Genomic DNA, 54,346 nt, shown 5'->3' with positions numbered 1-54,346 from the left:
CAGCTCTATCTGCCTATGTTTATGTTAGGCAGCGAACGTGCTGGCATTTCTCTTTTCCGACGTCTCGGTTTTCGAGCTTCAGGAAGTCAAACTGCTTTACCTTGGCTTTATTGTGCGCGTTGATACCATGATGAACGTGGTGCTGAAGACAAGCACGCGCTTTTTGCAACCGCCACGACATGGGACGATAGTGTGTGCCTGGATTACGACGGGAGCCCATAAGTCATTAGCGTTTGGTTTTCCCAGCAATGAAGGTCCCAGAAAAGCTTGGAGCTCCTGCAAGGATTTTATTACAACCGTATACAATCCAAGCTAAGTAAATAAAATTTAACCCATTTTGATAGATTTAGCTTAGGCACGCACAATAAAAACCAACACACAACAAAAACCTTTTGTAAATTTAAAAGTTTTTGGATAGTAGTTACGATAGGATGATATTATATTTAAGTGTCGTCATGCTGGTACTTGCACTCAATTTTCATGAGCAAGACTTCATCACCAAGCTATCATATCCTAATAAACAAATGGTAAGAACCATGTCGCTCAAGCGCGGTCTCAGTGCCTTCGAAGTTCCCTAATTGGTCATCGTACATTTCTTCTACACCTTCTTTTACAAGACCCCAGCAAGAAAGAGGGCGCGTCGAGAAAATTACACCATCAAGGAAGCCCTTAATGATTCCTACAGAGGCAAGCGGAGAAGAAAAATGCTAAAATCACCAAGCTAGTAAATGTTTGCGACACCAAGTTCTCGACAGTCACTGGAAACGAAAAGTAAACTCTTCGGGAAGGCAGCTTTCAGCAATTTGAAAAAATTAAAGAATTGAAATATTTTAATGAAAAGCACAGAGCAATATAATGTTCATTATGGCTTCATGCTACTGTTTTGTACGGCTTCATGAGTTTTGTTTATTTCGATATTTAACAAGACATCCGCTTTCGAAGTGTACAAAAAAAAATAATGTACGCCTCCTTAAAAAGTCGCAAAATGCATTTGCACATTGATTTCATATATTCTTGTGCTATATGCTGTCTGGGAAATAATGCTTGTGTTAATGTGATCTGCAGTAAACTCAAGTTCAGTAATTATAGCAGTGCAATGGTTATTCCCAAGTTTTCGCATGAAACTATAAAAACGAAGCACTTAGCTGCAATAGGATGTGCATCGGGAGGACTACGAAAGAAAGCACGAATTATAAATTAACGCGGAAAATACATAGAGAAACAATGCAAGTGGTTAAAAAAACATTCTTTAGAAGCATTGCTATAGCCATTGTACCTCAGATATTGCAATAATGCGCTGAAAACTGCCGCGGAACCCTCCCAGCCGCGAGCGGAGGCCAGCGGAAGACGGGCAACTAGCGTGACGTCACGGAGCAAGCGGAGAGGCCTTGGGTAGTTAGGTGGCTTTGCCGCTGCCCGGGCGGGCACCACCAAGGCCTTTTGGGCCCGTAGTTCAGAGCAGCCAAGCAGGGCTGCCTCCCAGCGAGTACGCGCGGTGCAAGCGAGTACGTGATATCCAGCCACGAGGCGTGGGTAAACAACGCCGGCAGCCCGCGGCGGTGCGTCTGGCCTTGGACCGTAGTCGATACCTCGAACCGCGCTGCCTGCTTCCTTCCCCATCCTCTTCTCCCTCTCCACTTCTGGTTGCACCTTGTACGGAGTATTGTTTAATAAACGTTAGCCTAGAATCGGAACCCAACGAGGGTGCATCGTTCCTTATGGACTCCAGCGCGCGCGGCCACGCCGTCCGAACGAGCTAGTCTACCCGCAGTTTAGACTGAATATTACTGCGGCTGCTTGCCCAGTGCCGTGGCAATGATGAGCGTGCAGCGTAGTAAGAATAACAGGCTTGGTAGAGAAAGAGTCTCTGAGAGGGCAGGAAGGCGTTTATATACCGGTTCTCACGTTTTCTTCCCTGATTCTTTTTGCAAGTCTCTAAATATGTATGTCATTGTAGTATTTACCACTTCACGTCTTTGTTATATTTGTGCGCATAGGGCTACGGTGATTGCACACGCTTATTTACAAATTGCGAAGTTCATAAGTCTCATACTGGGCAATCACTTGTCTTAAGCCGCTTGCTCAGTAAATTTCCTCGCAACTTACACGTGCTAGTGTTTCTGCCTTTTTCGGAATTATGTGCTTTTGATGTGATGTTTTGTTGAATTATCAGTTATTTACACCTATTATTTACGCCTAGACGATCGCTGCGTCTAGGTGTAAAAAAAAAAAAAAAAAGCCATTTCACTCGCACTGCGTGGTTGGGTGCAGAGCGAACTTGGCTTCAAGCAAACCATTAGGACAGAGGAGACAGAAAGGAAGTTGCGATCCTCCGCACCAGGTGCGGGTGATGCCGCTGATGACAGCATTGAAATCCAACAGCACAAGCATTTATTCTGGCAAGAATGGAAAATGCACAATGCTAAAGAAATCTTGAGCATGCAATTTTAATTAGAAATACCATGTGGTGATATTCAAGAGTTTTAGAGCACCAGTAGTGCAAGGAATAGCTCAAATTGTGCTACTAGCGTGATCATAAAAAATATTAAGCCACTAGTTTTCCACTCAGCAATAACCTGCTGTCACTACAATACAACAGAGTGGTCATATCATACCGAAACATTAATTACACGAAAGGTAATCAGGAACTGATGCACTACATCAGTCAGTCAAGCGAGCACAACTTCATTTCTTTGCCATCTTCCCCTATCGGTCGTGTAAGTCTTCGTCTTTTTCTGTGGCATGCGGTCATTATAATAGATGTCTCAGCCAGTGTCATGCTTTGAAATGATGGACTGACGGAGTTTTCTATCGACCAGTACCATTTACCTTGCTGACAGGCAGCTGTGGATTTTTTTTCAAATCACAACTGTAGATGATATACACAGCCATGTAAAGGAGTCGTTCCATCTCAAGCGTCCTAGGTGTGATATTCGACCACATCCATCCTCTCAAAAAAAAAAAAATCATGATAATTGTGGGTATAAATAATATATAGTAACGTGCCTGGTTACTTCTCGTGATTTTTTTTTTTTTTTTCATCGTTTAAGCCTGTCTTGAAATAAAAGGCTTGGAGTGAATGCGGGCGCCATAAAAAAAAAAAAAGGTTCTTTAGAACCTACGTTGAGTATACTATTAGATTTATTATTTTTCCTATATCTTGACATGTCCCTTTATACTCCAGCATAAATCGCACATGAAAATGCGCATTCAGCAATTTTCACAATTATTTCAATATCTGCAAAAATGTGCGAATATATTTGAAAAAACAAAAAACAACATTTCTACGGCTCAATAAACATTCCTTTAGGATTGCCACGATGTTGTACTAGACAGAAAAGTAAACTGGGTCATGAGCTGTTTTTTATGCAGAACCAATTATAGCAAATACGCAAAAACCCCAGCCTTCCACAACTTTGGCTGCAGACTGCATGCACTAACGGTCCATATAAAAATATCAAGCATAACTCAATTCTCTGTAGTCTAATTATATTCTTTAAGATTATGTGATTTTCTCGAAAATATTTTCGCTTCATAGAAGTATATAATTACGTTTTGAAGCTGAACAGCCACCGTGGAATGCATATGACACGGCGCCGGTAATTCAATACATTTCATTTTGCATAATTTTGTCGTCACTTCTCACCAAACTAAGCAATCAGTTTTGAATCTCTTGGTAAATGACAATGCCGTACCAAATTGAAAGGAAGTAGCTGATGCCTTAAACCTCTATTTCTGTTCCATTTTCACCAAGGATGATGGCGTCACTCTGCAGTTCAAAGCATTTGCCGAAATTCCTCCGTTAAATAATCCATCTATCAGCAAGCGATTGGAAAGGCTTCTTTTTTCTTCCTACAATCCCATTTCATTGCTATGTAATTTTGCAAAGACATTTAAACACATTTTATTTGAACACATTTCTACTTTTGCTGAGGCGAACGGCATTATTGATAGCCGACAGCATGGTTTCCGTTGAAAACATTCCACGGTAACACAACTACTAGAAACTGTCCATGAACTCGCAGCAGCATTAGATTAATGTAGTCAAGTAGTAAACATTATATTTCTGGATTTTGAGAAATCAATTTTGATCGCATGTGTCATAAAACTGCTTTTAAAACTGAAACCTATGCTTAAAAATGATTCATTGTTCTCATGACTAGCGGCATATCTTTCAGTCCGACGTTAAACTGTATCTATTGACAGAATCAGTTCGGATTCCATGCCTCTTGACTCCGGCGTTCCTCGGGGTTCCGTCCTCGGACCATTACTTTGTTTTGCTTTTTATAAACAACATTGCTTCCGATATATCAATTAAAACACGCCTGTTCGCCGATAATTATATACTTTATCATGAATTTTCCAACCAAAACGATCAGGTGCCGTTCAATATATCCTTACGTAAAATTCAGGTCTGGTGTAAAACTTGGTGAATGTGCATAAAAAAAAAAAAAACAGTCGCTATAACCGCGACACGAAAAGCCAATCCCCTAATGTTCTGCTACACCATTAATAAGAACGCCTTATATTAGGTAACCAATTACAAAACCTAGTGTTAGACCAATTACAAACACCTGTTAGAAAAAAAAAGAAGGGAAATTATGGTAAAGGAAACATTCAACACACATTAAAGATAAAAATGTATGAAGGTTATATTCAAAAGAGATAACTTGATTACAATATCATTCTCCGTACATTTTCTTCAACCGTCGGCAAGTTCATGCCGCACTGCGTACTCTTTCGCACATTTCCTCAACGTCCGCTCTCGACGCACCGCGCACTGCTGTTCGGAGTCCCGTGATCGCACTCTCTCGCACCCAAACATGGACGCTGTATTCGCTGCGTACTGGCCCATTCAAAACACCAGAACCAAAATAAGGTAAACACGGACGGCACGACGCCAGCCAACACGGCGCCGATCCGTCGGAGGCAGCTGCAAGCGGGGGTTGTAAGTTTACATGTTCCAAGACGCACTCACGGGACGCTCACGTGTGGTGCAAGGTTCATACAGCCGCCGCCCAGGCGGGAATTCCCGGCTCAATAAGTCAGCCGCTAACACTATAGAGTCATAGTCACATCGGATTTAACATGGAATGACCACACATATTGTACACTCTAACTAAAGCTATGAGGCAACTTGATTATTAAAGGAGAACCCTTGGTAAATCCTGGACAGAAATCAGGCCACTTGCCCATAGACATTTCATTATACCGGTTTTAGAGTATGCAGAAGCTGTTTTGGATTCGTACATAAAGATCAATATCACCAAACTTGAGAATGGCCAGCAGCATAAATGTGTCAGGTTCATATACAATTGCTATAGCTGGAAAACGTCCCTATTGCAAACAGATAATTTAGAAAGCCTACAGGCAAGACGATGCCAAGAAAGATAAAAATGTTCTATTTGGTCTACCACAACCAACTTGGCATGAATAGAAATGCATATTTTCATTCACTTACCCAGCGAAAAACCCGTTCTTTTCATTCAAAGAAGGTGAGCGATTTTTTGTGCCGAACAAATATGTTCAAAGCCTCATTTTTTGCCAGAACCCTCCCTACTTGGAACGATCTACCTGCAAATATGGTTGAGTGTTCGAAGCTCACTTCTTTTTTTAGTGCATTCCGTGATAGATAGCGATGTTTCACACTGTCATATCATGGTGCTTATACTTCATGTTTTGTTTTGCTCTCTATGTGTGATATATGTTCTTTTCGTAGTTGTCCTTAGCGAGACTGAATGTATGTAGATTGTTTCTTGTGAACTGTACTCCTCTGTACTCCCCCACTCCTGCCTAAAGCCTGACATTCAGACTGGCAGTATGCAATAAATAAATAAATAAATAAATAAATAAATAAATAAATAAATAAATAAATAAATAAATAAATAAATAAATAAATCTGTGCTGCAACGCTGCATTTTGTTTGGTCATACTGAAGTTCTGACTTTTAGATTATGACCGGATATTGTTAACGACTGATGTGGAACGGTTGCTTGGCGGGCTAGTTGGTTCATATCTAACTTGTATTACAGCGCGAACCACAAGAAGGGCTATTACAGCGCTCTTTTCACTCTGTCTGTCGTCGTCCTTTCTTGTGGTTCGCGCTGTAATACAAGTTAGACTGATGTGGCTCCCCTCGCGAGTCCTCGTTGGCTTGCATGCACGTTTCTACTCACTTAATCGCTATATCGCTAACCCATTATCTCATGCATTGCCACAGCCTCCTTTATACTCTGTGCCTGTCAACGCGCCGCGCGAACAATAGAGCGGCGCCGTCGAGTACATTTGCGCTGTCCCCTCGCTGAGGGCGCCGCTGACGTAGGGGTCGAGCCGCACGGGTACGAACGTCGGCGCGGGGCGGGAGCGCTGTTATTCGCTAGCGGGATAACTGTTCCTAAGCATGAGTCGTGCATACTCAGCATATTTACTTGTAAGGCCGACATCCACTAAGCATAAAAAGTTATCATGATACTTGTTAGGCAATAACACCAACGCTATATGACATTTTATGTCAGGCAGTTTCAAGAAATTGCGCATGGCTCGAAAAACTGCATGACTGCTCCGCTAGCGTCAATGGTAATAGAAAAATTACAATGCTAGTCTACGCTTCAATTAAACAAAATTTAAGAAGAAAGGCACCAGCATTTATTTACACATTTCACAACAGCAATTGTGCTTCAAGAGTACCATGCAGAAGTGGTGTGATGAATAGCTGCCACAAGTAGGGAAAAAAGTTCACGGTGACTGCTGTCACTGATAGCACTTCAGAAGCCAGCTTGATTTACAGATGATTGGAACAACTGCATCGCAGTATGCCATTGAGATCTAAGAGAACAATTTTGGTATCAGCTGTTACTTTCAATGATTCAGCGCGTCGTACAAACGTTTTTTTTTTTTTTTTAACTAGAAAAACAAAGAAAGACAAATATACGCGTTGCATCTTTCTGTTTCGATCACTCCAAAATAATTGTCACAATAGGCAAAGCTCGTGTTTTTATTTTTTCACAGAATTGCGCAGTTAGCGAAACAAAAAATACTGCGCTGGAGCACATGTAACATACCACACAGACGAGCTAACCAGGGAGGAAGTTCGCATCGCAGTCCAGAAAATACACGTGCACATTTAATATTGTTATTACCTTACTGACGCGTATTAAACACACTTCTGGTGCTGTCATTATTTCTCACAGGCCTTAATGCGGTTGTGTGCGAGAAGGGAAACTGATATAGGCTTTGCAAGATTTGGTTTAACTCACTTTAAAGTAGTCATCTTCACAATAGGTAAATCTTGTGTTTCTATTTTATCACAAATTTTCGTAATTAGCGTATACTGCAAAAAAAAAAAAAAAGCTTCGCAGGAGCACACTAACACACTACGCAGACGAGCTAGGCAGGGAAGCAATTAGCATTGCAGTCCAGAAAGCACAGGTGTGCATATAACATTACTATTGCAGTATTGACGCTTAATAAACACATTGGTGCTGTCACTATTTTTTACAAGCCTCAAAACAGCTGAATACTACGCAGCGATCGCCGGAAGGACAAAGCAAAGCTGGCACTTACCACTTGGTGCAATGCTGTATTCCTGCAGCACCCGAAGACAGAGAAAAGTAGAAGCATGACCTTGCACACAACAGAACAGTCCACGAAACAGCGAGGCAGCGGCAGCGCGTGGCTATCCGGACCGCTTTGCAACACGGCGCACCCGGCACACTCACGGCGCACCCGGCACTCGCCTGGCGAAGGTGACCCTACGTCGCTGTCGCCGTGTGTGTGCGCGTACGCGCGCGCACACACACACACACACACACACACACACACACACACACACACACACACACACACACACACACACACACACACACACGCACACACACACACACACACACACACACACACACACACACACACACACACACACACACACACACACACACACACACGCAAGGACGTCACACAACTTTCCCGACTATCCTATTTTATTCTAATAGTTTCGGACGGTGGTAGAATTGAGAATGAGTTCACACATTTTGGCCACTGTTAAGAGAGGGAGTTAAGTAATTCTCGCTCTCTGTCTTTGGAGAAACACACATCACTGAATAGATATAAAGGGCGAAAAGCTCTAGTTAATTAAGGGCTAGGAATGCAACAAAGAGAAAAAAGAAGAAAGTGGACAGCCGACGAATGTTACAGTCGCGAAGTGCTTCCACGAAGACACTAAAAGCAAGGCTACTTTCTTTCGGAGGAAGCCAGAAATCGATAAAATGTTAAGAATAACATTTAAAAACAAAATGAAAACAGATAATGTGAGCATGCATACCATGCAGGACGGCTCCCCAGTGGTGAAGGTGTTCAAAAAACCATTGGGATAAGAGTTATGTGTTTCGCTCCACCCCGCGACGCGCCAGTGATCGGCGCAGTGGCAGCGTGCTGCCGCGGCATACCACGACGACGAAATAGCGATCGGCCAGACGCTGATCCGAAACCCGATCCCGCAGTCGGGCATCCTCGCGGCAAGTTGTTCCCGCGCGCGTCCCAAGCGAAGGCGTTTGCTGCACGAAAGGAAACTGGCCTGAGGGAAGGAGGGAGGGGAGGGGGTAGAAGGAGCTAAAAAACAAACAAAAAAGAAGAGTTGCCCAAGATTTCATTAATTCCGTGGGTTGACTCTGAAATTTGTATATGAAGTGCGATTCTCTTTGTCGACTTGTTTGGAAGCCTGACTGAAGGAGGATGACCCGAATGTCTTCGAAAGTATGGTGTGGAAGGCGTAGGTGCTTAGACAATGGGAGATTTGGCAATGTGTAGATTTGGGCCTTGTGGTTACTGAAACGAAACCTGAATAGCGTTTCGGTCTGGCGGATGCATATATTCCATGCCGCATATACCGCAGTACGGCGATGAGAACTAAGATGGCACCGGCCTATATATATTCATGGCGGCCTTCGAAACGGAATTCCTGAACATTCAGTATCGGAAACCCCTCCTCTACAAGTGCTTTCTTGACGATATCTATTCCTCATTTGGCCCCACTACGAAACCAGCCTGTTAACGTTTATACAAAATTACTATTCATTTCACCCGTCCATATAATTCACCCGATAATTTCTAAATCTTTCATTAACTTCTTGGACGTTGCAATACCGGAAATCCACCGACCGCCAGCAGTACCCACATTTCAAAGGCAGCCACCCACACCACTGAAGCATACCCCGCTCACAGGCCCACATATTCCGACGGATCTGTTCTGAGCTCGAGGACTTTGACCGCCAAGCGGAGAAACTAAAGACAAATCTTCTGCAAAAGGAATACCTCCCATCTATTGTTGATGATGCTATTGGGAAATCTCGAGGCTGAGACCGCAATAATATAATCAGCTTCCAAAAATCACATGAGCGACAGGCCAATAAACCTCGTTCTTATTCATGATCCTCAAACATGCCACGGGTATCAATCCTATCGAAACATTCCAATATAATCCAGTAAAGCTCTCACTTGTCTTTCATTTTCAAACAGCCACCGAGATCATTATAATATCGGCGCTCTAGAAACTGAAATGACATTTTAGTTAAATCTGAAACGACCGCCAATACTAACCCTAAACCCGGATGTAAACCGTACAGAAAAAGGCTGTAAAGTTTGCAGCCATGTGCATTATCTTATCTTTCACACATGAACACAGACCGGAGGCGCAGCAGTCTAGCTCTCCAGGACTGCCCGTCCGGGGGCAACAATAGCTCGGTCAAGTGACGGCACCGAGCCCAGAGGAATGAAGTGGGGGAATGTGGTCTACCGCTTCCACCGCAGCGGCACGCATCGCCCGACCTTGGATACCCGTCTCGGATGGTGTTGTGTTGAAGGAGAATGCAACCTCGACGAATGACCAAAAGTGCAGGGAGCTGGCGCCTCATGGTCGCCTATTGCTGAGGCGGCATCAACGGCACCGCTTGCTGGGCACGCTCGGGTTACTAGGTGTGACTGCTTCAAGAAGCAGCGGTGCTGTTGATAGCAGAGGCGATAAATCGCCGTCTATGAACCGGCAACGGCACCAATCTTTTCATTTTCTTTCCTTCTTTCCCCTCACCCCTCTGGCTATATAATACCCCTTGATCCGAAAATAAAGCGGCTTTCTTTGGCCTGGCTACGCTGTCTGATGCATCACCCGGGAGCGGCGTTCCCATTGACCACGCTTTCACAACAGTGGCGACGAGGCTGAAGCAAGGATATCGGGCCCAGGACAGCGCCAGACATGGGTCACAAGCACGGTTGTCACAAGCTACCGGACTTCGATGAGGATAAAGATAAGTGGCAAGCTTACCTGGTGAAAGTAGAAGCGTACTTTGAGGCCAATGAAATCTCAGCTGATGCAAAGAAGAGGGCTTTACTCGTAGCCGCCCTTGGGACAAAGACCGTTCAAGTTTTATGCAGTAAAGTAGCGCCAGCAAAAACAAGTTCGTTGAGCGACGACGAGGTAGTCGAGACCTTGAACAGCTACTATGATCCTATACCAAACGAAATAGCAGAAAGTTTCAAGTTCTTCAACCGCTATCAGAAAGAAGAAGAATCCGTGCAGGAATTTATTGTCGCTATACGACAAATAGCACAAAACTGCAATTTTTCGTCTATGCTAGACAGAATGATCAGAGACCGCATCGTGTGTGGCGTCAGATCAAAGAGTTTACAAAAGCAGCTTCTGGCAATTAAAAGACCTGTCGCTAAAGGAAGCAGAGGCTCTAGCACTAGCTGCAGAAAGCGCCGAACTTGATTCGCGAGGCATAACCGGGGAGGCTCGGGATCCAAACGTGTTCCAAGATAACTCATCGGCGCCAACCAGAGATACGAACGCAACCACGAACGCAATGCCAGTGCTGCGGTAACTACGGCCACAAGACTGCAGTGTGTCGCTTTAACAGACGGCAATGTTTCAAATGCAGACGATACGGGCATCTAGCGAAGATGTGCTCAGCGGCTGACAGCGTTAACAGAACTGGTACCATGGAAGCACAGAAGCGGCAGGAATCGGAAGACAGTGATAGCAGTACATCGCAGATATGGTCCCTCCGTACGGCGGCGCAGACGCTGCTACCGCCCATTCAGCAAACATTCACATGGAACGGCGTTGACCTAAAAATGGACATCGATACAGGATCCCCAGTCTGCGTCATTTCAAAAGCTATTTATGACAAACATCGCAATGAATGGCCTCCGCTCGCGAAATCGCCGATAAAGTTATCGTGCTATCTCGGAAAGCTACCAGTGCTTGGCGTCATGAACATGGACGTGCGTTATCAAACAACTACAGTGGAATGCAATCTGGCGGTGTTAAACTGCAAAGGCCCCAGTCTTTGTGGCCGGGATGTAGAAACTGGAGGACACCGGAATGACTCTCCTGCACGTAAAGGCGCAGACTAACATGGCCTGCACAGTTCCGCCAGCTGCCCATCAACCTGCCTGGGAAATGCTGAACAACTATGCTGATCTTTTCAGCGAGAGCACCGGACTCTTGAGAGGCCCGCCAGCACGGATTCATCTCAAGAGCGGAGCAACCCCAAAGTTTTTCAAGGCAAAGAAGGTTCCTTTTGCGTACAAAAGAAAAAGTTTCACAGGAGTTGGATAGGCTTACGGAAGCAGGGATAATATCGCCTGTACCATATTCGGAATGGGCCACACCCATTGTTCCCGTCTTGAAGAAGGACGGCTCAGTGCGCCTTTGCGGAGATTTTAAAGCCACTCTAAATCCTGTGTGTGAGATTGAGCAATACCCGCTACCAGTTATTGACGACATGTTTGCCAATTTAGCGGGAGGAGAACGGTTTAGTGTGCTAGACCTGCGAGATGCCTATAGCCAGGTCGCGTTGGACGAGGAGTCGCGGAAGCTGGCCGTCATCAACACTCAAAAAGGGCTATACTGCTACAATCGGTTACCATTTGGAATCTCTTCTGCGCCAGCAATCTTTCAGCGGAAAATTGAACCCGTGCTCCGAGGGTTAATCGGCGTGCAGGTCTACCTTGACGATGTGTTGATAGCTGACAAGAGCCAAGATGACTCAAACCTGAAAGCAGTACTGCAACGCTTCAGGGAAAATGGCATTAAGCTGCGCGCTGACAAATGTCGCTTCGCCGAGCAAGCAGTAACACATCTCGGTCACCGCATTGATAAAAACGGGTTGCATCCGGTTGAAAAGAACATCGATGCTATCAGACTAGCCCCTTCTCCGCGTAATGTTACAGAGTTGCGTGCTTTTCTTGGGTTTATCACCTTCTACCATAAGTTTCTCCCTAACCTGTCCACCTTACTTGCGCCTTTGTATAAGCTACTGACGAAAGGAGTCAGGTGGATGTGGAGCGATAAAGAACAAGCAGCATTCGAACTGTCGAAAAAGGCTCTTTGCGCAGCCCCTGTGTTGACATATTTCAATCCGAAGCTCGAACTACTTTTGGAATGCGATGCCTCGCCTCACGTTGTGGGAGTGGCGCTTTTCCATCGCATTAATGGGGAAATTAGCCCCATCGGATTTTGGTCCCGGACCTTCGGCCGAAAAGAAGTATTCTCAGATCGAACGTGAAGCATTGGCTCTCGTTTTTGGTGTTTCACGTTTCCGGGACTACCTCCTTGGCCGGGAGTTCTCCCTGGTGACGGATCATCGGCCACTGCTCGGCCTTCTACGAATGGATCGTCAGACCCCCATCATGGCCGCCGCGAGAATACAAAGATGGGCTCTTCTGCTGGGAGCGTACAAATACAAGCTGCTTTGCAAATCCGGTAAAATGATGGTTAACGCGGACACCCTAAGCCGTTTACCTCAAACTTTGCAGGAAACGAAGGCCGCACCGGAAGGAGACGCAGAGTTTGTCCTCGCCATCGACCAGTGGGACCAGTCGGCCATCACTATAGAGGAACTGCGTTCACTCACAGAAACGGACGCGGTACTAGCACTTGTCCACAGGTACGTCCATGAGGGTTGGCCCAAAGCATGTTGCTTCGGTAACACTGAGATGTTGCATTACTACAAAAAGCTACATGAATTATCTGTTCAGGATGGCCTCCTACTGTGGGGACATCGTGTAGTAGTCCCCAAACAGGCGCGCGGTAGACTGCTGATGATATTGCACGAAGCCCATCAGGGCGTCTGCACCATGAAGAAGGTAGCACGGTCCAAATTTTGGTGGCCGGAGATCGACCGGGACATTAGCCGAATAGCCGATGAATGCAGAAACTGTGTCCAGGCTTTACCAATGCCTCCAGCACGTGAGCCAGTAAACTGGCCAGCTACAGAAGAAAAATGGTCCCGATTGCACCTCGATTTCGCTGGACTTATCAGGGACAAAATTTGCTGATTGTGGTTGATTCCCATAGCAAATGGATCGAGGCCATTCCACTCTCGCGTGCAACGTCAAGCAGCACGGTAAACGCGCTGCGTACGCTCTTCAGCCAGTTCGGACTACCGCGCACTGTAGTAACTGATAACGGCACGCCCTTTACCGGGTCGGATTTCGCCGAATTCATGAACAGAAACGGCATTGCCCACATTCGAACACCGCCCTACCACCCACAAAGCAATGAGCTGGCAGAACGCGCGGTCAGAACGGTTAAGGATGGGTTAAAGAAGATGCCTGGCGTGGATCTCTCAACCGCACCCGCACGAGTTTTGTGTCGATACCGGAATGCCCCAAGGCAGTCGAGCCTATCACCGTCAGGAGTACTGTTAGGTTATCGACTACGCACCAGACTTGACATGTGTTTTCCTCTGAGGAACTAACCTGTCCAGAGCAGAGCAGCTACGCCAGCTTCGGACGACGCCAGCTGGAGTTTCGCTCCGGGGGACCCTGTACTAGTCCGTAACTACGGTGTTGGTGACAAGTGGACACCCGGAAAGGTGACGTCAACAACAGGCGCTCGAAAAGTCACCGTCAGGACGGAGGATAATGTGGTGGTCCGTCGTCGTGCTGATCAAATCCGCAAGCGCAACGTCGAGGGATTCACACTCACGGGTACAGACAGTCCAGCAGCAGAACCAGTGGACCCTCCGCTGGCTATTCAGAACAACGCATCCACGTCAGAGCCCGCAGACCCTGCTCCCCAAGAGACACAGCTGCGCAGGTCAACCCGGGTCAAGAAACCTGTGGATCGCTATGATTATTAGGAGGAAGGGATGCTGTTGATAGCAGAGGCGATAAATCGCCATCTATGAACCGGCAACGGCACCAATCTTTTCATTCTTTCTTTCCTTCTTTCCCCTCACCCCTCTGGCTATAAATACCCCTTGATCCGAAAATAAAGCGGCGTTCTTTGGCCTGGCTACGCTGTCTGATGCATCACCCGGGAGCGGCGTTCCCATTGTCCACGCTTTCACAACAAGCGGCATACACGATCTCAACACTCTGCGAACTTCGTGCGGCGCGCTGGAACGCCGACGCTCCGTCGCTGTGTTGTACCACACGCAGCGAAAAACTGCGATTGGCGGCGCCGGCGCCCGAGTGAGAAAACGCACGAGCTGGTCCGCTTCAACAACACTTTTCACACTAAATGACATTTAAGAGCAACGCATAAAATAGGCAGCACCCAACAGAGCTTGTGTACAGCCTGCGAGTACATCCGACGCCGCAGCAACAACTTATGCAGGCGCGTCTCTCTGAGGGAGGGCTTGAGCGAGTGTTGTGCGGAATGTCGAAAAAGATCCCGCTTCAGCTGCATCATAAAAGCATACAAATTCACGACGCTAGCGGTGCTGCCGGCTTGAGCGGCGGACGACAGTGCTCTGGCCATGCGCTGCTCCGTAGTCGTGTCCCCGCCGGCCGGATGCGCCATATGCGCGCAGTAGGTGTGCGGTCACTGCGGCATTAGAGGCAGCCATATATAAGGCCTTCAAACTGGTTACTGTCATATGTTACCTGCTTCCCAATGGCAGTCCTCGCGCAAAGAGAGCTAGTGTTCCCACCAGACTTGGCACGCGCGCCTGTCATCAACTTGCGTGTGGATTATATGTGGCCCGCTAACGGCGGGTGTGCCACGGACTATAATCTAGTGACGCCTGCCTAGTTGCGGCACAGTTGAAATTGGAGGACTTCTACACGGCGTTACGATGCGCAAAACGTCTATAAAAAGGTGGGCATCATACCCCCTGTGTTAATCTCTCCCTCTCTCTTTCTCTCTCTATATATATATTGTTACGGACTTGGTCTCAAGCAGAGCACGGAGGAGGGAAGAAGGAAGAGGAAGAAGCGTTTGTTTCTGGGGCTAGCAGGCTTCACCTGGTCCGGCTGCTACAGCACTGTACATAAACACCCCTTTGCTTATTGCACCGTAACTAATATATATATATATATATATATATATATATATATATATATATATATATATATATATATATATATATATATATATATATAGTTGCGCCCTCTCGGACGACCTATAGACCTTTTCACGGGCGCTCTTCTGACGTTCTGGCGTCGAGAGTATGCATCAATGTTTCTTGTTTGGGCTGGACTATGACTTGCCTCGCGCTTGCATTGTGAAGTGGTAGATATCCATCGATGTCTGCATTTATTTTAGTCACGAATGACTTACTCTCGTAAATAATGGCATATGCCAATCGAAAGTCTACGTATGGGTGTACGAACAACCAGCGGAAGAGAACGATTTTAGGGACTAAAATGTATCCACAACACAGCTCACCGCGGGAGCACTGCCGATATGAAATGTTTACGCTGCGCCGGTTTCCTGCATCACCCGAGCTGCGAAGGCAGTGGATAGCTGCAGTCAACCGCAAAGGTTTTACAGTGAGTTCGTGGTCGCGGGTTTGCTCACAACACTTCGTCGGCAGAATAGAGACTGACGTAAACGCTGTGCCTGCGCTACACTTGGGCTTTCCTTTCTGCGGACAGAAATCTGTGAACATAGCGAAGTAACGCTTTCGCGTTAATAAATAAAGAGTACCTACCGCTGACTAGCACGCCAGGCCTCGACGAACCCGACGCGTTTGACACCAATGCCGACGACGAAGCGCCGAATCCGCTGGCTGGGTTTGCGTTGGCCATTACTTCACATTGGTGGTTCATGCGAGCCTGTGACAGGGGTGAAATGGAAGGAAGAAGCAGTACGAATACGGCGCCTTGAAGGCACAAAACAGATGCGCGGCAGTCCGGCTATGGTCCGGCTCAAGTTCAGCTTTCACAAGCACAGTCCAAAATGGCGGCATAACCTGTTTCGACGCTAGACGTCGCCCGTATCGGGCATTGGCGCTACTGAAATGACGATTTGTGATACCCCGCCATGGTCTCTAGCGGCGCTGGCCATTGATCCGCCCTAGGACGATTAGCGACTAGGCGCCTTACCTCGGCTGCTTTTAAGGCGAAAACCTTTCTTGGCTCATCGGCTCGCAAATGTCCGCAGGAAATGTTCGCACTAACTGACACTAAAGAAAAAAATTGTCTCCATCTGGAATCGAAACACTATCCCTCCGATCTCCAGCCGAGCGCGCAAAACTGCACGTCGGACTTGCGAGAAGCCAATCGTAATTCTTGTCGAGCATGAGATTATAGTGCCGATGACAATGACAATTCAGTTAGTGATAATGATGAGAGGATGATAATTACGCTTCAGCTAGTGATGACGATGACGGTAGTATCGATGAACATTGCGGTGGATTTAGTTCTTAATGATGATAGTAGCGATAGTTATGATGCTGATGCTGATGCGGTCATTCCCCTTTGTATCGGGGGATCACAAAGTTCTGGATCAGGCCAGGAGAAACGGGTAGAAAAAATTGAGGAGTGAGAGAAACTGTGAGAGAAAGAACAGATGATTATAATGGGGATGACAATGACGATGCAGTTCAGTCAGTGAGAACAACCCTGTTGTGGCCATCACCATTTCGGCTCTTTAGTAGACTTAAGCGCAGTCCTGTAATATTCTTTTTTTTTTCGTTGATCTGCGCGCGGAAGAGAATGATAGGACATGTCATGCGCGTACGCAGCTAGTGTTCTGTACATGTAGTCTAGCATGATTATAAGGTTATCGCGGGGACGTCAATCAAGAACAGAAGCAGCGCCATTTCCGAGAATCCTCGAACGCGGTATAAGGCAGATGAGAGTCTTCTCACTCGTGTAGCTGTTTGCAGCGTTCACTCCTTTCTTATCGAGGCTTTTATTTTATTTTTCATTCTCAATCGCGCTTCAGCGAACAAGCAATAATGGTATTGATATTTGGGACTGCGCGTTCCTATGCTACACCAGTGGCGCGTGCAGCGTCAGGGTGTGGTTCATGGATAATTCGCTCGCTATCTTACACCATGCTCGCTGCTGAGGCAGAGCCGAACACCACCGTTGTCAGATCATGTCAAGCGCGCATGGTTGTATCGTTCGTGAAGAACAGCAGCTCGCCACAATGACACATGGTCGCAATTAACATATACCTTAAAACAGGGAGAGAGAGAAAGTCATGGCGCTATGTTCGTCGCTGGGACGATTGTCGTAGCACAGAACAGCCAACGTTTCTGTAATGGGCTGTACAGAAATCACGCAGGATGCTGTTCTTTTACACTCGGTCTTCATCGAAATGCGGCTGCCGGCGTACATGTCGTAATTGACACGTCACAGTTCTGCGGCAGCCTTCCACCGCTGCCTTTGCCGCCGGAGGGACCACGAAATTACGAGCGATACCTAGCACCCGCTTACAATGTAGAAACTTATTGACGCTATTTCTCTACGCTCAACTTGCCGCTGTTTCACTAAAATCTCTCCACTCTTTTCCGCATTGCCTGGAACCCTTCCCGGCAACTTTTTATTCTCTGTTTATTTCTTTCTTCTAAAACATTTGCGTTGCGTTTCTTCTTTGGTTGTCCTGGTCCTTTGTTGTTTTTCGCTTTCCTTTTTTTACTTTTCTTTTTCCCGTTCATATTTAGGAAAACAGCACGGTCATCCGCTACTTTCCGACTGCACGAGTCCCATAGATCAGGAACAAGGCTCTATTAGATTGAGGAAAAGCCAGCTTGATGCTGATGGTGAGGCGCACACAGTTGTCAGTGCGGTTTTCCCACACAGTGGATTGGGTCCGCGGCAAGCTCAAGGAACACAGCATTCACCACGTGTCTACACTCCCATTCAAACAGACAATGTCCGCATCCTCCATTTCTTAAATGCTTCGTGAGTAAGAAAACGCTTGAGAAAGTTACTTTGACTTACAGCAACATTTATATAACATTAAGCAACCAGCACTTCAAACAGTACAACATTGTCAAAATCACATAATGACAGGATCATACTCCGAAAGCGAGGATTAAACATTCCAACTCGTAAGTGCAACGCTGAAGTCAAGTCTGCACGCTTTCGGAGTCTCAAAGTTCATGAAAACTCAGCCGGGGCTGCGATATATCTGACGCAATCGTTCTCGGCCACGCAATCCCGCCATTTCACCAAACTCACCATTGCCCACCATGGAGCTCGCGCGCAAACGCTGAAGCAAGGCACTGAAACCAACATAAGCCTTCAAAAACGAAATTCGAACAAGATTCTAAATATTGCAAATAGCAGCCGATTGACCGCCTACTGTGAACCTGCTCAAAAGCGAGACTTCACTTTAAAAAAGGAACACAAATAAAAAGAAAGTACTGGCCCTCACCCAACCAGTCTGAGGACACAGACTTGCACTTGCCAGCGAATACATATTACGAAACGTAGCTCCTCGCGCTTAATATTGCGCTGATAAATAAAATTATTCTCTCTCTCTCTCTCGCAGCTATTTTCTCTCTTTCTTTTTCTGCCCAGGCTTCGACGAATGTCTTCATGGTCCTCACTAGCCTCACTTCTCTCTCTCCCTTTTCTTTCGCGCCGGCCGCAGTCGGGTGCTTAGGATATCAAATAGCAGTTGCAGCGGCCGACAACTAATTCTTTTCCTGGCTTTTTTATTATTTTAATGAACACCTACCATTACCACAAGGCCTGAACACCTGCAAACAATCTCGGCACGAGGCACGAACTGTAGCAAAGTACAGAGAAGGGAAGAAGGAAAGAACTTTGCACTCTGACCTCAGTGGGTCCGCCACCTTTTCCCAGAAAAGAGGCATCCGCGGACGACACTTGGAACGACCTTTGTAAAAGTACTTCTAGCACTGCAGCGGAAGAAAGAAATGTCATAACCGGATTGAGAAAAAGTTTCGCGCTCTTTGCCGGGTGACACCGAAAGTGTACGTTATCGACGAAGCGGTTTAAGAAAAAAAACCGCTAATATTTTAATAATTCAAGCATTGCAATTCGAAAAGACACTTTGAATCAATAAAGTGCACTGTAGAAGACAAAACGTAACACGCAATAACTTACTCTCCTATCGTACTAGAGGCGACGCGAAGTGGCTCGCTCATTTAGACGAAGGCCCCGTTAAACGAGCTTTGTTCTCAATCGAAGATACCTGTTGTTAAAGGTGGGTTAACCCGGCAGTGGATGTTATGTGGGGATGAACTGACAGGTCATCCAAAGGCGGTCGTTTGCTGTCGTCATGCGTGCTCGTCAAGATGTGAAACTGACGGACTTTTCAATTGTTACGCCCACAACAGTAAGCAATCAAATGGCAGCGCAGCATAATATACGCGGATAACCGAAGAGTAGGAATGCGCAGACGAAAGGAAGGACATTTCGTGCCATCTCGACCTTGCAGTCAGCGCGCAACAATGTTAGATGGGGCTATCCGAAAAGGGAACAAGCCTGTGGATCGGTCCTCGGCACTTCGAAAGTGGGAGCGAGTGCTTTTTAGGCCGGTCATGCTGATCGCTATCCAGAGCCATAGGCGCTGGAAGTAGAGGGGCCAAACTAAAATGGGACGCTGCCCAGTTGAATGGTTGCTATATTCTCTATATTCGAGCAGAACTGTAACTACACACCACGGCAAGCCCTGAGGTTGCCAGCTACGTCAGCAAATTATATCTGGTATAGCCTTCACGACTATATTTCCGCCCTCAAAGAGCACAATGCAACGCAAGACAACGTTCGCGCCTTCGGCGCTTATCGCAAGAACAGCATTCATCTAATGGATGGTTCTCTGTACACATAATCAAATTTCAATTAACGAAGCTTTAAAATAAACGAAAAGTAGTTTACTGTCCTATACCATGAATAGGTCCCTTTCGTTTAAAGCTACAAACCCCGATTAAAGCTACAAACTCGCAGTGGTGTTAAATGATGAACTGGCGGGTCTTGCCATCAGAAGCTGCGGTGATTACTCCGCCTGTAGCCGGTAATATGCGAAAAGCGCCCACACCTGCCAAGTAGCCTAGTGTCCTCTAAAAACTCCACACAGTATTCTGTAATTTCTCTTCGCGCACTTCGCGAACCTTTGAGAAACTTTGCAGTGGAGGTGTTGCCAAATGAAAGAGTAATTTTACTGAGATTGTACACAACTGACTTTCGTTCACAAAAAAAAAAGACATGCGCTGTCAGTGCAGGTCAGAATGTGCTAGCAATGTTGTACATTGCTTATGAATGCATACTTATAATTGTCGACTGTTCAGTCGGCTCTTCTGTCTGCTGCACTAATAGCTGTACTTATGGCTGTAAGCACGGCAGGCGTGATGGGTGTCATGGTGGACTCTACTTTTGGTCCCCTTGGCGTATCACTTCGCAGACCGACATGCCACATGCACCACTTAAATCATGCATCCCTACCCAAACAGGTATTTCCAACACAGCTACGAGAGGAGTTGTGATACCTAGGTTGCCCACACCGAGTTAACTCTCGCCACTGATCATTAATTTAACTGCCCCTTGCCACGGTGGCCAGTTTTCTCATAATCTAGTAGTCAGGCTCATAAATCACGAGGAGTTCCGTGATCGGTCCTCGGCATTTCGATAGTGGGAGCGAGTGCCTTTTAGGTCGGTCATGCTGATGGCTATCCGGAGCCGAGATCAGGGGTGCAGTAGTTAAGTGAAGCTCCACTTGTCCCTTGGAAAGCAAAACAGCGCACTTCAAAACACAGACACAGAAAGGGAACAACAACACAGCGCTGACTTCAACTGATTTTTTATTAGAGAGCGACACAATATATATATGTACGAAAAGTGAGCTGCTGAGCTTGCACGTGGCGGAAAGACAACAAACGCAAAGTTAAAAGCCGCACGATAACAATACAGGTCAAAACAAGGCAGAACAGTAAGGCTATGAAGAAGCGAAAAAGGGAAAGGCCAATAGGTAAAAACAATTACGTTGTCTTTCCGCCACGTGCAAGCTCAGCAGCTGTTATCAATTCTTTCCGGCCCACTTTTTGTACATATATATTGTGTCGCTCTTTAATAAAAATCCAGTTGAAGTCAGCGCTGTGTTGTTGTTCCCTTTATGTGTTTGTTTTGAAGTGCGCTGTTTTGCTTTCCAAGATGATTTACCAACTAGCCCGTTCCTTCCCCCTTGCCACTTGTCCCGTCAGGTGGCCAATTCTGAAACCCAAGTTGGACTTCCCTGATATGCGCAGCTGATGCCATACACAAACAGCCCAGCACAGGCCCTCACATTATCCTTGCAATGCTAGCGCAATAAAAGATAAGGGCAGGATCCTAGCTGCCCCAAGGGAGAATAGAAATGAGTATTATGCACTTTGCAATTCACAACAGCACTGGAAGGGCAGAAACTGGACTGCAGTTTTTTGCCAATTTATGCGGGCTACACCAGTCAAATGTTGATGATTGGTGCGCACACGAGTTTAAAGGCGTTTTAGCCATATAGCGTGCGTTCGGTCCAAACCACTCGAAGATAAACACTAAACGTTCGTTGCGCGCTTACGCTCTTCCTCCAAAAGAAAATCCCTACAAGAGGTCGCTGCGCATCTTCCTGTAGCTAGCGCTCGGACTCAGATCTATACCTACCGGTAACCGGCGCCAACCTCGTCAGGACTTTCTGATGTCTACAGGTTTACTTCAGCCGCACACACCTTCTGTATAGAAAGTTCGTAATTTTTTAGAGCTTTCTTAAATGCCTGTCAGCTTGGTAAATTCGATTTTCAATCTTCAAACTGCCTTTTCTACGTCTTTTAGTCAGGGACATGAAGTTAGATTGGTTCATTGAATGACTGATTGATTGACTCACTGAGTGAAATCAAACACTACATGTGCTCAATATCATCGTTCATCTCTTCAATCATCATCATCAGCAGCAGCAGCCTGATTATACCCACTGCAGGGCGAAGGCCTCTCCCATATTTCTCCACTTAACCCGGTTCTGTGCTAGCTGCATCCGCTTGACCCCTGCGAACTTCTTAATCTCATCCGCCCACCTAACTTTCTGCCGCCCCCTGCTACGCTTTCCTTCCCTTGGAATCCAGTTTGTTACCCTCAGCGACCATCGGTTATCCTCTCTTCGCACATGTCCTGCCCATGTCCATTTCTTCTTCTTAATTTCCACTAGAATGTCGGCAACTTGAGTTATTTCTCTGACCCACTCTGCACGCTTTCTATCTCTTAATGTTACCCCTACCATTTTTCGTTCCATAGCCCTCTGGGTTGTCCTCAACTTAAGTAGAACTCTCTTGGTTAGCCTCCACGTTTCAGCCCCATAGGTGAGTACAGGTAAGATGCAACTGTTGTATACTTTCCTCTTAAGCGATACCGGTAAGCTGCTAGTCATAATCTGCGAGTGCTTGCCATCTCTTCAATATGTAACTGTAACTAGAAAGCTTCTCCTGTAAAGGGGAGAGGGGGGGGGGAGGTTCACATAGACTCAAATGCAAAATTTGATCAAAACATATCTAACATCAAAGGAAACTGCGTTTGAGGTCAATATATTTATAACACCTCGCCCGTAATACCATGTCAGCCTTTTGCTGCTCGTTTTTTCACTCCTGCATTTTTTATTACACCACCGACTGGGTCAGTTCATCGCATATGCCATTAAGATTCATTCTAATCTGTTCAGTCAGGCAGTCTGGAACATTATGGGGGACACTCAAGCTGCGCCTTTAAGAGTATGACGCGATAGCGTAAGCTACCAGCCCACGTGTCATGTGCGCCGTTGCATTGCCCTGGCCGCGGGCAGCACGAGCGGAAAAAACGACTGCCATATGGGGATGCGTGCGTATTAGTGAGTTCGTGCGATTGGATCGGCCATGGTAGACATGCTCTTCTGAATGGCTCAAACCGCTCAAACTGTTGAGGAAGTCTGCTGGCTGGTACCTCTCGAACGGCCAGCGCAAGATAGCGATGCTGGTAGCAGCAAAGCATCGCCTTCGAAATGAGACCAGGCCAGCAGGAGGGCCCTCCGAGAATTGCGCTCGCGGCCAACAGCAGTAACGGCGACGAAAAAAGGACGGCTGGGAAAGAAGGAATCGGCGGAGCTCGAGAGGCCATAGACAAAAGTGAAAGGAGAGCAGGGAAGGAGGACTCGGAGGGGAGGACTCGAGGGGAGCGGTGGCTCTGAACAAGGCGGCGATGTGGAGTAACTGAACTCGAGTGTTTAGACGAAAGGTCGCGCTCTTTATTTATTGGTATCGTGAATGCAACGGTCCTTGCAAACAACTGTCATACCCCTCTCACCGCAAAACGAAGCTCCAAACCCACGGCACAAAGCCTCCGCCTAGTACCGGCACCGACGAGGCTGTTAAAGAGCGCACCAAACTAAAAGAGAGAAGAGGCAAGTGCGACAGTCATTCTTCCTCTAAACCACAGCCATTCGCTGTCGAATGCATCCCGCTCCTCTCGCCACCAGCCATCCGGACACCCTCTTCTTTCCCCCGGTGAAAACAACAGATGAGAGGCGCTGTCTCCTCTAAACATGGTCGCGCGCTCCAGCAGTCAGGTCCGTGGCATCTCCAAGGACGTCATGTCTCCGCCTTCGAGGAGCAACCAATCTCGCGAGACCCCGGCTGACAGGAATAAATTTTCTTACCAGAAAAACAAGAATAGGAACCTCTCCCCTTCAATCAATTGTAACCAAATTTAAATTGCTTTCAAGGAAGAACACTACACTACCTAAAAGTTGGGGAAACATTTTATATCTTGTTAATTGGCGCAGAAGTCAAAGATTGAATAGCGAGAAGTGGTGTGTTTTTGACGAAATTCTCATAGGCTCCATACATTGATGTTTCGATTGCCCGGGAAACTTGTGTGTTTTATCTAGGTAGATAAAATGTTTACAAGAAACTCCACGAAGCTTATAAGAAGTAATCGAGGGAAACAACTGCTAACTCTTATGTGTGACGAGCTACCGATTTTTTTCAGCGACATTCAGTTATGCAGCATGGCGCCGCTGGCTGCCGCAGGATGGCGCGAGGCATTTTCGGAGGCGCGTGAGCCAGAATCCTGGGTTCGATCCCCAATATATACCTGCACTGTTATGATGAAATGTTATCAAAGTTCTTTGTTGTTATTTTCCGAGCGTCCATTTCCTCGGCCAACCTTCCTGATGAATGGCATATGACTCGTATAGTCCATGCGCTCAAAAAAGGCAACTCTGCCCTCCTCCAGAATTATCGCCCTATTTCATTGCTTTCATCATGCTGTAAAACGTTAGAACACGTCATTGCCAATCACGTTACTGAATTTCTAAACAACAAAAGTTTTCTAACTCCACTTCAGCATGGCTTTAGGAAAGGTTACTCAACTATAACTCAATTAAGCTGTGAGCAGCTTCACAGAAATCCTTGATACATCAGGCCAAGTAGATGTAATTTTTTAAGATTTTACCAAAGCATTTGACCTCATTTCACATAACAAACTAATTTGCAAACTCAAATTAGCAGGTCTACCTTCTTTCTTAATGAAATGGATTACTGCATACCTCGCTAACAAAACCCAGTTTGCTTGTGTTGGTGGTCACTCTTCACGCTCCTGCCCGGTAACATCTGGAGTCCCTCAGGGAAGCATCCTTGACCCTTTATTATTTCTTATCTATATATATGATATTGTAAATGTTACGACTGATCAAGCTCAAATGAGGTTTTTCTCAGATGACGGCGCTTTATTCACAGAAATTAAAACTTCAGAGTATCAAGCAGTGCTTAACTCTAACCTGAACAGCATTAACGATTGGTGTTGCAGACACAGTATGAAACTAAGTGCAAGCGCAGGCAAATTTCACATGGTGGTTCATGTTTACTGTCATGCAGTTCCGAAGCACAATTAGAGTAGAAAATATTGTCTCCACTTCCGCAAAACAAGCCTACCTTGCAAACAAATTTAGTACTGTGCACTGGCTTTTGTACCACGTAACTTCATGCTCGTTTCTGATGTTAGGAACTATGGACAAGTAATTCAATGACAAGAACATGCAAATTTCATGTGGTGACCCATGTTTACTCTCATGTGCAGTTCCAAAGCAGGCACAGCATCTGTGAACAGATGAACAAGACTCCAAACGCTCGTAACACATACGTGGAACCTCCTTCGACATTTACTTGACCTAGCTGGAGGCAAACTCCAAATACACCAACAGCTCGAGCGAATCTTTCACCAGTATCCTGGCACGTCTGACGAGCTCAAACAAGAGCTTATAAATACATCCACCCCGAACCAGCAACCAACCTCCCCTTCTATCAGGGTGCGGACAATCTCTGTCTAGATGCTCCAATCACTTTTGTGGAGGTCTGAGCAGAACTCAATCGCCTCAAGACGAATTCGGCGGCCGGCCCTGACCGCATTTCAAATAAAATGCTTAGGAATCTAGATGACGCATCCATTCATGCTCTTACCGACTATTTTCAAGAATGTTGGGCCAGCGGTACCATCCCTCAGGAGTGGAAATGCGCCAATCTAGTCCTCATCCCCAAGCGCGAGCAAACCACCAACCTCCATCCCATCTCTCTCACGTCCTGCGTTGGGAAGTGGATGGAACACATTATCCAGAACAGACTCTCATGATACCTTGAAGACAACCATCTTCTAGCAGACACAATGTTCGGCTTCCGCCCTCATTTAGCAGCCCCGGAAATTATGCTTCTCCATCAACAGGTAGTCATGAGACGTACACTATATAAACACGAAAGTCATCGTCGGCCTCGATGTTGCCAAGGCATTCGACAACATCCTCCATGAAGCGATTCTTCAATAACTTCAGGCTCTCGGTGTTGGACATCGCACGTATGCGTACATCCGAAACTTCCTCACTGACCGCACAGTGAAACCTAAAGCCGGCACGGGAGATCCTTCCATCATCTCTCCGGGAAACCGTGGCACACCGCAAGGCACAGTGCTTTCGCCGATGCTTTTTAACGTCGCACTGATAGGCCTGCCTTAGCTACTGGCCGACAACCCCCACCTGCATCACAGCATTTATGCGGACGACCTCACACTTTGGATCACGTGCGGCAGTGATGGTCTGATTGAAGAGACTTTACAGACCGCTATCGAACGGATCGGAGATTATCTAAATACAGTTGGCCTCACCTGCTCGGCGACAAAGTCCGAGTATATCATCATCCCTTCCCCGGAACGACGACCTCCAAAGATACTTCCTGACATCAACATCCAGGTGCAAGGAAACCAGATTCCTCGAACAGATAACATCAGGATCTTGGGCTTGCACCTGCAGGCTAATGGCAGCAACATCACGCTCGAACGCATCGAACAGTCGGTGGTACAGATCGGACGCCTCCTTAAGCGAACCTCCAACAAGCATCATGGCATGCGAGAGTCCAACTTCCTGCGCCTCGTTCAAGCTTTCATCTGCGCCCGCATCACCTACTCTGGACCTTATGTCTCACTTGTGCCAAAAGCGAACAGCTAGAGGCGTCACTTCGAAAAGCATACAAGACGGCCCTAGGTCTTCCCATGTCCACAGCTACCCTTAAGCTCATGGCTCTCGGAATCTCCAATACCATGAGCGAACTGATCGAAGCAACGCTTACCGCCCAGTATGAGCAGCTCTCACTCACACACGCTGGCCGAGCGGTACTGCAGCAAGTTGGGATCTCCCCGCCGATATCGGCCCCAAGTTACGCTGAACTTATACCGGAATATCGCCTAAATCTCCGCATTCCTCCCCATTCCCAAACGGATGCACCCGGAACACCATGCCGAGAGACGGGCCGACAGGGCTCGTCAATTCTAGAAACGATTCAGCGGACGTCCGGACGTCACGTATACGGACGCCTCTTACCATCCATCGAGGTCAGCGATGGTGGCGGTAGCTCTCGCCCCTCATCAGCATTCGCAATGCAGAAACAGTCACCGCAGCTGAGGAGGTTGCCATTGTGCTAGCGGTAGCCTGCCCTAATACCAAAGTCGTCATCAGTGATTCTCAACAGGCTATTCGCAACTACGATGAGGGCCGTATCTCTTGCCAGGCATTACACATTCTACGTTCTACAGCATCCTCTTCCCCATCTCACTTCTTTGGGCTCCAACCCACGAGTCGCTCAGCAGAAATGCCCAGGCGCACACTCGCTCGAGACCTCAGCTGCCGAGCCGAGAGTACGATCAGCTACCCTGCTTCCGCTGACACTAATATCTCATGCGCTTGTCTACTCACCACTTACACGGACATACTCCAGCACTACCGACTCCAAAGATGCACATATCCTCCCGCACACCGCGATCTAAAAGACGCGAGGCCGTCAAATGGCGTAAAAACTGGCAGCTTCTCACACCCCATCTTATACAGCAGGATCTTTCCAGAACAGATAGCCCCCATGTGTAAATACTGCTAAACTTCAGCCACTATCATACACATGGCGTGGACTTGTACCCATTACAACACAGACAACTCGAACATCCCAGAGGCGTGGGAGTCTCTCCTGCGTACCTCTGAGCCAGCAGACCAACGCTGACTTATCCAGCGCGTGGTGGAGGCCGCGGCATCCCCGCCGACCTCCTCTAAGCCAGCGCAACCGGTACTCTGACTGGTCCCGTTTTTGGGCGCAATAAAAGGGTTCACCATCACCATTAGGAAATAGTGCCTCTACCTCTTCAGTAAAACGAGCTTAACGTAACACACAACCAACATTATGGCATCACAAACATCAGGACTAGGTTTTTCATTTTTTACCTTAAATTGAATCACATAAGTGCTCATATAACACCTTAGACAATTTTGTATATTCATTCTCAATGTTAGGGCAACTAGCATGCCTATAACAATTACCCCTATTTAGTGACCATGAATTCATATTTTGATGACATACATGAAGTGCTTGCCATGACTGGCTGCCATTTTATACAAGTTCACAACCTCCCTACATTAAAACTGAATACCAGTTGTTAATGCCAGTGTCACCCAGACCTATTACAGAATACATGTGCTTCAGTTCAAGAAAAGCCTGGGGATGCCAGTGCTTCTGGGGAAGGCTTGGTAGGGGGCAATCCTACACTTTGACTGTGGTTTGGGGGCCAGCTTTTTTCTGGCTATATCAAGCCATTCCATACTACTCTTTTTAGATTTAGAATGTTAACACTACAGCTAGTTGAGCACTTGTATCAGGCATGTTGTCCTCCTGTGTATAGTCATATAAGTTATACTGTTTAGCCACTAGCTCAAACATTCTGAAATGTTACACCAAAATCAACCTATCCTTCAAGTTTAACTATGGTAACATAACAGAAGCCAAAATGATGAGCACAAAAACAAACCATAACATCAGTTCAAAGTTTATTCAAAAATAAATACAAATCTTGATTATACAGGAGGTCCCAATGTTCACTGGGTTAAAACAAGTAAAATCAATTTATTAGAACAATGCAGTCCCAACCTGGGTCATCTATACTTAAAGTTGAATTGCAGTAATATAACAGGAGCCAAAATGATGCACACAAAAACAAACCATAATATCAGTTCTCTGGAATAAAACTAGTAAAATCAATTACAACAATGCAGTCTCAACTTGGGTCATAAACAATCAAACTATACTTAAAGTTGAATTACGGTAATATAACAGGAGCCAAAATGATGCATACAAGAACAAACGATAACATCAGTTCACTGGGATAAAACAAGTAAAATCAATTTATTCGAAGAATGCAGTCCCAACTTTGGTCATAAAAAAATCAATCTATACTTAAAGCTTAATTACAGTAATATAACAGGAGCCAAAATGATGCATACAAAACCAAACCATAACATCACTTCACTGGGATAAAACAAGTACAATTAGGACAATGCAGTCCCAACTTTGGTCATAAAAACAGTAGAAAGCAAGCTACTACATTGCAGTTAAACCTGCAGAAAGTTAGGTACTGAATGTCAGCTCACTCCTTACGTTCCTTTGTAATCTCTGGAAGCCTTGCTACGTTAACAACAGGGTTCAAATTTTCTGCACGTGAAAACTGGCAGTATGGCACCTTGGCACCGCTTCTGTTCAGGCAGACAACGACTGCACTGTTATCAACTGCTCTAACCCGATCTTCGGACTGGCTTTGCTTGAACTGAAGTGCAGAATTTCTTTGCTGCTTAACATTACGCTTAAATGTTGACCCTAGTGGCTTCCCGTTGTATCCAACACACAGCACAGCACTAGCAAAGTCATCAATGCCATTTTCAAAGTGAAGCTTTACAATGTGATTAGTAAGTGCATCAAAGGTAGAAAATGTGAGAAAGCATTTGGAACACACATGACACTTTTCACTAGCTGTACTGCACGAAGAGTTAGACCCCTCAATCGGAGATGAAATGCTCATGGGCAACTGCACTACACTGTCAACTACAACTTTACCATCCACTTTTTTGCAAGCAGAAGCATCAATGTAAACTGATCGAAGTATCCTATACTTAACAGGTCTATCAACGCTGGGTTGATACTTTGTGGATGATGCACTGACAAGGCTGATACCATTGTCTTTGAACTGACAGCCCACTTCAAACTGGTTCAAACACTTGCCAGGTGGACTGTTGCTGCTGGCATTGCAGGTGTTTTCTGCCGATGGTGAGTCATACCATAGTGGACTTGAAAACGACTGATCACTCAGCATGGCACCTACTGGAGAGACAGTATCTTCATACAGCAGTGATGTCCTTTCAGCTCCAGACTCCAGCATTTGATCCTCAGATGAAACATGTGGTATGGCAATGCTCTGGGAGAGTTCTGCATGAGAAGCAATTTCTTCCATACAGGCAGAGCTGATGTAAGCAATTGCCTTTTTGAGATTCTTTAACATGGTCTTGCCCTTTGCTTTCATTTTGCTATACTTTACTGTCCCCAGATACTGTTGAGCTTCCTCTATCCACCCAGATGCGACTTGAAGACCAATATCAGTTATCCTTCCATCAGTAAGGCTGAGTACGGAGAATGGCAGACCTAAATGTAGGCACCCAGCATGCATGAGCAGGCATCTTGATCTCTTGTATGGTTTGAAGCAGTGGCCACAAATGAATGGTACCGAGTGTCCAGAATCTACATGGTACAGGTAGGCAGACAATGTGCTACACTGTGAGGAGCACATGGCACAAGCATATGTATGGAGTGTAGGGTCATTGTTTTCCAAACTCACTTCAGAACAGAACTCGTCAGCCCTGGCTTCCACACTGCATATTTCCATTGTTGATGTGGAATCACTCCCTATACTCGCATAGTTACGAGATGAAATATTTGTCATACACAGCTCTTCACTTGCTACATCAACACAGCCCTCACTGTTCTCTTGATCTCGACTTACACCAGCACAGTCCTCACTGTTCTTGTTCCGACCTCCACTTACGATACCAGCACAGTACTCACTGCTCTTTTCGTGATAGATCGAATGTGCCTCCATTATGTGTTTATCAATGCCAATCTGATCGCGACTTCCAAATACACAGTCCTGATAAGGGCAAAACACAAACCCACTGTGCTCTTCAACTAGATGCACAGAAAGGTCAGCATAGGGAATGACAAGATCACACTTCGGACAGCGGAAGGAGGACTGCAATGGATGGAACTCAGCAAGATGATTTAAATAGTCAAAAATGTTTCTGAATGCCATGGAACAGTTTTCTGTACAACAGACGAGATGCCAACCACCAGCAATACTTGAACTAGTCTGAGTTTCATGTAACGGTTGTGCTTCACTTGGTTTGAATGTCGATTCCTGTCCATTTTGATGCAAACTTGGATGCAGATGTTCCATCCCAGGCTGCAATTCTAAGCGTTGTGCACATGCTGAACTATGAGACATTCTACCAGTACTCTGGTTGGTCACACAAGCATCAACAGTAGCAGCATGATTTTTGGCTATTTCCTCTGCCCGTGGGTCCAAGCTGGATATCCAGTTTCCTGTGCAAGAGCTCTGTTTAGTCTGAAGAGAAGAGTGCTCTGAAGTCAGTAGGCCAAACACTTGGAAAGCTTCTTCATTTGAAGTCGCATTTTCCTCTGTAAATGACTCTGGAGAAAATTGTGCACAAGACTGACTTGGTTCCACAGGGTCCATTGATAAATATTCTTCCATCAAAAGTTTCAGCTGGTGGTGTACTGCATGGGCATCTCCATTTCTAAGCAACACTCTAAAAGGTTCTTTTGTGTGCTCCTCCATGACATGGCGCATGACAACCCAGTCATCATCGTTTCCAAAGTTGCAGAAAAAGCACTGCACATTGTAAAATCCATGGCCTATTTGGTAGTGGTGAAGCAGCAGACCACATGAGTTTGTGGACCCAAAACACAAATGACACCTGTAGGCACTGCAGTCCTCATGAGTCTCCAAGTGTCTGCGAAAAGTTTCATTAGTCAAACAGCTGAACTGACAAGCATCTGTCAAAGCACAAAAGTAGCATTTGCTATGAACTAAGTTCTTGAACTCTTCAGAAGTGAAGGTCGGCTCAGCATTGGAATTTCTCTTGTACCACGGTACTAGCTTGGCATCATGAGTAAAGTATGCATGAACACCTAGGTGGGCCTTTGTTGCAGATGAATATGAACACAATCCGCAAAAAAAGGTTTCCAGCATATTAGGGGAATGCTAAGTCCACTGCTGCTCAGTGTGCAGAACCAGGTCTTGAACTGAGAACCTGTACATCAGTTGGCTGCTGTTCACCTGAAAATATGCCAAATAGATAAATTACAGGTCAGATTTGTAAAAATTAGTCTTCAATATTCATAAATACTTACTCATTAGATAAGCACTTTAATTGCACCTAAAGCATAACATTGTCAATGTCTAGTTTTGCATTATCACAGAAAAAAATTGCGCTTAGAATATAATTGGTTCACAGGACAGGAAAGACAGCATCTGTTACACGTTTGGTGGACACCTGACTGCACCATAAAGGAAGGGAGGAAGGTAGGAGTGTAAAGCAGAGAGGGGTGCCATAGTGGAGGGCTCTGGAATAATTTTGACCTCCTGGGTATCCACAGACTTCATTTTGATCGTCGTTCTGGATCAAACCCGGGTACTCCAGCACAGTAGTCGGTCATATTAACCACTGCACCACTTTGGCAGGGCTTTAATCTTATTTCAGATGTATAACAAGATCAGAACATATTTATTTTAAACTAAGCTAATATGTAAAACAGATCATGACTAAAATGCAGTAACAGACTAGAAAAAGCCTGTATGCCAAGTTCTATGTGAGATCAGGAGCAAAGTAAATTGCCTATTACAGAAATATGCTGGAACGATCATGTAATCATGCTGCTTAACATCCTTATCAGGCAGGTCATTTCTGAAATAAAGAGCTATGTAAGCATTACCTGCTTCTTTTTGTTGCTGCTCTCACAAGTGCAAAACAGAAGGTCAAAATCGATACTTGCAGCATTTAGGATGGATTCTATGTTCTGTTTGAATTATTTTAGCTGCTTACAAGCATAATTCTAAGTTTTGAATAGCGGTTTTTGCATTGCTGGTTTTGACTAACTCTTTTGGCTAATTTCATGCAGTGTTTTGGTACAAGGCACACACATGAAAAGTAATGCCATAACAACTGCTGCAAGCAGAGCAGTCAAAAATTTCTTCAAAATTAAGTGCAAATGTTTAATGTGCCTTACCATGAGGTTGTGACGCTGAAAGCTTTAAGCTGCAATCGCAGGCTTCAAATGTTTTCGTGCTGTAGAACACTGCAAAAAAATCCATGTTTATGGCAATATTGTTTTTCCCGGCATCATGCACACTGCCTACACCTCGCACAACAAAAAAATCATGCCAACATCATTTCTGTAGCCAAAACAATATTTCAAAACTATTATCGAAAGCAAACATAAGCTTTACACAAAAAGGTCAGCAATGTCAGCTTTTAAAAATGACTCCCGTTGCTTAGGTTATCTTTTGCCATGTAATGAAAATAAAGTTAAGAGCGGATTTTGGTGCAAATGTTTTCTTCAGCTTCGTACACTTGACATGCCACACAGAATGTTTGGTTTGGTTTGTGGGGTTTAACGTCCCAAAGCGACTCAGGCTGAGAGATGCCGTAGTGGAAGACTCCAGAAATTTCGACCACCCAGGGTTCTTTAACGTGCACTGACATCGCACAGCACATAGGCACCTCGCTTTTCACCACTATCGAAAAGCGGCCGCCGAGGCCGGGATTCGATCCCGCATACTTGGGAACAGTAGTCGAGCGCCGTAACCACTGCGCCACCTCGGCAGGGCAATCCACACAGAATGTGGCCACAATCTCGTTCATTGTACATATAACAGTGCGCTGCTATGTATACGCAGCTAAAAGTAGAATATCAGTCATGCCAATGATTTAAGAAACTGCTATTAACTGGGCCAATTGAAAAAGCTTGTGAAGAGACAAATTCGTTGCAATAGCTTGTTTTACACTGTACCATGCAGATTTTAGTCCAACTTCACACAACTATATAAATGTCTGCCATTACATTTTCTTTACCTAGAGCAGTTCCTCACAAAATTTCATTCTTATACCTACATTCACCCAAAAGGCAATCATAGAAGATGGCTATTATGCATGATTTAAATAGACTTGTACCAGAAAAATGATGTTCATAGAAAATAATGCAACAGCAAAAGCTATAAAATCCAACACCGACAAACAAAAGTGCATGGAATACAGGTATCAAGAGTCATACATAATACAGCTATTAGACCAATAAACCATAAGAACTGGGACCATAAAGAATCCCATAAGGACATTTTCACCTGGGACAAGAGATGAAGGAAGGATGGAGACTGGTTAGACACAAAACAAATTCTTTCATCCACAAATGTAATGTTGCCAGTAGCCTTGTTTCTAGTAGCTTACTTCCTTAGTGCAAAAAACAAAAGGCCAGTTCGACTCACCTACACTGGTTTATTTACCTTTAAGGCCTTTCGGCATTACAGAGGGGGTGGGTACATGGGATCAACATCAGTCATTTGCGAGACACGAACAAAAAATACATGCCTTTCAAACATGAAGGAAATGCATAAAAACACAAAGAAAAAAAAGTGGCCGGGCTATACAGAAAGATGTTTTATCGCATCTTTGAATGCCGTGGGCATTGAAGCTAGTTCTCTCTGTGGAGCACTTTGCCATTTGTTTCATGAGTAGCCCAGTGCTCCATACACAACGCTGCTCTTTTCACACAAGTGTAGATGTCGTGCAGTCCTAGAGGAGAAAATTTCTACTCTCTCGATTGACAGTGCCGACTGCATGCAGCCAGTGCCACAGCAGATGACAAGAGGTCTGCGCGACCTCGCCCTTCAGTATGTTTCAAACGACGGCAGCGTCTTTGGCCTTGTCAACAATGCAAACACATTATTAACTTTTATCGTTCGAAAAGACTGGCAACAGCTGGGCTCAGAGGATTAATATATGTGTGCTACACTAGGTAAGGCTTCGCTCGGTCAACAAAAAGAGATGGCTTATTTATTCATCTGGTTAGCTTCTCGCTTTTTTCCCTCATTCCCCGTAAATGACCTTGGTACTGACCAAGTTCGTAGTTTGATAGCTTGACATGTTTGCTATCTGATGTTTTTAAATACATGCATGCATCGCCTCTTTTCCTTCGACCTTTGACAAATTTTATTCAAGCCTATGACCCAGATTAGAACTACCCTGGGGCCGAGTCCATGAAAGAATTCTCTGGAACACGTTAACTTTACCGCGACGTCAATTTGACGTAGACACCGGGGGAAGGGTGGGACAAATACTGGGGGAGGATGAGGAGGCAGAAAACAGCCAGTCAGCTTTGCTGGATAGTCCTATTTCGGCTGCTTGTATTTTTTAATGGGCCATATGCTAACTTCGACATGTCTTAAAGCTTTAAAAGAATGTGTTTGGCTAGAAAACTGCAAAATTTATTACTCAGAGCTTATAAACAAGATATAAAATTTATTTTGAGAAGGTTTTAATATTTCTCAATTGTTTTTTTTTTTGTGTTCTCGAGAGGGCGCTCTCGATTGTTTTGTTTTATTCTGTGTTTGAGAAGGCACCAACCATATTGAACTTGTGCGGGAGACCTTTCCCATGGCAGCGCTTTGTCAGCTTGACATTTTCATTAGTTGGTATAGTCATGTGAGCACACAAAGGTTATCGCCTAGGCCCGCACCTCTCGATGCGCCAGCATGACCTGCTCATCGAGTTCATGAAGGAACATCCCTACATGGTAAAGCCTTCGTGTGAGCTCAATCAGCAGATCATGAAGGCATGGAAGGCGCAGCTGTGACAGGAGATCACTGAAAAGTTGAACAGGCCTTGCCAGCAAGACTCGAATAATGTCAGAAATTCTGGAGAAAAGATATACAATGCTGGCACGCCACGGCATTTGTCAAAAGAATTCCAGCGTTCGCACTTTCCTGTCAACAAGTGCACGCTGTCACCCGTAGGGGCCACCAGAGGCGGCTGCCTGACGGGTTGCGTTCTTGACCTTGTGGGCTGCTCAAGCGCCTTTGGTGTGTGCGACTTACAATGAAACAGGGCAGGTAAACCAAATAGGTATACAAGAGATGCTAACTTTGATGTATCACAGGAGCTCTCAGTGCCCTTGACATTTTTTTTCATGTGTTGCACTTGCTATGTTGCAATATTCGATTAATAGAAGTCATAGGCACTGGCAAGTGACTCATTTTCTTCACAATAACCGTGTTAGCCAAATAGTTTATGACTGCAATCACGATGTACAGTGTAATGGCAGAGAAGCGGAGGAAAGGCAGGAACCAGCTCCTCCAGTCGCACAAGAGGCAAGAATTGCTCACAATTCCGAGCAGGCTGATCGTTCCGCCGCTTGCGAGTACCCCACCTCCAAAATGCCTGCTACTGGATGCATCAACAGTTATGAGTTTCTGGTGGGTGACAAGGCTGGCACAAGTAGACTGTCATGTAAGTTATAACAATGAGTCTTTTGTTGGAAGCTACCATGCATCATCTGTATACGCATGCATGTGTAGGCACAGCCAGCATTGCATTTACAGGTCATACTTAAAAGCAAATCACTGTAAATAAGGCATCATTAAAAAAAAGCACTGGGTAAAAGTACTGAATACAAGCAAGATGCTTTATTCAACCATGAAATGGCATAGATGCACACAAATATCTTGTAAACATTAACATGTCTTCTTTCAATTCCAAGAAAACTAAAAAACATCAAAAACAAAAATTACCCACATCCAATATTGACAAAAAACTAAATGAATTGTCATAATGCAAAAGAATAATGGGAAAACAAGTGTGTAGAGATGTCAGCTAGCTTAACCCGTTACTTCATACCTTGGCAAAATTGAAAATGGCTGATCCTTACTTGTAAAAATGTAGTTACTCAGTGTAACAATACAAGTGTGCTCACTGAAACACATGAACTCAAACTCATTTAGGATCAAAAGTTACCTGATAATACACTCCACATTGGCACATGACCTGCCTCAACTCATGACTAATTTCACAGGAAGTCAAAAACCAACTAGTTAACAACAAAGGAAAAACTGAGCCACACTGTGCCATACTAATAAGAACTATATTGCCATTGACCTATGCACTTTGTTGCTCTTTTCTCTTCAAAAACAGCACAAAGAAGCCATCTGCACGCCCTTGTCGATCAATATCTGCCGACCTCCTGCCAGACATTACTAAAAACTACGAGAAGTTGCTGGAGATTGCAAAAAAGCAGTCAGTTGCTGAAAATCACACCAGTAAGCCAACTGCGAAAGGTTAACATATACCTGGTACATAACACACACTACTAGCTGCATAGTAATGGCACACGTTGCTTTTACACGGCAGTTTCACAGATGACACAAAAATTTCACTGTATGGCAGCCATTATGTACACCTAGTACATAACACACTGCAAGCTGCAGTGTAATTGCGTATATGTTGCTTTACACAAGGCAGTTTCACAGGAGAGGATGACACAAAAACTACATTTTATAACAGCCACCTGTCCAAGCCTATTCCTCAGAAAAATGCTCACCTAATGACATTGCAATACAATATATTCATGTTGCTTTCTAATCATGAGATACAACTAATATGATGCTCTCTATGTCTGTTGTTTGTACAGGATAGGGAGCACGTAACCCAGGCAAATTCTGTGATAGCTGCCGGCATGGAGACAATGGTACATGAAGCCCCAATGCAGAGTACATATTTGGAGGCGATTGCTTCAGCATTACAAGCACAAGCAGCTGCGCAGATGCTGATGGCTGCAGCTATAAAATGCAGTACAGGGTGCAAGACCGCCTTGGAACGCATGGCGGCTGCTGTGGAGCAAAATGCTGCAAACCGAGAGCTGCTTTCTCAACTCAGCATGCTATCTACCACTGCACCAGCTTTCTTTGCTGTTCTGCAACTGAGTGGGCAGCGAGTAGGACTGCAGTTGAATATGACACAATGACTGCCTATAGATACTGTGTTTAGTGCAATGATGCCACGACATCAACATGACTGCAAACATATTTGTCATTGACATTTTATAGTGGGATACAAGCTGAGAAAAAAACATTAATTATGGGTCATGATATAGCTAGTGCATCACTTCGTTAAAGATTACATGAAGTAACTGTTTTGAAGGACCATGCCAAAGAAGCCACGGGTATAGAAATTTTCTGGCCTGATGCAGAGGCTTTTACTAAGTAACTAAATTTGGTATAAAGCTTTCCGTTGCATAGAAACTGTGTGCAGCAGCTACTACAGATTCGAGTTGCATCTGACTACAGCCGCAGTCAAGAAACGTTGCGATGACAATCCATGCAATCTTATGGCAGGACGATTGATGCCTGCTGAGCGAGGATAGCTGCTAGTTGCATTTTGTTGAATACTAAAAAGTGCTTCTTAACTGTTTTGTAGTACCAACTTTATGATGTCCGTTTTTAGTACTATAGCTTTAAAGGCCCCCAAGCTGCACAAAATCGGAAACGTAACCAAACACTTTGTCACTGAAAGTATGGTTTGTTACTTTCTATATTTCATTAATTGTCCACACGCAAGCTTATTTCAATGCTTTTTTTCATCATCTTACTGAATGCTTGCAAAGTATCTCTTAGCTTGAGTTTGCTCCTAATACATTAAATAATGAAGTATTTTCTTGCTGTTTCTTTCTCCACACTTACTAGGTTGCCTTCATATCCATATTTACAGAAGATGGCTGTGATATAATGACCAACCAAATGTTTTGAAATTGTGGCAGTATGGGTATTTTTCATATTCAGTTAGTGCAACAAAAGCCATTGATAACAATCTTTAGAACTGCTTTGGAAGCGGCTTGTACTGAAAGCTTTTCCAAAATAAAACATTTCAAATTAGTGATCTGCCTCAGATTCCTTCTTGTGGTGGACACCGCAGCAACCGCCTGATGTCAAGGCACCCATGTGCTGTATAATGTCAGTGCACTTTAAGAACCCTAGGTGGTTGAAATTTTCAGAGCTCTTTACTACGGCACTTCTCATAGCCTGAGCTGCTTTGGGACTTTAAGCCTCAAAAACCAAACCAAAATAAATGCAGTAAGGCTGACCTTAAGCAATATTCAACATAATCGCATCATCTGCCTATGGCTCTCTTTGCTGAGGTGTGCACAAATATTCAATGCAAATGCTGCCATCGCTGCTTCCTGACCCCACGCATGACCTGGCGTCATACTCGTCTTCGGTATTTAGAGCGCTGAATATAAGGACATGCAAACATGCTAACTATTCTACTACGAGCTTGTTTTGTCTGGTTTGAGTTGCCTCTCAGTGTTGCCACAGCTGCAGCTTGTGCAGGCTGCCTCTGGTTTGTGCTATCAGAATCGTTGCTGCTCTCATCAGCAGTTTTCAATAAAGACCCCATCTTGAAGGCCCAAGTTGAGGGCTGCACGCTCTGGGCAGTAGTGGAGGGTCCTATACTGCTGCAGGCAGTGGAACCTTTTCTTGAGGATTCCAATGTACCTTTAAACTACAACCTTCATTTTTGCATCAGCCTCACTGTAGCGGCTCTCTGGCGTCTGAAGGCTTTGACGCCTGGGCACTGACGTCAACAGTACCTCCTCCAGAGGATACCCCGTCACCTGCAGGAAAAAAATGTTTATCCCTCTGTTTTTTTGTTTTTTTTTCCAAGCAACACTTACCGAAAAGGTGCGAGATTCATGGTTACTCGCCTCAGGGCTGAATATCGCCAGACAAGAGGCGTGGTTTGAGTCCGGCCAGCATAGATCGATTGCCTGAATGCGCACACATGCATCGCGTCTGTTAGGACACCAAAACAAAAACTTAAAATACCAGAATTGCAATGTACCACCAACTCTGTAGCAACTGCCATGGCCAGGATGACCAATCCAATATTTCTTCAAGTAGGACATTAACAATTATGCAATAAGCTTGATCAAAATACCTAGAAAGCACTTATTTACAGAATAATGCAGACCATAACGGTGTATGTAGGAGGGGGTACAACCATTCTGCAAAATAGATGATAACTTGAAATCAATAGCATTATTGCATAATTGAAGTTACCCAAGAAAGCATAATAACAGAAAGTTGCAAAACAAAATGAATGCATGAAGATGCATGCCATAAACAAAGCTATTTGAACAAAGAAGTAAAGTACGGCCTTCACAATTAATCATGGTACATAAGCTTTCCTTATTAATATTGGAGAAGGGACGATTATTTTTGAGATAACAAGCTGTGTCAGTGCACAACTGTACTGACAGCCTTCCCTTAACGTGCACCAAATACCAGTGACCACATGCATTTCGGGTTATTTCAATACTGTAACTGCACGGGAAGCAGCAGGCAGCTACTCCAATTTTGAGCCGCTTTATGTTAATTTATTGACCCTTAAGGATATTGGGCAAGGTATTATATAAGGTGGGGGAGAGAGAAGCACAAAATAAAGTTCATGGTCATAAATATTTATAGAATAAAAATAAAAAAGCCATGGCAACGTTGGACCTTTCTATGCGACCAATTAAAGAATGAAAAAAAAAGGGGGGGGGTCATGTTGCCACAAATTCAGCCAAATATTGCCTATATCACATGTTTGGTTATATGGTACTATAACGTATATAATACACTTACCACCGTTGCATTAAGGGCATAGTAAACCTTGCCATAAAAGCCTGCGTCTCGCTGGGGCTCAGGTTCTTGAGCGCACTGACGGCTAATCGTTCCAACGACGCACCCGACGACGCCAGAGATATGACCACATTCCAAAAACTCTGCCTTGGTGCAGGACTTCTCCTCGGGAGCAGAAGGAAAACGACACCCAGTTTTTCTCCGTGCCGACATGCATGATTGCCTGAGCGACGGCCAAAATCAGCCAGCTGGGAGCCGCGCAGTTGCCTCACCGCTGACTGCTGCCTGGAAACCCCCAGTAACGAAGAACCGCAGCGCACAGAGTACTCTGCGCTCTGTTGTGAGTGCGCTTTTCCTCGTTGGGCCAAGGAGGGGTTTTAGCTCTTCGCATAGCCAGCGTATAAGTCCCTTCGACAGTCTGAAGTGCCTTTGGAAGGCATCGTCAGGAATGTCGAAAGGATCGTCATGCGTGCGCGACCGCCGAAGCCGCTGATCACATTTGCTGCTCACTGCGAACAACAGTGGGGTGAAGGGGCTACGTACCGGCATGTTTCTTGCGCTGAAGCGAATGCGACTTCCAGAGTTCCACGCACAGCGACTGAACACGTCCGCTTTCACTTAATTGACGTGTCTCATAATGTCAACAAAATTTGTGGTCCCGCCTTTGTGAAGCGTCACTGCCAGCGGTGAAGATACACGGCCAATGGAGTGAGTCGGCGAGACAAAGTGAACGTGTTTCATAGCAAGCTCTTTCGTGGATTCAGCCCCTGCTTTATTTAGCGGTGGTTCCCAGAACATCAATATTTATACTGTTGCATGAATGGCACAATTGTATCGGGGGTGTTGACCGACGAAACCAGTCACCAGGCTAACCATTCGGCTGATTGCCAAACGTCCACGTCACCGCAGAGCAACGTGCCCCAAAGCTTCATAACTGTTTGTTAACAGTTGGCAGCAGGTCGCGGTCTATTTCCTTTAGCTCAGAGAACACAAGGCAAACAATGACAGGCGTGATGCGCGTACATCGCAAACGAAGGAGAAGGCTGCATGACTTCTGAACTTTACAATTTGTTTCTATTTGGCACTAGTGTCACGCTATGCCTGCACGTTTGATCTGGAACTGCATCAGTGTAGCACTTGCATGGCACTTCCAGTGCACTGCATGAACTAGTATAGATCATGCAGGATGAACCAAATGGACCTTAAAGCTTTATGACGAAAAAATGACAACTTCAAACCTTGGAATTAGGTATGAATGATTCTTGTTACTTGATACTGTTTGAAAACCTCTTAATTGAAGTAAACAGTGTGTTAGAATTTAATAATGGCAATAATGAGGTGCATTAAGCCACTTCTATTTATGAAGCAGCTGATGTGTTGGCAGGAAACTTCTTCCTTCCAAGATCTGCTGTAGAAAGAATAAATCAGTGCAAGTCCCAACCCTCCCACATTTTGAGAAAACCTTCACTACACCCTGTATCAGCCAAAGTCAACTTGGCAGGCTACTTGACCTTCAAAAGCCAGAATTTCCAGCGTGGCTATATAGCTTAACCATGATACCACCCATGGTGCACCACCACTAGACCTTTGACGGCAGATACAGCATCACGTTCCATCTTTCAGTTGACAGTGCCCTCGATTCCATAGTTGAGGCAATTTAATCGCTGCAAATCATGTCTGACAAATTCTACACCTAACCAAAGCAAAACAGAAAAATGATGCCTCTCTGCCTAACCAGGTTGAGGAGGGTTAAACCTCAGCCATTTTTGATGTAGTTGTTAGGTTATGAAAGGCTCTAGAAGGGGCTGTAGTAACATCAAGACACTTGACATTGCTACAGGACTGTACTCTCCAAATTGCAGTTGTAGCCATTGAGTTTCGCACAATGTAGAGAGTTGAGATAAAAGAAAGTAAAAGGCCCCTAATCTCAAAGTAGAAATACACTGAGAAAATTTTTGGAGGCATTTAACCGCACAATGTGTTGAGAATGTAATAGCATTAAAGAGTGAAGTCTCCTGTCACTGCTGCTCAGTGCATAGCCTGGTATCCACCAACAGTCCATTCTCAGTGACATACTTCCATAGTTGTCTGGAATGAAACAGATTGCTCACCTTAAGGCATCAAGAATTGTGCTGTACATATTGCTCAACTTGTGCTTCTGGCATCCATTTCTGGTCCACTAGGCACGAACTCCTGAAACTGTTTCCACATAAAAATCATGACTTCATTATGAGAGACACTGACCTGATTGACTGAATCATACCTCTATCAGCATGTGAACTGTCTGTGATGCATCTACTCAATGCAAACAGCCAAGTCCGAAAAAACTCAAGAATGCAGCACCGAATGCCCTCCCTAAAGCATCCTCCGCAATTTGCTGGCCAGTAGGGTCCACTGGTTTTCAAGAGCCCATAGTTAGCATGGAATCACAGGTGAATGGCAGCTACTACCTTGGGCAAAAGTACATCCAGTCCTGTCACCACATACCAAACTAGATGCGAGCACATTTGATTATAGTATTGGTACTTAATATTTTATTACTTCTTTTAAATCCTTCCACCACTTAAATGACTTGTCATTCGAAGGTTACTGTAAAAAAAAGATACAAAGGACCATTTTCAACCTCGTCTCGATTTCGTTAAACTACAAGAAAGGCATGCAGTTTGGACCACCATAAATTAGGCGGTCTTTTGCCCTACAGTGTTAACAGTAAACATGCCTCACCTTTTAACTTGGGATGTCAGGCTCATCTGCCAACTTTTGAAGACGCTTCTTGACACTTCAGAACTGAACTGAAAATAGTTTATGAAAAGTTTCCCTGTAAAAACATCACCTGACACATGCCTGCTGCCGTGCTCAGTGTTTCCACCTGCCTAACAGCACTAACTATAAACTTCAAATTTTTTTTAGTCGAGCAACAGCTTAATTGGTATACGGGGCTTACAGGAGTGGAAGGCTCTAGCATTTTGGAGCAGCTTTGAAGCAACGAAACGAGTTTTGGAGCATTTGAATTATGTTTTGGAGCACGTTTCTAAAGTCAAATGCCGTTGATAATTGCAGTCTTCGTTTTCTGAACTACAAAATCTACAATCTGATTTCTTTTTATGCATGTTCAGGGCCTTTCCAACTTCACACTGATCTCTGACAAGACAAATGGCCAAAGCATATAAATATGTAACATAGGCTGACCTTAGCAACCACTTGGAACAGACCAGCAGCAAACGGAACACTTGCTAGTGCACTTCATAACTGAACACCTAGTCTGACCTAATGCATTTACTTATTTTGACTTGAAGTACTCAAATGTCGAGTCTACCACTTCGATGTGCTCGAGCAGTGATACTAACAGAGTCCAGATGAATGGGCATGACATTTATGCTCAATATCTTGTGCATATCTACCTATTTTATTTAGAATACAGCTCAAAGCCCCCAAATACAAGGTATCACATGATCATTTCTGATCCTATATCTGGCCTTATCTGATAAATTTCCGAGAATCGGTTATTTGGTCTGCCAAAAAGGCACCTTCAGACCACACTAACGCAGCTGGATAAGCTAGGTGCTAGTGCCGCTCCCATACTTTTTGCCTACCGTGGGATCACAGATGACTGCAGCGCCACCTCGATCGCCTTGTTTGTTTGTAAACATGGAGGAGGTCTGCATGGGTGGAAGCAGCTTGAGCATTTTGAAGCAGCTTTGGGGCATAGACAAATGGCATTGAAGGGTATATCATCATTCAGCTTTATTTCACTGACTCCTGCCAGAAGTTTATCAGTCATTGCTTGAGCAATGCTGGGGCTCATTTTTAATATCTTAGCAGTAGGCCATATGCCTTTCCAACACTCTTGAGAAGCTTCCTAAAGACTGACAGCTTTGGGGTTCCAACCCAAAGTGTTTCAAGTATGATTTTGTCTGCCGTAGGCCTGACACATGCTTCTTTGGGACAAAGGAGCTCGATGTTGTATTGGCTTGTTTTTATAGTAAAAGCACTACTATGACTTTTGTATTTTTTGCAGCTGGACAAGTTTCTTAACAGCTTGTGGTAGTTTACACAACCTACTTCGTTTGCTACTCTCTCCACTGGTGATTCAAAAGGCTGGAAGAAGGTGCTACATCACATGTACAATGCATTTTTTTCGCAATAAACTATCTTTAATCACCTGTCACTCATACTAAATTTACTTGTGAACAAATATTATGCTCCATGCTTCGTTCCCTTACAAAAATTTCATTTGAATTAAGCCCAGTGCAAATTATGTTATATCTTTGCCCCTGGCGCTGTGACATTGTTCCCGAGTTCTGCTAAATTTGATGGCAGGAAATCAAGACAGCCAGTTTGAAGCAGTTTTGGAGCAATATTGCATTTGGAGCAGGATGGAGCAGGCAAAGCAGTTTGGAGCAGAATGAAGCAATAGGCCTAGTGCGCTGGTATGGAGGCGCGCCACTGCTCCAGAACAAGTAGAACCACCTCCCGCCGGCGCACCCGTATGTGGTATATGTCTGCTCATCGGAGAGAGGCGGCAGAGTGAACGCGAAGCCTACGCTTCTCGGCAGAAAACTTGTTAGAAGAAAACTTTTGTCGGTCATTTCCTGCCTCGTGCCACACGCTTACGTAAGAGACACATGTACCATGTGTGTGTGTTGAAAAATAAACCAAAAGCACAGCGAAGAAAGCCGCTACCCATTCATGCCGTCTGGTAGAAGGCCACCGGCGCTTTTGGGCGCAGCGCATCGTCGGCGCGCGAGTGTTTCTGCTGGCGGCTCTTCGGGTTTTTTTTTCTTTGAAGTAAGATTTCGGAACCCGAACAATATGGCACTTTGAAAGTAAAGACATAAATAAAACAAAAACTAAGCCAGTGTGCAACGCGCAGCACTGGCTTTTCCCCTCGGTGGCAGTGTATGTGTAGACGGCATGCTAGACCCCCCAGAAGTGAGTGCAGAGAGCTGGGCTCAGTCAGTGAATAGAAAGGCTCTTAAAAAAAAAATCATGGCTTCCCTAGACGGGATGAGCAGGCTGTATCTGGAGATGTAAGGCATCAGGTCTTGCGTGCACGTGCTTTTCCGGCGCTCGGCAGTTCTACTACTACTACTACTAATAATAATAATTGGTTCACAGGAAGGGAAAGGCGCAGTATCTGTCACACTTGCTATGTGGACACCTGAACCGTGCCATAAGGGAAGGGATGAAGGTGGGAGCGAAAGTGGAAGGAGAGAAAGGGGAGCCGTAGTGGAGGGCTACAGAGTAATTTCGACCACCTGGGGATCTTTAACGTGCGCTGAAATTGCACAGCACACGGACGCCACTTCGTTTCGCCTCCATCGAGACGCAGCCGCCGTGCAGTTCTACTGCAGTTTTTATTTCCTACTCGATGCGTCGAAATGAGTGGTGACTTGTGACAGTGCAGTGCGCGGAAAAACAGCCATGGCTGAGCAAGCTCCGCAACATGTGCTGTTCGGGGTTTTCGGGATATAGAGAATGTTCAGATTTAATTTAAGAATAACTGCTTGGTGTGCGGTCAGAAACTGTACGAAGCCAGCACGTGTATGGAGTGTGCAGGGAACTTCACAGTGCAGAAGGGCCCTCGGATATCTTCAGAAAATGTGCTGCCGAATGAGAACCGCCTTCTACGACGTCAGCTTGGAGATAAGTTTTATTTGGCCCTTTCGGTGTCTGTTCACCACAGATGTAATTCGTTTTTTTTTTTGCATGTAGTTGTAGGCAAACCCACGCAATATCACGGATGTCAGTTGCATCTGCAAGGCCGGGTGCCACTGTTAATGATGCGACACATCGCTCTCGTATGATTTCCAAGGAAACCGAAAAAAAAAAACTTGATTTTCGATTGCTTCCCAACGTTTTTTTTTTTATAACTATTATAACACCCATAAACACAACAGCAGATCGAGCTGTTAGTTTAAAAGGATGTTTTCTCTTTGCGGGGAGCCATGGACGCGTGGCAAGTCAGAAAGTGCGCACTCCTGCAACGTGCTTTGCTCTCCATGTCGTGCTTCCACGTCAGGCTAGGCTTCCCAAAAGCGAGCGCCGAGAACAGCTGGAAACTATCATTGGGAAGTCACTAAAAAAAAAATCGCTGGGCAGGAAGGTTCCGCGCTCTCTACAACACAGGCCGTGTCCGAAGACCTGCCTAGTGCTGGTTACAACTTTTAGTAGTTCCAACTTTTAGAGCTCGAGTTTGGTCCAGAAGTAAAAAAAAAAAGACCCGTTCTTTTTGTGTTTTTCGCGTGCTGCGCGCTCGATACAAACGAACGATCGCTCGTGCATGCTTGAAAGAAACTTAGCGTGAGGTACTGTACAAAAAAAAAATGTGGGAAATGCACAGCCGAAACGAAAAGCAATGGGTGCGACATGAGATTCGAAATGACTATAAAGACGACAGTAAGTACAGGCCCTTGTTTCAGTCGGCGTTTAGTTTTTCATTCTTACGGGGAACCAAGAAGAAATCGGAACACAGCGTCGGCGCTACCCACGGTTACAAATCCAGACAGCCGCCTTTTACAGCGGCGCCTCCCAGACGGCGCCACATGTTCGGTCAAAGCTGCAGCGCACCAGGCCCATTGGAGAAGCGCTTCCACCCCTGGGCTTAACGTCCTGAACCGATTAAGGCTAGGCTATCAGGACGCAATAATGGAGGGCTCCAAATTAACTTAGACCACTTGGGGACCTTTCTTAGGCGAAATTCGTAACTGGTTAAATGGTTTAAGGAACAATTCTCAGTTGACACCACTTGGATCCCAGTTAAATTCCAGCTGGAAACAGCGTAGGGTACACGGGGACTCCCCCATTGAAACGCGACCGCCGCGGCCAGGCAATAACTGATCGCCTAACCACCGAGCCAACCAGACATCCTCAGCAAGCAAGTCATACTCGGTAACTAGGACGTTCTGTACGAATAAACTTCTCACGTGAATTAAGCATATAAAGGCCGAGTAAGTACCTCGCGGCACTGTCACGTAAGTGGTAGGTCAGCTGCTGGAGAAATGGCTAGAAATGCAGGTGCTGAAAAGATGAAAATATGCCTGCATTCGGTAATAAAACCACCTTGCGTTACACTCTTATAACAACAATTAATTTTATGCAGGCACTTCAACTAATGCGCACTGCGTTATTAGCATCCTGCTCTAGTACAAGCTATGGAAGTGAAAGAAATAATCACTGCTCAGAAATCAAAACAAAGTGTTCTGAAAGTGTTCCCAGTGAGAATGGCAGTTCACAAAACAGCTGACAGGTGGTTTAAACGAAGCGCAATTACTGAAAACGGCGTCACCCCTGAAAAGACTAAGCCCAGACGGTTTGAGATGGCGACAATCTGCCTGCGCGATGACGCCATGACAGCCAGAAAGTGGATGGAATCGTATAGTACAGCATTCGGCAGTCATTTGGAGCTTTAAAACAGCTTATTTAAGCTTTAAGCACAAGTGAGACCACACAGTACCTTTCAGCGTCATACTTTCGGTGGTAATCTCCAGAACAAGGATATATTACGCTACAAAGACTGAACAATTTTGGCGCGAAACAAGCAACGAACAACCGTCGGAGCGTGCAACCTACGCGTGACTTCGCTTCTGAAGTGACAACTTACAAGAGCGTGTAGAGAGAGTTTGTGTGTGGTGGAGATAGAGCACAACTAATGCTTTGAAGTGATGTGTTTACTCCTGCCATCTACCAGTGCCAGTTGTAAGCACCGTGGTTGTAACCTTATACCCTATTTATACTGACCCACCTTAAATGGCATCGACTAATATCGTATTTTAACCAACAATTATAAATAATAGCTGCAATATTTTTAGGAATTGTTAGTTACTTTAATATAACATGTTGATTGCGTCCTGTATCAAACACATGTAGTAAGAAAACAACCTTTTTTGCTTCCTTCGTGATTCTAGTTCACTATATCCATGATCAAACGACACTGTCACGTGATCGCCAAGGTTCGGCTTCTTTCTGTATTTAGCTTATAAGGCGATTTTATATTCAAATATTCAGTCCTTGTGTGGCTATTTCAGCTGCAATGTTACTAGAACAAACTCAATTTCCCAGCTCCCCATACCGCCCAGCATTGGGCAACTAACGGCGCTGCAGTCAACTCTTGCTCCTTGCCGGCGCGTCGTCTGCTACACCCGGCACTCAGGCGTGGAACGGTCGGTACTCACGTGGCTCTTGCGTGTTGCTATTGCACTCTGCATGGCTGCAGTAAAATTATTACATTACTACAGCTTTGGCTTTGAAGCCACGCATTACTTTGGAGAACGCGTTTGTGTGATGGAAATTAATTGTTAATGACATGAAACAAGTCAGACAGTGCCGTCGGCTTGCTCGCGCTGTTTTTGTTTGCTCCCTATCTTGTGTTTTGTAGTATGTTATTTCAGTGCATAGTCCCTATTATGCAAACAAATTAGCTTAATTTTCATTGTATAGGAGCATTTTAACTTTAGAGGATAGCGTTCATATCGGCACTCGCGATAGCAATGTAAAAAAAAAAAAAAAAAAACTTTTTTTTTTTATGTCGGATGTAAAGGATTATTTACTGAGTTTACTGAAAAAGAAATCAGTGAGCATGGGCGTGCGCACTGCGAAAGGCAGTGTCTGAACAAGCATGAGTCTATTCAAAAAGGCTCACTGTAGGTAATCACAGGAAGTCGTAAACTTGTGATTCTTGTCTTAGTCGAGCCCTTGAGAGATGCCCCCTCCCCCTTTACACGGACACACACACACACATGCACGCACAGTATATTAAAAGAAGCAACATAATTTTACTGCTTGTTGAGGAAATTAATGTAATTTTAAACTAGCACTAGACTGCAGTTCTAAAACACAATAGGTATCTACAGCGCCGGATATTAATGCAACAAGAAAAAATGAGCAAAAATGCAATATTGATTGATTGATTGATTGATTGATTGATTGATTGATTGATTGATTGATTGATTGATTGATTGATTGATTGATTGATTGATTGATTGTCCTTTATTGAATGGGAAGGCTCATGGTCATGGATGGGGGTAAAGGGGAGTAGGCAGAATCTTCATTTAGGTCGTCACTCAAATCATATTGCTCTGACCAGGCCGCTAAGGGAGCCATACTTGGCAAATATTATCTGTGTGTTCAGGCAGTATAGGGTTTGATCTCGGAGCGTCCAGTAGAAAAAGCAGGGCAATCCCCGAGTAGATGAGATATGCCGCCGCGCGTAGAGTCGTACAGTGCGGGCATGTAATCATTTCCTCTCTATACTGACGCCAGCGGGCCATAATACGTGGCGCGTAAGCTGTATAGGCGATCAGCTTGTTCAAGAAGACTCGTTGACTTCGGGTGAGGTGGGTTTTTCGCGTAAAAGGTGGGTCTGGTTAGTCTGGTGTGGCCACCTGCATGCGATGCTGACTGAGGCTACGAAGACTGATTGGGCTGTTAGGGAGGGGGGGTGGGGGTGTCTTCAACTCTTTCCTTTGCTACGGAAGCAGCCCAGCGCCCAATATGGCAGCATGCACCCTTCACCCTTCCGTAAAGTAGTAAGGACAAGAGAAGGGGTGTGTTGCCCGCCCAAGATCGAGTAAGGGTGATATTGTCAACACTAATGTATGAAAATGAAATGCAGCAAACCAGAACTTCATTTCATCAACACAAACATTGAAATATTACAATTAAGCAATGCAGATCAGAACACTATGACCAACACCGATCTGTGACGTAAGCAAGATGCGGTGGCGCTTCTGGCGCCAGGCTGGGCCGACTGGGGGTGAAAGTAGAGTTAGCGCCCTTAGGAATACATGGAACCGAAAGATTTCAAAGCAGTTTTCTCATTTCACGGGGCCCCTATGATGTCGTTATTCGGCACAGAGCAACCATGAACATCCTAGAACAGATCATGAAAGTATGAGATCTCATTACCGAGGCGAAGTATTTTTAAAACCGCGATACGTATGGGGGTGCAAAACGGGAGGGCGACCCATAGAAACACATGTGAACACAACTTGCCACAACACTTTTCTCGTTTCGCGGAGCACCAGAAGTGGTGGCCGGTCGTTAAACGTTGGCCAGCGCTTTGAAAAAGTGTGTGACAAAGTATGCTTCTTCATTGCGGAGGCAATCTACATTTAAAATCCCTCGTTGCCCAAGAATCTGAGTTAGAAATGCATTGCGGTAACGCGGCCCGTTCAAAACGTATGTAAAGAACGGTTCTCAAAGAAACTGACTCAAAGAAGAAAGCGAAAGCAGTCGTTTGTTAAGAGCTGGTGCATTCTTTCAAGACCATGAATATACGTATACAACATTTCGCGTCAATTACATCTCTGTAAAGCATATTTATCAATAAATTTGTGCGGCGCGTTGTCAGACAAAACCCCACGTATAGGAGGCGAGTCGCTCAAGCGGATTTTTTTTTTTTTTTGCGAACGTCTTGTGCCACGCTCCGACATCATGTTGCATAGCGGAAGTAAAAAAAAAAAAAAAAAAACATTCCAAGTGCTAGCGAGACGCATGAGCCGAGTAATGATGCCGTCGGCACAGTTCATTTTGTAAATTGAGATGAATAAAATGCAAAATAACGGGCACGACGTCATTCCGTTCTGCAAACATGGATCGTGGCTAAGAAGACGCGGTAATGCACATGTAGTTGAGTCGCGATATAATGTGCTGAGCAAGTTTTAAGTTAATATTTTGAGAGGCTTTATATTCTGACGTCTGTGCATGCGCTGGATGGACTGCGCCGTACGTAAAGAAAAGAAAAAGAAAGACGCGGAAGCCGCACAGAAAGCGCAGAACGATATATGAGAACCATCGAGATACCACGGGGGAAAAGAAAGTAAATTTTAAAATAGCTAACGAGCATATATGCCCGTTGATGACGTTGCGCGCACCCACCTGATTCAATATAATTGTAGGCCTCCAGGGACTTGTATGTCTTGACGATCTTTGCAGTGAAGCTACTCTCTACAAATACACTACAATGCTTGCCATGCCCAATGGCGGCAGAGCTCCCACGTCGGTTCAGAGGACTTTCCAATGCGTTTCAGGCTAGCAAATTGGTCCGGGTGCACAACGCCGCCAATATATAGCTTTTCATTGTAGCATTGTTTAGCCGATTCCGACAGCTTTTCACGCAGTCCGACATTGCTGCAGCGCACAATACATTCCCCTGCAAGTACTGAAAGTCTGACGATCTACGGGTCTGTTCACAACACGATAAACTGACCGCGCATGATTGCAGGCGACCATGCACCACCGGCGACGTCGCTAGCAGATGCTCCGGAGCTGGTGGCGCCGTCGTCTGCTGCAACGCGCGATTCACGTTCGGTACATATTGTCGTATGGCGTTTGACATTCGTTTTTTTAAACGTAATTCTGTCTAGGATGTATCATTTGAGCGACAATATTATCAAGCTAATTTAATCTATGCGGCAGCATAGCAGACTGTAAACAAAACTGCGCGATTCGCATGAGCCTTTTGGGGGTGTCCGGATTCACAGCATAGAATTTTTGAGTAGTTTTAAATGTGGAGTGCCTCCGCAATGACGCAGCATATTTTGTCACACACCTCTTCAAAGCGCTGGCCAACGCTTAACGGCTGGCCAACGCTTAACGGCTGGCCAACGCTTAACGGCTGGCCAACACTTAACGGCTGGCCAACGCTTAACGACCGGCCGCCACTTCTGATGCTCTGCGAAACGAGAAAAATGTAAGTTGTGATTACATGTGTTTCTATGGGTCGCCCTCCCAACTCGCATCCCCATACGTTTCGCGGCGTTTTAAAAATACTTCGCCTCGTTAATGAGATTTCATACTTTTATGATCTGTTCTACGATGTTCATAGTTGCTTTGTACCGAATACCACATCATAGGTACCCTGTGAAATGAGAAAACTGCTTTGAAATCTTTCAGTTCCATGTATTCCTATGGGCGCTAGCCCTACTTTTCACTTTCAGTCGGCTGCGGCGCAGCGAGCGCCGCCTTTGTTTGTAAACACGTGTTGGTCTGTGATATGATAACTTTAATTTTCTACCAGATAAGGAGGCCCCCAATCCCCGCCCCCGGCACGCAGGCCTAAGGGACGGGAGCCGAGACCTCCACGAGACCTCCAGGCAAAGAGGTCTTGGCTCTTCGTGGCTTCTTCCGCCAGGCGAATGGCTTGTTGCTGTGGATCAGGGACCTCGCTCCGCAGCAGGGCTTCCCAGGCTTCTGTACAGTTTATATTTGTCTTAGCCCCTGGGGAGCTAGCACATTCCCAATTATATGGTCGAGGGTCCCTCTCTCCCCACAGTGCTTGCATTTATCGTTTTTTCTATCGTCCATCTGTACATATGCCCAGACCGGGTTTAGAAAGTTCCCAGCTTGCAGGTGCCGCGATGTCACTGCCTCGCTATTGTTTAGACTTTTATCCGGTGGTGGCCCCAGTCTCCTGCTTAACCTGTAATTTTGAAGAATCTCCATGCCGCCCGACTGCCGGAACATGAACGAGCGTCTGCAAATTGCAGGTTAGACGAGCGTCTCCAAATTACAGGTTAAGCAGGAGACAGTGTTGGTCTTATTTTCACATGACGTCATCGCACGAGCACCGTCCTCCATTGCTTTGGTCACGTGCGCGACGCTGCCCGGTTGTCCCATACCAAAGTTGACGTGTGGTGGAGTCACACGATGGACAAAATCGTGAAGCACTATCGCGATCTGGCATTGTGTGACTATCGTGAGCTAGAATATTCTAGCATACTGTAGGAATGACCCGAAGTCAGCGATTTCCACCGCTTTGCTTCTGTCCGCGAGAAGCGTTTTCGCAGTTCGGATTCATGCATGAATGACACTTTCCTTTTGCTTTTATTTTTTTTGTAGCGGAAAGCATTCTAGCCACACCCTGGTGCCCAAGCATATGTACAGCGTAACATGTATTCTACTAAAACGTCGGAGGAAAGCGGGTTTGATGGACTGACTAGTACAGTCCATCAAAGCCGCAAAGCAGGCACGAACGGCCGTAGAACTGTTCTGTATCCCGGTCATCCCGGGGAAAAACTAGCAAAAGCTAATTAGTAACGTGCAATGGCTTGAAGGTATTCCTCGCTTTCCTATAGCGCTTTAACGCCCTTGCAGTTACGCTTCATACACATACCGGGAGCACAAGGGCAGCAGTCCGAAAGGTTCTCCTCCAAGGGTTGAAAGTAGCATGTTTATGAAGTTGTTATTAAGCACGATCCCTTGCACATACCCAACCGCGATTATATCACATCGAGCGGGACAGTAAGCACGGCAATGCTTTAGCAAAACGGCACAGCGAAAGCAACAGTGCAAGACCCGCCACAGCAGGCGTCTACCCCAAAAAGTTGACAGCTGTGCTGTTCTAGGAGTTTTACACCTGCAGGACCTATTGTCGAATCCGTAGACAGCGCAATTGACTATTGTTGCAAATTACAGTTCATAGCGCCTTGGTTCTTCTGAACTACCCAAACGAAACCTCAACATACCACGGCTATCAAGGCTATGGCGGACCGGAAGCGGAAGGGCTTAATTTTTCCCGTCGTCCACCGAGCGGCAGCCGACAGTGAATACAACCTATATGCTTCCTTTCGGAAATATTTGAGTGGGTCGCATAATCCTTTATTGCGTATGGTGGAAAATGAGCGTTAAAAACTCCCTTGACCAACTTTCGTTGCAGGTCATTTTGTATTCAAAAATATTTGCGCCAAATTTCAATGCGTGAATGAAGAGCTCATATGCTTGGTTATCTTTTAACTGCAATATCTTTTTTCTTGTCAGCTGCCGCAACTCACAGCATGCGTATTTACGCCATATGCTGTTATTTTGAAGATTTTAATTTTTGTGATCATCTTGCTTGTCAAATTTCTCTGCGGTTCTTATATCTCCTCTTCGCATTATACTCTTAGTTGCAAGCCCCATGCAAAATTTCGTTTCATTGACCTGCTTGAGAAGAGCTATTATGTAACTAACGCTTAATTCACATTCCAGGCGGCCATTGACGGACGGACGCCCGTTTTTGGAGGTTCGAACATCCGAATGATATCCGGTTATGTTCAACATACGTAAAGCA

General features: G+C 45.3%; 1 protein-coding gene across 3 annotated transcripts; it reads right to left on the bottom strand.

The window, feature by feature from the left end:
• Positions 1–28,878: 28,878 nt before the first annotated feature.
• On the bottom strand, positions 28,879–47,889 carry LOC146196656 (uncharacterized). Of its 3 annotated transcripts, XM_084598419.1 has the most exons (6): positions 47,753–47,889; positions 47,255–47,316; positions 43,021–43,088; positions 42,408–42,495; positions 32,856–32,924; positions 28,879–31,905 (listed from the first exon to the last, which is right to left on the bottom strand). In XM_084598419.1, the coding sequence occupies exon 6, from the start codon at positions 31,816–31,818 to the stop codon at positions 29,149–29,151; it is 2,670 nt and encodes an 889-aa protein (XP_084454545.1). In that variant the 5' UTR covers positions 31,819–31,905; positions 32,856–32,924; positions 42,408–42,495; positions 43,021–43,088; positions 47,255–47,316; positions 47,753–47,889; the 3' UTR covers positions 28,879–29,148. The 3 variants fall into 3 exon arrangements, with proteins under 3 accessions (XP_084454545.1, XP_084454544.1, XP_084454546.1); XM_084598418.1 differs by lacking the exon at positions 47,255–47,316; XM_084598420.1 differs by lacking the exon at positions 47,255–47,316 and having other exon boundaries at positions 43,021–43,083.
• Between the last annotated feature and the right edge of the window lie 6,457 nt (positions 47,890–54,346).

This window comes from Amblyomma maculatum, chromosome 3, assembly GCF_055883805.1.
Source record: "Amblyomma maculatum isolate TAMU_Amacu chromosome 3, ASM5588380v1, whole genome shotgun sequence".
In the NCBI taxonomy this organism is placed as follows: Eukaryota; Metazoa; Arthropoda; class Arachnida; order Ixodida; family Ixodidae; genus Amblyomma; species Amblyomma maculatum.
Note: the sequence above shows the minus strand (reverse complement) of the source record. Positions and strands in the feature narration are given on the sequence as shown.

Excerpts from the sequence above, each read along its gene's own strand:
- LOC146196656 (XM_084598419.1), bottom strand. The coding sequence starts at position 31,818 with ATGCTGGAAACCTTTTTTTGCGGATTGTGTTCATATTCATCTGCAACA.